The sequence below is a fragment of the Anomaloglossus baeobatrachus genome, chromosome 2 (assembly GCF_048569485.1).
Source record: "Anomaloglossus baeobatrachus isolate aAnoBae1 chromosome 2, aAnoBae1.hap1, whole genome shotgun sequence".
Taxonomy (NCBI): Eukaryota; Metazoa; Chordata; class Amphibia; order Anura; family Aromobatidae; genus Anomaloglossus; species Anomaloglossus baeobatrachus.
In genome coordinates this window covers 630,116,866-630,188,954 of record NC_134354.1, presented here as the reverse complement: position 1 = coordinate 630,188,954, position 72,089 = coordinate 630,116,866, and positions in this window count along the sequence as shown.

The following is a 72,089-nucleotide window of genomic DNA, read 5'->3' as shown; positions in this document are numbered from 1 at the left end:
TGTACAATTCATAGCATTGGAGGCTTTGTGGCTTTATTTATGTTGCGAGTTATGGTATGATGAATATAATTATATTGATGACTGAGGATTTTCATTTTTACAGCTACAAAGCTTCATTTGATTTCTGTTTTAACAAAAAGAATAAGTGGCAAAATGTGGTGAAAATTAAAACCAGCCAAGAGGAAAGTGGTTTAACCCCTTCACCAAAGGGCGATTTTCCATGTTTTTGTTTTTTGTTTTCTTCCTTCTTCACAGAGCCATAACATTTTTATTTTTCCATCAATATAGCCATTATGAGGGCTTGTTTTTTGCGCGCCGAGTTGTAGTTTTGAATGACTTTATTCATTTTACCGTATAGTGTACTTAAAAATGGTAAAAAATTCCAAGTGTGTTGAAATTGCAATAAAAAAAGTACAATTGGTTTTTTTTTCACGTATGTTCATTATATGGTTAACCCCTTCACGACCCATGATGGATATATCCGTCATGGATCGTGTGAGGTTAATCCCCGCCCCCTGCCGTGGGCAGGTTGCGGCGATCTGCGCACATATCAGCTGTTTTCAACAGTTGACATGTGTGCCTGCATGTTACGAGGGGAATCGCAAATCGCATTCCACCCGCAACATTTAATGCCTTACATTTCGCTGCCAAAGTCTGGCAGCGAGATGTATATGCGCGCGGCCATTATTTTCAATTACCGCCGCACCGGAAGTCACATGCGTGATTGCATGACTTTCGGTGGTTGCCATGGCAGCACAGAGTCATATGATGACGCCTGTAGCTATCATGAGTCACTTTCGGTTTCACTCGGCCCGGAGCCGAGTGAATCAGAAAGTGAGCATATCTGCTGTTTACAGCTGTGTAGCTGTGATCAGCAGATAGGGCAGAGCGATCGCATTGTTGATCCATATAGCCCCCTACGGAGACTAATAAAATAAAAAAAAGTAAAAAAAAAAGTTTTAAAAAATAAAAAAACCCCTAAAAGTTCAAATCACCCCCCTTTCACCCCATTGAAAATTAAAGGGTTAAAAAAATTAAAAATATACACACATTTGGTATCGCCCCATTCAGAAATGCCCGATCTATCAAAATATAAAATCAATTAATCTGAATGGTAAATGGCGTAGTGGCAAAAAATTTCCAAACGGCAAAATTACGTTTTTTGTTCGCCGTAAGTTTTACGCAAAATGCAATAACAGGCGACCAAAATGTAGCATCTGCGCAAAAATGGTACCGTTAAAAATGTCAGCTCGAGATGCAAAAAATAAGCCATGACTGAGCCATAGATCCCAAAAAATGAGAACGCTACGGCTTTCGGAATATAGCGCAAAACGTACGCCACTTTTATTGGACAAGCTTGTGTTTTTTTTTCAACCCCTTAGATACAAGTAAACCTATATATGTTTGGTGTCTTCAAACTCGCACCGACCTCAGGCATCACAATGACACATCAGTTTTACCATATAGTGAACACGGTGAATAACATATCCCAAAAACTATTGTGCGATCACACTTTTTTTGCAGTTTTTCCACACTTGGAGTTTTTTTTGCTGTTTTCCAGTACACTATATGGTAAAACTTAAGGTTTCATTTAAAAGTACAACTCACCCTGCAAAAAACAAGCCCTCATATGGTAAGATTGACAGAAAGATAAAAAAGTTACGGCTCTCGGAAGAAGGGGAGCAAAAAACAAAAACAAAAACGGAAAATGCTTTGCGGCTGAAGGGGTTAAACTGACCTGGCAATATGATTTTTCAAGCCAGTACAAGAAGTTTTTAATTTAAGTGCTGAAAAAATTGGAAATTTGTACATAAAAGATTTTTGCTTGTGTCACCATTTTCCGTGACCTATAAGTTAACATTTTTCAGAATCTTTGGCTATGTGAGAACTTTTTTGCACCCTGAGCTGATGTTTTTACTGATACCACTTTGGGGGTAGATGTGATGTTTTGATCACATTCTATTGCATTTTATTGCAATGTTGTTGAGACGAAAAGAACATAATTCTGGAATTTAGATTTTGTTCTCTTTACGGCAATTATCGATTGGATTAATTTATGTTATATTTTGATAAATCAGACATTTTTGAACGCAGTGAATGTTAATTCCCGATGTCAGAAATTAAGAGAGAGATTTAAGTGGTTAACATCCACGGGCAGATCTCCGATCCACCCACACCTGTTGGAGGCACATGACTAGAGATGAGCGGTGTTCGAATCGAACTGTTTGCCAATCTCATATTTGACCTGTTTTAGGCGATGTTCGAGTCGTTCGACGAACGCGAACAATTAGCTTCAAGTTCGACAGTTCGAGGTTGTGTTTGATAACGGTTCTTCGATCACCAAAAGCATAACTGGCTTTTCACAGTAATACTGTCATTCAATGTTAATAGAGTGGAGCCTTGGTTAACGAGAACAATCCGTTCTGGGAGTGTGCTTGTTAACCAAGTTACTCGTTCAGCAAAGCAAGATTTCCCATAGGAAATCACTGCAATACAGACAATTTGTTCCACAACTTGTTAAGTGTCCCATCCTGGTCCCCTATTGTGCCATTCCACACATGCACAAACACACACAAAAACACACAAACACACAAACATACACAAACATACACGCACACACACATATTATGCTTACCTTACCTTCCATTCCATCGCCGGCCTCCTGGGACCTGCAGTTCGCCGGTACAGGATGTGTATTGGGTAACCATGCGACCGATGCCTCGGAGCTGCCAGTGCGCTGACGTCAAAGGCAGGAGCCACTGGCCTCTGATTGGCCAGCGCGCTGCCTTTGAGTAGCATCTGACAGAGGAATTTTCTCCCTCATCACGATGGTTACCCGATACACGTAGTTCGCCGCTACAGGATGTGTATCGGGTAACCATCGTGACAAGGGAGGAACTTCCTCTGTCAGACGCTACTCAAAGGCAGCGCACTGGCACATCAAAGGCAAGCGGCTCCTGCCTTTGACATCAGCACTCTGGCAGTGGAAGTTCTGGCATCGGTCGCAATGGTTACCCGATACACATCCTGTAGCGGCGAACTATGTGTATCGGGTAACCATCACAACGAGGGAGGAACTTCCTCAGTCAGACGCTACTGAAAGGCAGCACGCTGGCAAATCAGAGGCAAGCGGCTCCTGCCTTTGACGTCAGCACACTGGCAGCGGAAGCTACGGGGAATCGGTCGCATGGTTACCTGATACACATCTTGTACTGGTGAACTGCAAGTCAAAGGAGGCCGGCGATGGACTGGAAGGTAAGATAAGCATAATATGTGTGTGTGCGTTCATGTTTGTGCATGTTTGTATGTGTTTGTGTTTGCCTGCCATTGCTTTCAATGGTGTTCGAAGGTGTTCAAAAGTCTTCGACAAACGTTCGTCGAACGTTTGATGAACACACCCGCCCTTCGACGAACCGAACTCAAACACTAGGGTGGTGGCTCATCTCTACACATGACGCCTGATTAAATCAGCCGTCATGTGCAGGGAAAGATGCAGGCTCTGAGTGTGACACCGCATCAAAGGCAGAGACAAGACTTTTGAGGAACATAAACATCAAAAGTTGTGAAGGGGTTTTAGTGGCCACACAAATTAGGTAGACATATTTTAATGGTTGAAAAACCATTGTCCAAATGTTATTTTTATCAATTTATTGTCAATGGTTGTAATTTGGTCAACAGTTGTTATACTCCTACACAAAAAAATATACAGCTGTATAGTAGGTGTTAGGTTTGTCGTTTTTAACCATTCAGTTACATGTAATAAGATCATCTATGAGATGGATATCCACAGTGCTTAGCTTAGGACCTGTGCAGACCAATAAGCCATGTCACTGTTTAGATAAAAGTCAAATATAAGTATGTGCTACACAAAGAAAACTTGAGTTCAGAATGAGCTTGCAGACATAAGCCTTCGATCATTGGATGAAACCTGTGTTATTTCAAATCCTTAAGGACAAATGTTGTACTTCTACAACGCTTGTCAGTAGAGGGTGTATGGAGCAGGCTCAGAAGATGAGCCTGCAATGTTACTGGTAGAAAGTGAATGTGTTATTCAGCCATCATCTGTCTCTAATGGCAGCAAGTGGAGCTAATTTCTATTTATGTCTATTAAGGTAATCTGTCAGCAGGATTTTGCAATGTAAGCTGAGGACAGCATGTTGCAAGGGTTAAAAAGGAAAAAAAACCTGTGCTTCTCTTATCTGCGTGCGATCTATTGTTTACCTAACCTAAAGGGTTTATCCTGTGATTGGCATTAAGGCCCCGTCACACTAAGCAGCATCGCTAGCAACATCGCTGCTAACGAACAACTTTTGTGACGTTGCTAGCGATGTCGCTGTGTGTGACATCCAGCAACAACCTGGCCCCTGCTGTGAGGTCGTTGGTTGTTGCTGAATGTCCTGGGCTATTTTTTAGTTGTTGCTGTCCCGCTGTGAAGCACAGATCGCTGTGTGTGACAGCGAGACAGCAACAACTAAATGTGCAGGCAGCAGGAGCCGGCTTCTGCGGAGGCTGGTAACCAATGTAAACATCGGGTAACCAAGAAGCCCTCTCCTTGGTTACCCGATATTTACCTTTGTTACCAGCCTCCGCCGCTCTGACTGTCAGTGCCGGCTCCTGCTCTGTGCACATGTAGCTGCAGGACACATCGGGTTAATTAACCTGATGTGTGCTGTAGCTAGGAGAGCAAGGAGCCAGCGCTAAGCATTGTGCGCTGCTCCCTGCTCTGTGCACATGTAGCTGCAGCACACATCAGGTAATTAACCCGATGTGTGCTGTAACTAGGAGAGCAGGGAGCCAGCGCTAAGCATTGTGCGCTGCTCCCTGCTCTGTGCACATTTAGCTGCAGCACACATCGGGTAATTAACCCGATGTGTGCTGTACTAGGAGAGCAGGGAGCCAGCGCTCAGTGTGCGCTGCTCCCTGCTCTCTGCACGTGTAGCTGCGTGAGCTGGTAACCAAGGTAAATATCGGGTTGGTTACCCGATATTTACCTTAGTTACCAAGCGCAGCATCTTCCACGCGGCGCTGGGGGCTGGTCACTGGTTGCTGGTGAGCTCACCAGCAACTTGTGTAGCCACGCTCCAGCGATCCCTGCCAGGTCAGGTTGCTGGTGGGATCGCTGGAGCGTCGCAGTGTGACATCTCACCAGCAACCTCCTAGCAACTTACCAGCGATCCCTATCGTTGTTGGGATCGCTGGTAAGTTGTTTAGTGTGACTGGACCTTTAGATGTCTAGGTAGTTACATATTAAGTTGTCTAGCACACCCCCTATTGTGATTGGCACTTCACAGACAATCTCTGTTGAGAGCCTAGTGTGGGCGAAGTTGCTCTCCCAGCTCAGCTAAACTCAAGTCATTGATAATGTCTGAAGGGCTGCACTTAGTAATCGAAGTTAAACATGGTGAATTTCAGAATCTCTTTGCCTATAATATGCTGCTCTCAGATGAAGTAGCAAAATCCTGCTGACAGATTCCCTTTAATTTCCAATTAACCACTGTTGATCTCTGATAGAGGCATTTACAGCATGGCTCTGGGACATTCCATTTCACACCCATGGTCCCACTGCAACGCAATTGTATGGTGCTGAGTCTGACTGGGTCTACTGAAGGCCCTTGCTTATGTCATGGTGGTGCTCCAATGAAAATCAGCCTTTGAGAGAGCTGTGCAGAAGATTGTAATTGACTATTTGGACCAGCATTGTCATGGCTTGATTTCTTGGATTCAATCCGGTGACCTCTTGCTCTGTGGTAGGTTCCACTGTTTGCTGAGCTATGGCTCTTATCTTACCGTTTCTTATGCTGATGGTTCCTATTGCCTTTATTTTCCTTTCTGGGCTTGATACTCCTCAGGTATTTTCCAAAGCCTTATGGTTTGCCCTTTCACAGTCTGGGTTGGGAAATACATATTCCCCTTTCACTATGATTCCTTGCTGATTATATTGCTAGGTGGATTATTTCAAAGGCGTTCCCTTCGGCAAAGGGATTTTTCCCTGCTGGGCAGACACCATTTGCATTTCTGCTGTGTTTGTTTGCAGGACTTCCCAAAACTTTTACTCTTTCCTTAGGTTGGTGGGAGGTTATTTTCCTTGAATTTATTATTCTATTTTTTCCCCCGTTTGTGCAGGTATTTATAGTTTCCTCTGCACACTTCCTCTTGCTTGGTTAGCTGTGCATAACGGCCTCACCTTTGGTTCCTCAGGAGGTACAAGAAATCCTAGAAAGCTTTTTAGGGAGCCAGGTCTGAAGTGGGTTTTTTTTAGTTGTGCAGCTAGGGATTTGCTAGTCTGTACTGGCACCATTATGGCATGGGTGCACCTTCTCTCTGTTGTAGGTTTTACTATTTCCATTCCCGTGTATGGGCATAACAGCATGATTGCGTTCCTAGCTTGAATAGTGTGTTCCTCAATGCTGCAAGTGGAGGCATCTTTGTCTCTGTAGGATCAGAAGAGAGCAGTTGCACTGAAGCTGACTGCATCACTGGATCTGAGTGGCTTCAGAGCAGGGCTTATAAGATCTCTGTATGGCTTGCAACCAATGAATTCCTTGTCTAGGGGATTAGTCATTACAGATACATTTCTGATAAACTGCAGAGGTGACTCAACCTTGGAAAGGACTAGAGCTGACAGAATGGTTTGTAATGTGATATAGGTAAACTCACCTTTGCTGCCCCTCTCCCTACATGGACTCATGAAGGAGGTTAGACCGATAGATCAAGACTGTATCATTACGTCTCACACACTTAGAAACCTGCTCTAAGCTATGGTGGGAGCGTGTAATTCATTCCTTTGAGTGTTGCTGCCTACTTATATGATTGGTCACCATCTTACAGGGAAAATAAGTACAAGCCACCAGTGAAAACTATCTGATAAAACTCACGTGGACTTAACGAAAATGAACTTGTGGGGGGCCATTGACTTCGATTCTTAATATCTCCACAACAAAGAGGCAGAATAAGAAAAAAAGTTTTATTCTGCTCTGTAGCCATTACTACATTGTGTGTCCATTTCAACATGAAATATTTAGTGAAAGGTCGTCCTATTTTATTTGATATTAATCAGTAAAGTTGCTCAGTTGTCATACATATTTGACACTGGAGAGACATACTAGAAAGATTGTGATAAAAGAATTAGATCTAAATGCATAATCAGGGTAGCAGAAGCTTGGTCAGAGCATAGAAGGTAAATCACAAACAATAGGCAGAAAAGTGTTAGGTAGTGTGTTAATCTAGAAAGGGCATCCAGAGGTTAATCTGAGAATGTTCAGAAATTCTATGTCCTATGTATCGTCATAGGGGAAAATACAAAGAAAATTAAAATAAAACTCGGATAGCAGAGATTGACAATTGAATCCATCTTCTGATTGGTCTTCTCACTGGCACTAGTAACTTTTCAGGCTCCCACACCACCTAAATTGTCCCATACACTTTGAATCATACTAGCTGAAAAATACTTGTGCAGTTCAGTGTCACTGTCAGTGTGGCACCCCTGACCTGGTCAGGCACCACCGAGTACTGCACCCACTCTGGGTCAGTACAAACAGGTAATCCTGATGGCTGACTATGGTGTGGAGACACAGACACATAGTGACCAGTTCTTACACACACCATGGAAGGGACCCCTGGGCAGACCCAGGAGGGGGCGTGGCCTCCACATTTCAGCTAGTGGTGGGGTGGAGAAGCTGGTTACTAGGCTGCAGTGGCAGGCACAGTGGGGAGACAGTAGTGAACCAGTCTGAAGTGAGGAAGCGCAGCGTGCAGTCGCAGAAGGAGGACGTGCGTGATGTCACTAGTCAGACCCTGCACGTGTAGTGGCTGTCGGCGGGGGAGATCGGTTACCACACAGTCAGACTGAAAGGCTCCTCAGGAAGGAGCGAGGTGATTGAGTAAGGGGACTCCTGGTAGACCAGGCCCGCACGGGGAAACAGGTCCCCAGAGCAACAAACCAAGTATTCGGTCTGCTAAACCTGCTGGTGAGGGTTCTGAATGTGCCTCACCAACCTACACAGAGTCCGCAGCAACTAGGGGGCCCATAAGTGAGACAGGGCAAGAAGCCATCTCTACTTGGTCCACTCTGCCAGCAAATGGGCCAGAAACGGGAGAACGGCAGTTGCGACTTCCCTGGGTGATTCCCGTAGTACTACAAGTCAGGGGTCACCCCAAACAAGAAGGGCTAGGAAGGCGAGTTGACAGTCACCCCTGGATCAACCTGAAGGATACCTGGTTTCACCTGATTCATCATAGCATCGCCCGGGTTGTCTCACTCTACCAGCAAAAAGTGAGTAAAACCCTGAAAGACAGTTCTGGACTGTGTGTGAGTTCTTCTGCGACCTGTGCTACTACGCACATACACCCGAGCCCCTGGGGCCAGCCTCACTCTCGGGAGGCCACATCATCTAACTACACATACCATCAGCCCCAGACGCTCATTAAACTGCAGTGTTGGTCACCCCCTGACCGCAACACCGAGAGTGGCGTCACGATTCCTATTAAAGTTAACCTGACATACCTATTGCCAGAAGATTCCCAGCACGTGAAAACCCTGGGGCGACCTGCAGGTGATGGGGCTTCACATCAGCACAGCTGCCAGGAATAAAGTGATGGTCACTTGTAGAGAGCATCAGCACAGATATATGACAATTGACAATGTATGTGTCATTTATCTTGTCAAAAAGAAGATGGCATTAACTGAATATCAAAGCTGTTGCATTTGGAACTATGTGGTTTCCTCATAAATGTTATATAACAAGTCCTAAAAGATACTGCTTCTGCACATACAAGCATTCTGGCTGAGTGTTTTGAATGCATAATTAATATAACTACTAGATGGTGGCCCGATTCTAACGCATCGGGTATTCTAGAATTTATTGTGTAGTTAATTTATGATTTTTGACTAATAATGGAAGGAAGACACTATATTTTTTGTCAAAGATAAATTTTATTGTTTAAAAATTGTGAATGTTTACCATGAAGATGTAACTGTATGTAACTAAATATTGTTGGGAACTAACTGCATTAACAGTATACTGTGTGATTTAGCAATATCATTGAAAAATATGTCATTAGTTTGTGGAAGATTCTCTTCTTCTGGCTGTTGTGTCTGAGCTTCTGCTTCCGGGGTTAGTAAGGCGTTCTTGTGTTGTAGTGTGGCTTCTCCTTGAGGTTGTGTGTGATGTTCATGCTCGTGTTGTTGTCTGGTCTTCCTTTGTAACATTGTGTTTCTTGTGACGTTGTTGTTGGCTTCTTCCTGCTGCTGGTTTGTTGTATTGCTGGGTTGCGTTTTTTACTTTTAGGAGCCCTTGTAAGGCCGGAAGGTTAAATGTTGTTTGTCGTAATCTGTGAAAGATACCCACATAGACAGTGGTAGCGAATGATCAAGTAGAGTCAAGTAAAGAAGTCAGGTCAGGGCAATGTCACGAAGTATGTGGCCCCAGCCTGTGATTGCCGCCATCCTGGTATGTGCCCACATCGTGGTATAGACAGGATCCTTGTGCATGCAGCATCCTGGTCTGTGTCCCATCCTGGTATAGTCTCCATCGTTGTATGGCCCTCATCCTCGTATGTGAGGTGATGTTTTGATGTGTCCCCATGCTAGTATGTGCCCCCATCGTGGTGCAGCCACCATCCTGACATGTGCCCCCATCCTGGTCTGTGTGCGCACTCTGGTGTAGGCAGCCTCCCGGTATAGGCACCATCTAGAATGTTTCCTAATGTGTCCCTTGTACCTGTTCGCCGGTTGCTCGCTCCTGTGCGGAGTCCACTCCGCTTGTGATTGTGTGTGCGGGGGTGTTTGTGTGCGGCTGTGTGTGTGTGCGCCCGTGTGTGGGTGGTTGTATGTGTGTGGGGGGCGCGTTTGATATAAGCGAGGTTGTTGTGTGTGTGTGAGCGGCGGTGTGTGTGCGTGGTGGTTTGTGTGTGCCGGTGTGTGTGTGTTTGTGTTGGGCTGTGTGGGAGTCGTGGTGTGTGTGTGTGTGGCTTCATTTCCCGCTGGCCATGAATAGTAATGATTGGCTCATGAGCACTCCGGGACGTAGCTCTCCCACTAACCACCGATGAATGCTGGCTACTTAAATATTAACACTGCAGTGAATGTTAAGTAGCCGCTCATAAATAGTAATGAGCGGCTCATGAATAGTAATGAGCGGCCCCTTAACATTCACAGCAGTGTTAATATTTAGTAGCCTTGTGCTTCCCCTGCATTTATCGTTGGTTAGTGGGAGAGCTGCAGCCCGGAGTGCTGGGTTCCTAGTGCGCTGCAGCTGCATCTCCTCCTATCCCCGTCCCCCTATGTGTCTCTGTGGCGTGGGGAAGCCCTGCGATGCCGCAGCTGCGTCTCCTCCGGTCCGTGTCCCTCTGTGTGTATCTGTGGCACGGGGAAGCCCTGCGATGCCGCAGCTGTGTCTCCTCCGGTCCTCGTCCATCCTCTGTGTCTCTGTGGCGCGGGGAAGCCCTGCGATGCTACAGTTGCATCTCCTCAGGTCCCCGTCAATCCTCTGTGTCTCTGTGGCGTGGGGAAGCCCTGTGATGCCGCAGCTGCGTCTCCTCCGGTCTCCGTCCCTCTGTATCTCTGTGGCGTAGTTGGGTCACTGACCTGCACTTTGGGGCCTCCTGTGGGTTGGGGCTTACTGTGCTCCGTCACGTCGGGTGTAGGGAGCGTCCATGGCAATGTCCCTTGTACCTGTCCGCCGTCTGCATCATGGCGTTGTCAGGGTTTCTGCAAGTGGGTGTGTCCTAATTGAGCGGTCGTCGCTGCTGATTGGGTGTGGGTAGAGTAAGGTGTGGGTGTGTGGGGGGTGTGATGCAGGGCTGCTGCTGATTGGGTGAGGGTGGAGTGAGGGGTGGGTGTGTGGGGGGGTGTTCGGCCTATTGGAGCTGTGTGGGGTGGTTTAGGCGGTTTCAGCATATGACGTCATTTCTTGGACAGACAGACAGAGAGACAGAATAAGGAAATTATATATATAGATTTGTCACCATGATCGGGGGAGAGCGAGGACTGGGGCTCCTAGACTAGCCCCTAGACTAATGAGGCCCTGGCTATCCCTTACCTCAGAGTTACCTCTTATGGTGAGAATGTCTGAGCCGCCATCCTGATGATGCTCTCCCTTCCTACCCCAGGGAAGAGAAGTGGGGGCAGGATAGGGGCATGTAAACACCAACGGTGATAGAAAAACAAGGGGAAACAAAACTCTATCACACAGAATGCTCAACCAGAGTTATCAAACAACAAATGATAAAGAAGAAAGCAAGGAGCATGGGAGAAATAACCAGACAGCCGGAGGAATTCCACAGCACACCAAGCAACATGTGGCATATCACCAGTTATTGGAACACAACAGCACACAGACTGGTTTAGAAAAAAGCTATAGTTGACATGGGAAGACAAATTCCTCCATCTTAAAAAAGCAACGAGTAAAGGCCTCATCACACACACAGATAAATCTTTGGCAGATCTGTGGTTGCAGTGAAATCATGAACATATTGTTCCATTTGCACACAGCCACAAACCTGGCACTGATTGTCCACAATTTCACTGCAACCACAGATCTACAACAGATTTATCTCTGTGTGTGACAGGGCCTTAATTGTGATAGTTCTCCCGCAACATGTGATCCAAAAGGTAACCAACAGGCTAGCAGAATTAACTCCTGCTAGTCCGATTACTAATGAGCACACAGCTGGTCGATGCTTGAGCCTCCCTGTGAAAGTCAGAAGCACCAGAAAAAACATAGTGAGGAATGTCAGAGTCTGTAGTCTGAACAGCGTATGATGCAGCCATGGCACTTGTTGAGTTTAGAGCCCAATACCATGTGACACTCTTGTAGGGTAATGAGAACATACTGTCACTAAAACCTATATCTTCTTATTAGTCTAAACAAGCTGTGTTTTCCCCTTCCCATGTTTACACTACACCTAAAATACAATAACATCTTTCTTTGGGTATGTCCACACAAGATGAATTTGCAGCTGATTCATTAAAAATCTGCTAAAATCACGGTGGATGACCTTTTATGAAAACCTTAAAATCAGCAGTGCGTCAATTTGTGCTTTGTACAGTCATCACAGATTTGGTGAATATGGTGATACATCTTCAGCATTTGCACAACAGAAACCCTCAGCATTAGGGTACGATCACACTGGGGTATAAAACGCAATGTGGGGAAAAAAAATCGCATTTCACATACACCAATGTTATTCAGGTCAGATCTGTAAGTTTTTCCTCAGCTTAAATCGGACTATGGAAAAAAAATCGCAGCATGCTTCAATTGACCAAGGATATTGGCCCGACACTTGCCAATGCAAGTTTATAGGTGCGAGAAAAAAAATGGAGGCGCACGGACCATTTGTATACTGATCATTCTTTACAGATATATTACCTTTCTGTAGCATAGAACACTGTAAATGGCCCTGGAAATGATTGTTCAATAATAGCTGCTGAGAAAAAAAACATATTGCATACGGATGTTGAGAAAAAAAATTGGACACCGGCATAAGATACAAGATATCAAACAGATTTCACTTGTCCTACTTTTTTGGAAGAGAATGGGAACAATTTTTTATAAGCAAGTATAGCCTTATCTGCAAAATTTAGTGCGAATATTGACTGTCTAAATCAGATTAAATTAGCATATTTGGGAATAAGCAATAGGATTTTCTCAGTGGGCGTAATGTCACCATAAATAGGGATTTTTACATTATCTGCCTTTAATCCTCTTTTGTAAATTTGCACATTTTCAATACTCATATTAACTGATAACTATACAATCGAAAGTTATTTTCATTGGTGTCTCACTCCTTGAAAATCTGATAAAAGTAGAGAAGTTAATGATGGTGAATACCAGTTGGTACATCTTATATGAAATGTGCCCATTATTTAGCATTTTACCTATTTACTGAAACATATTCAATAACCAGTTATGTAATCAATATGCATTTTTAAGTGCATATTTTAAGCTTTAATTTGAGAGAATTCACATTCTAATTGGGGTAAAAAGGTTTAGGAATGACAGTTTTTAACATGTAGCTGCCTCTTTTTCAAGGGACCAAAAGAAATTGTACAATTATCTTAAAAGCTCTTTAATGGGCTGCATAGACCCTTGTCAATCCACCATCAATTAAGAAACTAAAAGGTCTGGAGCTGATTCCAGGAGGGACATTTGCATTTGGAAACTGTTGTTGTGAACCCACAACATGTGGTTAAAGGGGCTCTCAATGGAGGAGAAACAGAACATTATTGAGCTGAAAAAAGAAGAAATCTATCAGAGAAATATCAGTAATGTTAGGGCTGGCCAAATCAACAGTTTGGTATATTCTGGGAAAAAAAAATTAGCACACTGGAGAGCTTGGAAACTCAAAGAGGCTTGGCTGTCCAAGGAAGATAATATTGGTGGATGATCACAGAATCCTTGCCTTAATGATGGAAAACCCCTGCACAACATCCACCCAAGTGAAAAACACTCTCAAGAAAATTGGTGTTTCAGTATTTAAGTCTACCATAAAGAAAAGACTTCATTAGAGCAAATACAAAGGGTTCATCCCAAGGTGCAAACCATTAATCAGCCTTAAAAATAGAAAGGCCAGATTAGACTTTGACAAAAAGCATCTAAAAAAGCCAGCCCAATTCTGGAAAAGCATTTTATGGACAAATGAAACCTGTACCAGAATGATGGGAAGAAAAAAGTGTGCAGAAGGCTTGGAGCAGCTCATGATCCAAAGAAGCACACCACATCCACTGTAAAACATGGTGGAGACAGTGTGTTGGCATGGCCATGCATGGCTTCCAGTGACACTGGGTCCCTAGTGTTTGTGGATAATGTGACTGAAGACAAAAGCAGCCGGATGAATTCTGAAGTGCACAGGGTGATACCTTTTGCTCATGTTTCACAAATGCAGAAAAGTTGATTGGACAGTGCTTCACTGTACAGATGGTCAATGACCCAAAAGATACTGTGAAAGCAACCCAGGAGTTTTTAAGGCAAAAAAGTGGAACATTCTTCAATGGCTGAGTCAATTGTCAGATCTGAACCCCATCAGGCATGCATTTCACATGCGTAAGACAAAACGCAAATCAGAAAGACCCACAAACAAGCAACAACTGAAGTCAGTTGTGGTAAAGGCCCGCAAAGCATTGCAAAGAAGGAAACCTCACGTTTAGTGATGAGCGAGTACTAAAAAGCTCGGGTGCTCGAGGCTCGGGCCGAGCATCCCAAGATACTCGTGTACTCGGCCCGAGCACCGAGCCCAATCTTATCCTATGGGAGACCCGAGTATTTTTGTGAAATGACCCCCGGCAGCATGTAGAAACCCTAAAAATGGCACAAAAGTCTCAGAAGAGTGCTCAAATGACATGGCAACAGCATGGGGAAGACCCCTTGAAGCATTTATCACTCAAAAGTCACAGCTGTGAACAATTTTGTCTGAGTTTTACGCCATTTTTACGGACTCACCAGAAAACCTTCCAAAATGACACCAAAATGAATTTTCATGGCGGAAATGTTAAGGGCACATACCCAATAGTGAGATAGAGCTGGTATATGTTACTTTTTGAGATTAATACATGAAAGATTTTACGTAAAACATTGTGTGGCACTCCGATGTCCAAAACGCACGTTTTGTGCTTTTTACTAGCGATGTCGGTCATTTTTTTTTTCATTCTATCTCCCGTCGGTCGGTCTCGCTCTGTCGGTCTCTCTCTGTCTTGTCTGTCCCCCTCTCACAGTCTGTCGGTCATTCTCCCCCCTCTCTCTTACTTACCGTTCCCCGATCACTGCCGCAGCGCTGCACTGCTGTTCACTAAACTCCGGCGGCTTTTCCTCTTTTGAAAAAGCCGGCCGCTCATTAAACAATCTCGTATTCCCTGCTTTCCTGCGCCTATGATTGGTTGCAGTGAGACACGCCCCCACGCTGAGTGACAGGTGTCTCACTGCACCCAAACATAGCAGCCGGTGTGTGTGTGTATACTGTGCAGTGAAATAAATAATTAAATAATTTAAAAAAACGGCGTGCGGTCCCCCCCAATTTTAATACCAGCCAGATAAAGCCATACGGCTGAAGGCTGGTATTCTCAGGATGGGGAGCTCCACGTTATGGGGAGCCCCCCAGCCTAACAATATCAGTCAGCAGCCGCCCAGAATTGTCGCATACATTATATGCGACAGTTCTGGGACTGTACCCGGCTCTTCCCGATTTACCCTAGTGCGTTGGCAAATCGGGGTAATAAGGAGTTAATGGCAGCCCATAGCTGCCACTAAATCCTAGATTAATCATGTCAGGCGTCTCCCCGAGATTCCTTCCATGATTGATCTGTAAATTACAGTTAAAAAACACACACACCCGAAAAATCCTTTATTAGAAATAAAAAACACTAACAAAGTCCCTCATCACCAATTTATTAACCCCGACAAACCCTCCATGTCCGGCGTAATCCACGGACCTCCAGCGTCGCGTCCAGCTGTGCTGCATGAAGGTGACAGGAGCTGCAGAATACACCGCCGCTCCGGTCAGCTTCACACAGCAACTGAGGTGAGTATAGCGATCAGCTGAGCTGTCACTGAGGTTACCTGGATCCAGCGGTGGCCGCGGGTAACCTCAGTGACAGCTCAGCTGATCGCGCTACTCACCGCCGCTCCGGTCAGCTCCATGCACCAACTGAGGTGAGTATAGCGATCAGCTGCTGTCACTGAGGTTAATCGCGGCCACCGCTGGATCCAGCGGTGGCCGCGAGTTACCTGACTGACAGCAGCTGATCGCGCTACTCACCTCAGTTGCTGTGTGAAGCTGACAGAAGCGGCGGTGTATTCTGCAGCTCCTGTCACCTGAATGTAGCAGAGCTGGACGCGACGCTGGAGGTCCGTGGATTACGCCGGACATGGAGGGTTTGTCGGGGTTAATAAATTGGTGATGAGGGAATGTGTTTGTGTTTTTTATTTCTAATAAATGATTTTTTCAGGTGTGTGTTTTTTAACTGTAATTTACAGATTAATCATGGAAGGAATCTCGGGGAGACGCCTGACATGATTAATCTAGGATTTAGTGGCAGCTATGGGCTGCCATTAACTCCTTATTACCCCGATTTGCCAACGCACTAGGGTAAATCGGGAAGAGCCGGGTACAGTCCCAGAACTGTCGCATCTAATGTATGCGGCAATTCTGGGCGGCTGCTGACTGATATTGTTAGGGTGGAGGGCTCCCCATAACGTGGAGCTCCCCATCCTGAGAATACCAGCCTTCAGCCGTATGGCTTTATCTGGCTGGTATTAAAATTGGGGGGACCGCACGCGGTTTTTTTTTAATTATTTATTTATTTATTTTACTGCACAGTATAGACACGCCCACCGGCTGCTGTGATTGGGTGCAGTGAGACACCTGTCACTCAGCGTGGGGGCGTGTCTCACTGCAACCAATCATAGGCGCCTGTGGGTGGGGAAAGCAGGGAATATGAGATGGCTGTGTACAGAGCACAGCGCGCCCGCCGGTATAAAGGCTCGGTCACGCTGTGCAGGCCGGCCAATCACTGCAATTCCACAACTAACAGGGCTGTGGCATTGCAGTGGTCTGCCAGCCAATCCCTGCATGAGGGCTGGCTCTCAAAAGAGCGCCAACATGCAGGGATGAAGACCACGAGTACAGCACGAGTATCGCGAAATTACTCGGTACCCGCCGAGTAGCCCGAGTACAGTGATACTCGTGCGAGTACCGAGTAGTAACAAGCATACTCGCTCATCACTACTCACGTTTAGTGAAGTCCATGACTTCCAGACTTCAGACAGTCATTGCCTGCAAAGGATTCTCTACGAAGAATTAAAAATGAAATTTTATTTATGGTAAAGTAAATTGTCCAATTACGTTTAAGTCCATGAAATGAGGAGGCTTTATAGAAAAATGGTTGTAATTCCTAAACGTTTCATAGAATATTTTTGTTTAACCTCTTTATTTAGCCCTGAAAGTCTGCACTTGAATTACATCTTAGTTGTTTCATTTTAAATAAAAAATAGCGGAATTCAGAGCCCAAATCATGAAGATTCAGTCTCTGTCCAAATATTTCTGGACCTAATTGTATTTGAATCTTTCGTGTACATGTCTTTCTCTTTTCTTGTAAAATATCTGATACATGTTTTTGTATGCGTTTGCAATTCAAAGTCTTATTAAAAAGAAAATCTATAAAAATAACAAATTGGTTGTCTTACTTTCAATTGCGGTGCCAGGCAAGCACTTTATGCCCCCGGTGCACATACAGAAAGCCAGGATTTATCCATTTGTTCTTTATATCCTACATAAGAAAGCTCTTGGAGACCAGGGATATCCCTAAATCTTCTTCATTTTAAACCTGAGAGAAAATGTATATCATTGCCTGCCATTCAATGCCTTCTGGTTCCAAACTAGATTACCTTGCACAGATTCTAAATAAATCTGCTTATAAAATTAGATAAATGTTATAAACCTGTTATATATTTTATATATATATATATATATATATATATATATATATATATATAAAAAGGTCTATTTTTTTAGTGAAAAAATGCAACCTTTATATAGGAAATATTATTTTTGACATTGAAACACATTCCACAATTCAATATGTGTCATGATTCAGCCATGTCTTTTCTATCTTGACGTTACAGGAGGCAGTGGGACTATGTACTGAGTGTCTAAATTGGAAGTAGGAAACTTTCCCTGTTCTAGAGTACCAATTAAAAGTTTGGCATACAAATCATGTTTTTATGTCAGCAACCCCGAGCCTACAGCACAGATATTCCTGTAATGGTTTAATGTAGCTCTTCCTCTAGTATACAATATGATCAGATTGGGAACATTTCAGATTATTTTGGTAATATTATGGCCTTAGTAAGAACGGTTGTAACAAAAAAACACCATGAAAAAACATTAAATATTGCTTGATACACTTGATATTATATGTGAGGAAATTACAATTTCAAGATTGTCTTTTTATTGTATACAACTATGCTTCCCATTATACAATTGGTATAACACCACCACACTCGGATCAATTTAGAGAGGATCAAGTTTGAGTCAAATTGTCACTGCCATCTCTCTGCATTTTGAGACTTGTGACAGGATCTGGGCCAGAGTCTCTCTTTGTCATCTAAGACTCCTTATATTAAACATATTTTTCTTTGTTTTGATGCTTCTAGGGTTAATGTTAATTTCTTTTCCAGGAGCTTCTGACTCCTGGCCTCAGGTGCTTCCGGTTGGTGACCACACCCTTCCCCTATATATGGTCACATCTCCCAGTAGAGTGCGCCGGTTATTCTGAATCCATACTGAAGCTAGGCCTGGAGGTGGAAAAAGCTGCTGAGTCCTTTGTAGTCTGAAGCGGTGTAGATTGCAGTTCTGATGTATGACTTCAGCCATGAAGTTGGACCTCATCCTTTGTTGTTTCCCCTGTCTAACATACCATATATAAATTCCCTATTAAAAATATCTTTATTCAGTCATCTTTAAACACTGTCAATACAGTGCATAAAATAGCCACTAAGAGGAAGGGTGAGGAAGGGACATGTGCGCCAATCACGGATGTTCAAAGAGACATTATAGTTGGGGGGGGCTAATACTCTCCCTGTTACACTTCTCCCCACCTAACAGCGGAGTGTAAACACCCTAATACTCGGTGCCCCCGCTCCTTATCAGCTGTCCCTTACTGACCCTATCATCCACAATAAACTACCACCATCACCACAAAAATCGTGTCAGTGCAGTGTGCAGGTCAATTGTAAATTCTATTACTGTGCTTTTAGGTCAATGGGTACTGCTATATACAGCGCTTTTTTTGTAAAAAAAAATATTTGCCGGTATGCATCTCTGAGGCGAGGAATGGGGGGGTGCTGTCAGGCGCCGGTGGCCGAGATTGAGGAGCGGGGGGGATCTGTCAGCCATCTGTCACGGCCGAGATTGAGGAGCGGGGAGGGGGTGCTGTCGCGCTGTCCGGCGGCCGGGAGATCCTATGCACGGTTTACCTGTTGTGGCCCTGGGCGCCGGAAAATGCCAGTCCCCATACAACTCCGCCCCCCGGCCACATTGCTGCCCCCCCTGAAGAGAGTGCTGCCTGAGCAAGCTGCTCAACTTGTCCAATGAACGGTGTGGCCCTGTTTCTCATTATTCAGTTTTGTAGTCTGTACGCTAATTTCAATCAAAAACTATGTAATTCAGATTTCAAAAGAAAAATAAAAAATGACTAACACTGTATACAAGTAAAATATATCTTTGTACCGTGTTAGCCAGTAGAGATAAAAAAATTGTTTAATCGTTTATTTTCACTTGGAAAATATGGTTTTCGACTAACCCAGGCTGTATTCTATTAGAAATGCCAAATTTCAACCAAATTCATCAGGATCATTAACACTAGCTGATGCAGGTTCGATAGTTGAAGAACCGGTGGCCACGTTTTGCTCTATCATCCGATTTGTTTTTGTCTCCACGTCTGTTCGGGGTCTTTTGCGTGCCGGAGCCGCACCGACCAAGAATAGTACGTTATTTTATCCATCTAAGACAAGTTTGACGAAACCAAACTTAATGAACCCTGCTCCCTCCATTCTCCATCCCCCTGTTCCCTCCATCCTCCATCCCCCCTGCTCCCTCCATTCTCCATCCCCTTGGTCTCTCCATCCTCCATCCCCCTGCTCCTTACATCCTTGATCCCCCTGATCTCTCCATCCTCCATCCCTTTCGTCTCTCAATTCTCCATACCCCTGATCTCACTCTATCCCCCCTGCATGCTTCTTCCCCCTGCACAGCCTGCCGCCCTCTGCACCCCTCTCTCATATACCCTGCACTCCTCCATCTTCTCCAGCTTCTTTCCCGCTGGGCAAAACTCCCCGAGTCACATGTACGTGACAGCATTGCAGGTCCTGCAGCTCCAGTAGCTGCTCTGCTTTTGCCTCCACTCCACAGATGCCTAATTTGTATAGTTTACAAATTAGCCATGTGGACAGAGCCAAAGGTGTGGGCCCTCAGCGCTCTTCAGATTTTCCGGTACGCTGTACCGCCGCAAAAAGAGCACTGGCTATATATACAAATGCATACAAGTTAATGGATGTATATTATAGCCACTGGAAATATCAGATCATACAGACAATACAGATGATTCTTCAATCAAGACAAAAAGTGTTTCAATACCAGTGGATTGAGCATACAGCACATCTAAAGCTGCACACACTGCATACAATAAATGCAATACTCATCACTCATCCCAACGCGTTTCTCCCTCAGGATGTCTGGGGGTTTATCAGGAGATGTTCTATATTCTCAGGTCACACAATGGAAGTCCGGATACAATGACCGGTGGAGTCACAGGTCACCTCACAATTGAAATCTGTTATGATGCAGGGATCGAGGAGGATCAAAAAATGCGGAATCCCAAAAAGGTAACAGAGTGGCTGGAAACTTAATGGACTGCAGACCTAATCCTGACACACAACTAGACGTAGCCGTGGGGCGTGCCTATGATGACCTGGACGCCTCGAAAAAGCCAGAGAACTAAATAATCTCACAGATAGAGATATAAGAAAGCTAATCTGCCTAAGAGCGGTCCCCAAAGATAGATAAATAGCCCCCCCACATGTAAAGGCTACGGTAATATAGAAAAACACAATACAAAGCCAGAAAAGACAGATTTCAGCAAAGGTGAGGCCCCAGCTATCTTTATAGGAAAGGATAGGAAAGAGCAACTGTCTGCAGCCGTAAAAACCATAATATATACCAGCACTTCTGATATGGAAAAATCCTGAGGTTACACAACCACTCCCCCAATGTATCAGCACTTTGATGTTACTGGGAGTTTGCGGTCCACGCTATGTCACGTCTGGTTTGATAATGAAGAAGCACTGTCTGTGGACCGCAGGATGCATTTCACATGACGCAACTTAAGGTATGACGTCTAAGGTCCTATGTGCGAGCATGGCACTATGGGTAGCGCTCGCTTCCTGTGTGACGTCATGCAGATCCTTCTCAGGAGAAAGCTCACGGAAATGGGAGAAATGTCCAAAATCATATGGACTGGTGAGTTTCCGGAGGCGGTATATCAGTATTTGGAGCTGGAGGAGGCTATATAAGTGGAGGTGGTGTATTTCATGGCGAGATATTGCATCTGGCACTATCCGGGAAGATATCTCAATTGTGAGGTTACCTGTGACTCCACCGGTCATTATATCCGAACTTCCATTGTGTGGAGAATATAGAACATCTCCTGATTAACCCTCAGACATCGAGAAACGCGTTGGGAAGAGTGATGAGTATTGCATTTATTGTATGCAGTGTGCAGCTTTAGATATGCTGTGGGCTATATTTGCTGATATTTATTTGCATGGGGTATTCTTTATGGGATGCTTAATCCACTGGTATTAAACACTTCTTGTCTTGATTAAAGAATCATCTGTATTGTCTGTATGATCTGATATTTCCAGTGGCTATAATATACATCCAATAACTTGTATGCAATTGTATATATAGCAGTACCCGTTGACCTAAAAGCACAGTAATAGACCTTACAACTAGAGATGAGCGATGTTCGAGTTGAACGGTTTGCCAATTTCATGTTCAAATGATTTTGGGGGGTGTTCGAGTCGTTCGACGAACTCGAACGATTTGCTAAAAGTTTGGCAGTTCGAGTTAAGTTCGAGAACGGTTCGATCACCAAAAGCGTGGCTTTTCACAGTAAGTATGTGCGCACGTTGTGTATCTGCATGCGTCCTGCGTCCCCAGCACAATCCCTCTCTCTTTCCTACTACCGATCACAGGCGCTTCACTGCCTGGCTGTCACAAATCTCCGGCGGCTTTTCCTCTTTTGAAAATGGCTGCCGCTTCATTATTCAATCAGGTATTCTGTGCCTTTCCCGCCCACCGGCGCCCATGATTGGTTGCAGTCAGACACGCCCCCACGATGAGTGACAGCTGTCTCACTGCAACCAATCACAGCCGCTGGTGGGCGGATCTATATCATGCAGTAAAATAAATAAATTGAAAAAAAAAATGCGGTCCCCCCAATTTTGATACCAGCCAGGATAAAGCCACATGGCTGGAGGCTGGTATTGTCAGGATGGGGAGCGCTACGTTATGGGGAGCCCACCACCCTAACAATATCACCCAGCAGCCGCCCGGAATTGCCGCATCCATTAGATGCAGCAGTCCCGGGACTTTACCCAGCTCATCCTGAATTGCCCTGGTGCGGTGGCAATCAGGGTAATAACGGGGTTAATCATGACAAGCGTCTCCCCGAGACACCTTCCATGATTAAACTGTAAGTGAAAGTAAATAAACACATACAGCGAAAAATCCTTTATTTGGAATAAAAGACAAAAAAACCCCTCATTTATCTCTGTATTAATCCCCAAATAACAATCCAGGTCCGAAGTAATCCACACGACACTGTCAGCTCTGCTACATGAAGATGACAGGAAGCACCGTAGACCACGAGTGATCTGTGTCCTCTCCACGCAGCACCTGAAGTGAGCCGCACTGTCACCAGAGACTTCACTCTGCAATGCAGAGGTCAAGATAACCAAATCTTCCTATGTTTCTCATTAGAGCCAGGTGCTCAATGGTTAGAGCTCCCGTCTAAGAAGCATTAGTTCACGAGTTCATGTCGCGGCCGGCCCGGTAAAGAATTTAATTTATTTTTAATTTTAAATTATAATTATTATTTATAATTATGATTTAATGTAATTTAATTATGCACTGAGGGGAGGAGCCGGACATCAGCTGTGAGCCGCGGTCCACACCTCTAAAATCGGAGCAGTTGACGGAATGAGGCTGCATTGCTCTCTCCTCTCTCTCTTCTCTCTCTTTCTCTCTTTTGTTCTCTCTCTCTCTTGTTCTCTCTCTCTCTTGTTCTCTCTCTCTCTTTCTCTCTCTTTCTCTTTCTCTACTCTCACTCTTCTCTCTCTCTTCTCTCCTCTCTCTCTCTCCTCTCTCTCTCTTCTTTCTTTCTCTCTTTGTTCTCTCTCTCGTTCTCTCTCTCTCTTTCTCTCTCTCTCTTTTTCTCTCTTTTTCTCTCTCTACCTCTCTCTTCTCTCTTCTCTCCTCTTCTCTTTCGCTCTCTCTTCTCTCTCTCTCCCTCTCTTTTCTCTTTTCTCTCTCTTTTCTCTCTCCCTTTCTCTCTTCTCTTTTCTCTCTCTTGTTCTCTCTCTCTTTCTCCCTCTCTCTCTCCTCTCTCCTCTCTCTCTTTTCCCTCTCTATTCTCTCCTCTTCTCTCCTCATCTCTCTCTCTCCCTCTCTCTTCTCTTTTCTCTCTCTCATTTATCTCTTCCTCTCTCTCTTCTCTTTTCTCTCTCTTTTCTCTCTCTTTTCTCTCTCTTTTCTCTCTCTCAGACCTGGCGATGATCAGCTGATGCAGTCACCTGACAGAATCAGCTGACACTATAAGTCGAGCGGTGAGGCCGGCATATTACCGCCCGCAAAACTATCAGCTGCTGCTGTCGGACAGGAGTCTGCACAGAAGTGTGTAGGGTTTTTTTTGCACTGATGCATCAGCTCATTGTATAAAAGCTGTTTATATAATCAGCTGCTGTGTCATGTAATTCAGGCCCTTGAACCTGACACATCATCTGATCGCTTTGCCTTCCAGCAAACCGATCAGATGATATTGGATCCGGATTGGACGGCGCGGGACCCTTGACCCAGGATTACTGCGGAGGGGGGTTCTTTATTTCAATAAAGATGGAGTCACTAATTGTGTTGTGTTTTATTTGTAATAAAAATATTTTTCTGTATGTTGTGTTTTTTTTTATCTGTACTAGAAATTCATGGTGGCCATGTCTAATATTGGCATGACACCATGAATTTTGGGCTTAGGGCCAGTTGATAATATACAGCTAGCCCTAACCCCATTATTACCCAGCGAGCCACCCATCACCAGGGCAGCTGGAAGAGTTGGATACAGCGCCAGAAGATGAAAGCGCCATTTTCTGGGGCAGCTGCAGACTGCAATTCGCAGCAGGGGTGCCCAGAAAGCTTGGGCACCCTGCGCCGCGGATTCCAATCCCTAGCTGCCTAGTTGTACCTAGCTGGACACAAAACTTGGGCAAAGCCCATGTCATGAAATTCATGAAATAATTAAAAAAAAAAGGACTTACCTATATTGCATACAGTCTATAGTGCATACAGTCCTGGATGGACAAAAGTAAAAAAAGAAAAAATACAGCTCACTGTATGATATTATGCTGGTAAATTCATGTTGTAGAGAAGGTCAGACGGTGCATGGAATAAGGGAGGCTCAAACGTGATTGCAGCAAAAAGAAAAAAATATCCAGCAGCAACGTCTTCATAGGGAAAATATTTTTCTTAAAATTCCATTTTATTGAAAACTAATTAAAAAACATAGTGCAGCAAGTTATAAACATGCGGTTGACGCATTTCAGAAGTTAGACTTCCTTAATCATAAGTAACCATTGTTGTTATGGTTATGATTAAGGAAATCTAACTTCTGAAACGCGTCAACCGCATGTTTATAACTTGCTGCACTATGTTTTTTAATTAGTTTTCAATAAAATGGAATTTTAAGAAAAATATTTTCCCTATGAAGACGTTGCTGCTCGATATTATTTTCTTTTTGCTGCAGTCCTGGATGGAGTATGCTGAGCCTTAGGTTCTGCAGCTGCTGTCTGCTGTCTGTCTGTATGGAGGAGAGCAGACAGCAGCTGCAGAACTACAAGGCTCAGCATGCTCAATTCACTAGTGTATGCAGGAGAGCAGACAGCAGCTGCAGAACTACAAGGCTCAGCATGCTCCATTCACTAGTGTATGCAGGAGAGCAGACAGCAGCTGTAGAACTACAAGGCTCCATCCAGGACTGTATGCAGGAGTTTGTTGCACCCCCAAAAAATGACGTGGGCTTCGCCATATTTTTGTATGCTAGCCAGGTACAGCAGGCAGGTACGGCTGCCCCCAACCCCCAGCTGCCTACTTGTACCCGGCTGGGAACTAAAAAAATAGGGAAGCCCTTTTTTAATTATTTCATGAATTTCATGAAATAATTAAAAAAAAAAATCGACATGGGCTTTGCCCTATTTTTGAGTCCAGCCAGGTACAACTAGGTAGCTGGGGATTGGAATCCGCAGCACAGGTTGGCCCGAGCTTTCTGGGCCTCTCTGCTGCGAATTGCAGTCCGCAGCCGCCCCAGAAAATGGTGCTTTCATAGAAGCGCCATCATCTGGCGCTGTATCCAACTCTTCAGCTGCCCTGAAGCCGGGTGGCTTGCTGGGTAATAATGAGTTAATACTAGCTTTGTTTTACTAGCTAGTATTAAGCCAGAGATTCTTAATGTCAGGCAAGTTTGACCCGGCCATTAGGAATCTCCAATAAAGGGTTAAAAAAAAGATACCACTCAGAGAAAAAATACTTTAATAGAAATAAATACACAGACACACTTAGAAACTCCATGTTTATTACTCCCTCTCATCCCTCCACGATCCTGGTCTTCTGTAGTCTTTCTCCTTCAACCCATGCAGCTCTGCTACATCAGACAGCACTGCATGGGAGGAAAACGCTGATGCTCCCCGTGCAGTCTAATCACTCAGTGAGAGTGAGCAGAGGCTGCGGGCTGTAAGCGGTGACGTCACAGCTGCCATCGTTGCTAAAATAATCTGACAGGTGGTTACTATAGCAACGGTGCTCCGATCACGTGATTCTCAGTGCTGCAATTAACCAGCTGTGGCAGCCAGTCCTTGCATGTGGGCTGACTCTGTAAAGAGCGCCCACATGCAGGAATGGGGAAGCCGACCATGTGCCAGAGAATCTCGCCGATACACGGAGATGCACAAATGAGCACCACGTACTGGAGAGATGCACTGACAGGACCTAGCATGATGTCTAGCCATGTGACCAGTCTATAGTCAATGAGATAATACACACGTGACTGGTCACATGCTATTTTGATGTCACGTTAGGTCCTATCATCAGTGCTGGTTACCGGGAGGACGCAGCGATTATCAGAAGGAAAAGCGGCAGGAGACAGAGTGCAGGACACGTCGAGGGGACCTGTAAGTGTAATGGCAATGTTTATTAACTGTATGTGTACATGTATAATGTGTTTTTATGTATTTGTGTATGCCTGCCATTGTTTTTAATGGAGTTTGAGTTGGTTCGTCGAACGTTCCTCGAACGTTCGAAGAACTTGTCGTCCATTCGACGAACCGAACCGAGCTCGAACTCTAGGGGGGTGGCTCATCTCTACTTACAACTAACTTGCACACTACACTGACACGATTTTTGTGGTGATGGTGGTACTTTATTGTGGATGATAGTGTCAGTAAGGGACAGCCGATGAGGAGCTGGGGCACCGAGTATTAGGGTGTTTACACTCCGCTGTTAGGTAGGGGGAAGTGTAATTGGGAGAGTATTAGCCCCCCCTGACTCTAATCTCTCTTTGAACATCCGTGATTGGAGCACATGTCCCTTCCTCACCATTTATCTACCTCTTAGTGGCTATTTTGTGAACTGTATTGACAATTTTTAAAGATGACTGAATAAAGATATTTTTAATAGGGAATTTATATATGGTATGTTGGTAGTTTTGATCCCTAGGGATTATTTTTTTTGGTTGTTGTGTTGTTTCCCCTGTCTGTCATACCTTCGCTTTATGTTGTTTTAGTGCAGCGGTGGGATTAGCAATCCTCACCTGCCAGCTCACTAACCAGGGTTATTGTAGGGATTCCTAGGGTTTCAGCTATCCTGCTTGGTGACAGGTGTGGAACCTGTATAGGGACTGGCTAGGAGTGCAGGTTGCAGGTGCAGGTGAGAGCAGGAGGTGTTCCATCATCGCCCTCCCTAGCGCCAAGGCCCACCATTGTTAAAGTGTCCCCATTGTGCCCTTTGTTTGTTGTGGTGAATTCCTTGTTTGTTGTGTGTCTTGCCATGTGCTGGTTCTTCCCCAAGTCCATGCATGACACAAATTTTCTGAAATTCATGCAAATTTGATCATTTTGAGATTGGATTTGCAATTAGCCCCCACCCACCCCAAAAAAACAACAATTATCCAGCACCATTTCCCACATTCTGAAGCATCAGAGAGTGGGCTAAAGTAATTTGGGGTTCATGCGCTAGCCTCAGCGGACAGCAAAAGGATATGTCCACATGGAATTTTTTGATCCACTGGAAAATCCCCATGAGATTTTGCATGCTTTTTAATATTGATTTTGACACAGGTTCTCTTCAAAATCCCCAGAAAATAAAATAGTGGTGTCAAATTCTATGAATATGGTCACAATGATGTCATAAAACTGGGATAATAAACCTGGTGATGCCATATACTGGTTAAAGACCACATTAACCATAACACAGACAAACTAATGAATTCAATGTAGTGCAAAGACATTGATCACAGTGATTTTACAGTACAGATAATTTCTGAAAAACACACAGCTATCAGCTACATAACCTTCTTGGGGATAAGCAGTTTGCGCATAACTGGTTATCCTTACCCTTGGAAATGAGCTGGTATATCATTGAAGATTCTACAAGCACTAAAAGTGAAATGTAGTAAATTGTGACCGCTGAAATAATTTGTAAACCATGGTTGTTCTGAATGCAGCAGATTGTTAGCCTTGTTTAAGTAGTGGCTCTCTTCTCTAGCTAATAACCCCATATAGAAAACCTCCTGAAATCCATGTGACCTAACATGTAATTGAGACAAGGTTGCCTAGGTGAAAAAATTCCTAGCATTTTACAATGAAAAATTACTAGTTACAGAGAAGAACTAGACTCTGCTGTGGGGCCTGTTAATTGGGGGGCCGGGTGCTAGCTCCAGCGCAGTGGGCTTGACGATGTCGCTACATAGCTTCCACTCAGCAAAGCCTTCAGATCACACACTGCAGAGATCAGAGCTGTGTAAAAATGAGGAGTCGTGAGTATTGTTTTTTTAAATCAATGAGTACATTAGGGTTAGGGGGCCACAATACTATTTTGAAGCATAAGATTGGGGCCTCTATACTCTTTGGAGAACTATGTGGGGGCCTTAATGTTCTTTGGAGGATTATGTATGGACCGTTATGCTTTTTGTAGGGATATGTGGTGTCAATTATGCTCTTTAGAGGGCTTATTTAGGGGCTATTCAGAGGGCTATGTGGGGACCATTATACTCATTACTGGGCTATGGGACGGGCACTATGCTCTTTGAAGGGCTAGATAGTCGCCACTATGCTATTTTCATTAGGTTTGCTGAAGTTGAGAGTGGGAGTGGACCTAAGGGACCTAAGGGGGACACGGACTTACCCTGATGTGGGAGGGGCTTAACTAAGTGCCTCATGGGTATTCACCAGAGCTTCTGATGGTGATAATAGGGTGGGCTGCTGCTAGACGCCAGGTGCCATTCAAAGGGTAGTGTCCAGGACTGTTGTCAAGCTGGGTGACAGCAGGACAGGGGTATTGTCTCCGAGAGAACAGGTACAGACATACAGACTAGGCAAACCTTAATAATAGACAGCGTCTCAGGGAAAATCTTCAGAATATCTTCTTTATTTCATCCCAACAACAGACAGCAATGTTTCACGTTACATTAGGGCTTTGTCAAGCATGTCTGAAATGTTCCCACACCCAGGTATAAATACATCCTGTTCATAACAAATCACCAATCAAAAAATCTCCCGCCCTCACAGTATTTAACCAATCACAGCATCGTTACAAAACACAAGTTATAACACATCATCAGCATAAAATTGCCATGATCAGGCTATAATACATGAACAGTAGCCGCATATACATTATCATAAATAATCAAACATAGTAGTAGCATGTATAATAAACATAGAATCCACTCCATATGAAGAAGGTCGATCAGCATCGTGCCAACCGCCGACCAATAGTGTATCTACAAAGGAGCACATGATTCAATAGTCCAATTGCATACAAGTGCTAAGTCCTTGCAGATAGAACAGGCATGAAAACGCTACTGCTCATGCTCCAACAGCTTGATTCCATTGGACGGTCGGGGGCAGAATCCAGATCCTTGCAGATAGAGAAAAAGTCCAACAGACGCTATTGAGCATGCTCCAACACTCCAGCCTCATTGGCCAGAAAGAGGAAAGCAAGGTCCTTGCAGATAAAACATGTAGTATCATAGTAATATGCAAAGTAAATAATAGTAAGAAAATTGATAAATAATGTGCAATAATGCAAGAAATATATTGATAATATAGCCTCTACATCAGAACACACTCTGAAAGTTCACCAAACCATATATTAATCTAGTAGTAAGGAAAACCCATAATAGATTATTTATAATGGACTAATTTACACATCACCCCATCCAGGGTCAGAGTGCAAAATCCAAATAGAGTTTTACATAAAAAAAATCCCCATTTAATCACTAAAAACGAACCCCAGAGTGAGTAATGATTTACATCCAAATTACAATTTTATTCATTATATACAGTTAGGTCCAGAAATATTTGGACAGTGACACAAGTTTTGTTATTTTAGCTGTTTACAAAAACATGTTCAGAAATACAATTATATATATAATATGGGCTGAAAGTGCACACTCCCAGCTGCAATATGAGAGTTTTCACATCCAAATCGGAGAAAGGGTTTAGGAATCATAGCTCTGTAATGCATAGCCTCCTCTTTTTCAAGGGACCAAAAGTAATTGGACAAGGGACTCTAAGGGCTGCAATTAACTGTGAAAGCGTCTCCCTCGTTAACCTGTAATCAATGAAGTAGTTAAAAGGTCTGGGGTTGATTACAGGTGTGTGGTTTTGCATTTGGAAGTTGTTGCTGTGACCAGACAACATGCGGTCTAAGGAACTCTCAATTGAGGTGAAGCAGAACATCCTGAGGCTGAAAAAAAAGAAAAAATCCATCAGAGAGATAGCAGACATGCTTGGAGTAGCAAAATCAACAGTCGGGTACATTCTGAGAAAAAAGGAATTGACTGGTGAGCTTGGGAACTCAAAAAGGCCTGGGCGTCCACGGATGACAACAGTGGTGGATGATCGCCGCATACTTTCTTTGGTGAAGAAGAACCCGTTCACAACATCAACTGAAGTCCAGAACACTCTCAGTGAAGTAGGTGTATCTGTCTCTAAGTCAACAGTAAAGAGAAGACTCCATGAAAGTAAATACAAAGGGTTCACATCTAGATGCAAACCATTCATCAATTCCAAAAATAGACAGGCCAGAGTTAAATTTGCTGAAAAACACCTCATGAAGCCAGCTCAGTTATGGAAAAGTATTCTATGAACAGATGAGACAAAGATCAACCTGTACCAGAATGATGGGAAGAAAAAAGTTTGGAGAAGAAAGGGAACGGCACATGATCCAAGGCACACCACATCCTCTGTAAAACATGGTGGAGGCAACGTGATGGCATGGGCATGCATGGCTTTCAATGGCACTGGGTCACTTGTGTTTATTGATGACATAACAGCAGACAAGAGTAGCCGGATGAATTCTGAAGTGTACCGGGATATACTTTCAGCCCAGATTCAGCCAAATGCCGCAAAGTTGATCGGACGGCGCTTCATAGTACAGATGGACAATGACCCCAAGCATACAGCCAAAGCTACCCAGGAGTTCATGAGTGCAAAAAAGTGGAACATTCTGCAATGGCCAAGTCAATCACCAGATCTTAACCCAATTGAGCATGCATTTCACTTGCTCAAATCCAGACTTAAGACGGAAAGACCCACAAACAAGCAAGACCTGAAGGCTGCGGCTGTAAAGGCCTGGCAAAGCATTAAGAAGGAGGAAACCCAGCGTTTGGTGATGTCCATGGGTTCCAGACTTAAGGCAGTGATTGCCTCCAAAGGATTCGCAACAAAATATTGAAAATAAAAATATTTTGTTTGGGTTTGGTTTATTTGTCCAATTACTTTTGACCTCCTAAAATGTGGAGTGTTTGTAAAGAAATGTGTACAATTCCTACAATTTCTATCAGATATTTTTGTTCAAACCTTCAAATTAAATGTTACAATCTGCACTTGAATTCTGTTGTAGAGATTTCATTTCAAATCTAATGTGGTGGCATGCAGAGCCCAACTCGCGAAAATTGTGTCACTGTCCAAATATTTCTGGACCTAACTGTATGCTTATGCTAACATCTACATGGCTGTCTTTGAGGACAGATTCGTGTACGCTTCCAGGTTTTGGCAACATGTCCGTTGCTGGTGGCGCTATATAGAGTATGTCTTTGTGGTGTGGGATGGTGATATTGACACCTTGTTGGAATTTAAGGATTATCTGAATACAATCTATAAGGAACTACAATTTATTTTAACTGACTCTTTGCATTCATGTATTATAGTCTGATCACGTCAATTTTATGCTGATGATGTGTTATAACTTGTGTTTTGTAACAATGCTGTGATTGGTTAAATACTGTGAGGGTGGGAGATTTTTTGATTGGTGATTTGTAGGGATGAGAGAGTATACTCGTTACCACTCGGTACTCGCCGAGTTGTACTCGTTACTCCGCGAATATCCTTCTAATTACTTGTTAGGAGTAGCGAGTCCAATGTAAGTCAATGGGAAATGTGAGTAATTGTCTGCTGGACCCTACAAAGCGGTCTGGGGGCTGAGTAAAAGGCTGAAATGGATGCATGATTGTTTAAAATCTGTCAGTAAAAAGCCGCCGGCTTTTTTAAGCAGTCAGTTGATGCACACTCCCCGACCGGGTCCTTCGCTCCCTGGTGCTTCGCTCCCCGCTCTCTGGTGTTTCACTCCCCGCTGCCCTGTACTTCACTCCCCGCTGCCTTGTGCTTCACTCCCCGCTGCCCTCTGTTTTGCTTCCCGCTCCCTGGTGCTGCACTCCCTGCCCGGTCCTAACTTAGGATCGGGCACGGAGGCAGTGGTGGAGCGAAGCACTGGGCAGTGGGGAGGGAAGCACCTGGCGGGAGAGTGAGGCAGTGGGGAGGGAAGCATCGGAAAGGACCTACTCGTTACGAGTATAGCGAGTCTGAGTATTTCACTACTTGCTCATCCCTAGTGATTTGTTATGAACAGGATATATTTAGCTTGATAAAGCCCTAATGTAGGGTGAAATGTTGCTGTCTGTTGTTGGGATGAAATAAAGAAGGTATTCTGAAGATTTCCCCTGAGACGCTGTCTATTACTAAGGTATGGTTAACAATGCCAAGAGGATCCCTTGTTTTTTTGACCTGCGTCTTTATCTTTTGAAAAGAGTCCAATAGGCACTGTAAACAACATGTTTTTTGCATATGTAGCACCCCTGCGGTATCAGGTGCCACAAAATGTGCACGTGGAAACCCAAAGCCCGGAATATCTGTACCAGTCAGTATAACAACACCTTCAGTAGGATACACAACCCCAACACCAGACTAGAAGACTGCCTAGCAACAGGTAAACGGGATGGCACGAATTGGATCGCCACCCAATCTGTAGGGACAGACCCAGCTAGAGGGAGAAGCCAGTGGTCAGTTGGGAAGTTGGCGGGAGGAAGTGTGTAGTTAGGAAAAGTAGTCAGTTGAGAGGAGGAGTGTGAAGGAAGAAGTAGAGGAGCTGAGAGGAGAGGGAAGGGAGAGAGAGCAAAAGTACAGAAAGACATGAAGTAACAACGGAGTGATGTCATAGGAGTGAGGGACTGTGGAGTACGGAACCAGGACTCCAGGAACCGTGAGTTACCTGTGGAAGTGTAAGACTCCAGGAACCGCAGGACGCCTGTGGAAGCCTGGAACCAAGGCTCACAGGACTCTGCAAAAGCCGGGGTGCAGACCCTAGGACAGCGAGACACTTTATGGTCAACTGTTAAATCTGCCAGGTGAGATGATCTCCAGGGTCCATCGCCAACCCAAAGAGTCTGAAGCATCAGCAGTGAAGAGGGGACCGGGGACTGAACCCCTTAAATAGGGGGCACGCGAGTGTGGCAGAGGCCTTAGGCCTGCGACACACATCCGTGCCTCCGGTACATGTGTTCCTTTTTTTTCACATACCGGAGAAATGGGCCCACGTGGTCCTATGTATTGTTATTGTTTTAGACACACGTAAGTATTCAGGAACGGAACGTGTGTCCGTTCCGTACTTACGTGTGTCTGTTTTTTAAAACCGCTGACATGTCCGTGTTTCTCCGGCAGCACGGGTGTCACACGGCCCGCACCCATACCACACGGATGTAGTGTGGATGTGGACCCGTGTGACACACGCCGGAGAAAGACACGTGTCAGTGTAAAAATAATAAAAATACATACTCACCTCCACCATACCTGCAGTCTCTGCCGCTGCTGTCCCCTGCATCCGTCCCCCAGTTAATTTGAACAACGCTTCTTCTTCACTGGGGGCGGGAAGCAGTGGCAGCGGGGCGTGGCTGTGGACGGACTCTGTCATTCAGCACCACAGTGCCGGATGATGCAGGTAGGCGGGACTTTCCGTTCTCCATGTGTTATTACGTATAACACACAAAGAACACGTACGTGCCACAAAAACGGCACATGGGGAACAAACCATCCCTTTAACACGTACGTGACAGAATCGTTACGTTTTGTCCCATAAGTGTGGCAGAGGCCTTAAGCTGTCTGAGGCAAAGGTAAAAGCTGTTATCTTCATTGGACCACAAATTAAGCAGATTCTAGAGAACGAAGAATTCATAAAGAAGCTGACTAGAAAAGAGACAGCAGCTTGGAGCAGCGTTGCTGCAGTGGTGTATGGTTTCCTGGCAATCACAAGGATGAGAGATATGTGCAACTGGTTCAGAGACTCTGATAAAGAACTTTGGAAAAATGGGATGTAGGATGTCTCTCAAAGTATATGTCTTGGATGCTCATCTTGACAAATTCAAGAAAAACATGGGGGCTTACTAAGAAGAGCAAGGCGAGCGCTTTCATCAGGATATAAAGGACTTTGAACGACGCTACCAAGGACAGTATGACAAGAACATGATGAGAGACTATATTTGGGGGTTGATCCGTGAAAGTGATTTGCGGTATAATCGTAAATTGATAAAAGCTCCTCACTTCTAAACCACTCTTGCTCATCTTTGCCAATATTTAACGCAACTACAATGTTTTTGTAACTGTATCAACAAAATGAAATGATGAACATTTTCGATTTCCCTGTGAAAATACGTAAAACAGAATATTTCATTGTCCTGGTCACAAAAGCAAAGTCTATAATTAATGAAATAGTTTTTCTTGACTACTTAGGCATGAGTAACTGGAATATAGCACTTAAAAGCTTGAGACAAAAATTGTGTTACATAGTGTAAACAGAAGCGATCGGACTATGTAATCATAAAGTCCCCTACAGGAACTAGTAAAATCAATAAAAAAAAAGTTTAAATCACCCCGCTTTTGCCCTATTGAAAATAAAGCAATAATAATAGAAATACACATATTTGGTATCACCACTTTCAGAAATGCCCGATCTATCAAAATATTAAATTAATGAATTTGATCGGTAAACGGCATAGCAAGAAAAATATTCCAAACACCAAAATTACGTTTTTTTTGGTCGCCGCAACATGTATTAAAATGTAACAGGCAATCAAAACAGAACAAATCTTCACAAAGATGGTATAAATAAAAACACCAATTCACAATACAAAAAATAAGCCATTACTGAGCCCCTGATCCCGAAAAATGAGAACACTATGGGTCTTGGAAAATGGCAACAAAAGCGCAATTCTTTTTTTTTTTTTTTTTTTCTTTTTTTACAAACTTCTGATTTTTTTTTTCATCACTTACATAAAATTAAAACTATACATGTTTGGTATCTACAAACTTTTTCCTGACCTGAGGAATCATAATGCCAGTTTAGTTTTTCAAAATAGTGAACACCGTAAATAAAACCCTCCTAAAACTATCATGCGATTGCACTTTTTTTGCAATTTCACAGTGGTTGGATTTTTTTTTTCCCTTTTTCCAGTACAATGTGGTGGAGAATGAATGGTGTTATTCAAAAGTACAACTTATGAATATAGCACCAATTCAGAACCAGTAGGTATTAGAAAAGAATTCCAACATGTACAATTGGTATAGATATAGCAACATGTGATATTAAAACTTAACCTTTAATTGGGTTATTTAAAATAGATATACAAACTGTGATCCAAACACCATTTAAAACCTGGAAATGATGGGACCAATGAACAACACCGGAGATGTGCTGAGTTTTACAACACACAAATAGCTGATGTGGTATCACTGATGCCACTCAACAGACAGAATATTGTCACTCAGCATCATCATGACGCTGAGTGACAATATTCTGTCTGTTGAGTGGCATGCTACTTCTTGTGTACACACTCATCTTTGAAGGCTGCACTTACACAGCATCTGTCTAATCAGTGATACCACATCAGCTATTTGTGTGTTGTAAAACTCAGCACATCTCCGGTGTTGTTCATTTAGGTGAACGTTACCCGTTCCCCTTTTCTGTAAATGATGGTGCCATAGATACACGTAGTACACATTGGTCCCATCATTTCCAGGTTTTAAATGGTGTTTGGATCACAGTTTGTATATCTATTTTAAATAACCCAATTAAAGGTTAAATCAAAAGTACAACTTATCCTGCAAAAAACATATGGCTATACTGAAAAAAAAGAAAAAAAGTTATAGCTCTTGGTGAAGGTGTTAAATATCAGTAGAGCTGAGCAAACCTGAGGTTCAGTTTTTTAACTGAACACCAACTTAAAAATTCTTTATGTGCAAACTTCACTAGCGTGAGCAACTCTGTGCTCAGGTACGCTTGGTGCTCAGCCCAGCACAAGCCGCTTGCAGTGTTTGAATGGCTCACACTGGGGGGTAACATCAGCACGATTACATTTAGTGTACCACCCAAAAAATTGCTTGAATAAGCCCACTCACCCTCCGGAAGTGATCTGCTTATGGCTAGCTGTTTGTTGGCGGAAACTCAAACCAATTAGTTACTTGCTCTGGTGTTCGGGTCAGGCTCAAGCCAGTGGAGGCTCGGCTTGTTTGTTGCTGGTGAGCCGAACCTCCCTGAAACCGTTCAACTCTAAATATTAGCCCTACCCTGAAAATAAGCCCTAGTTGTGGTTCAATAATGAACTGTCCATGCAGCTAAAAAAGTTAAAGAATACTGCAGGACACTTCATTGAAGAACACAAACACCCTCTAAAAAGAGAAGACAGAACCTGCAATCATACTTACCAGAATCTGAACTGGAGGCTTTGGAATGCGAGGACCTGCAGTGGAATGCACACACACACACACACACACGGAGATACCGTACTGCTCCAAGGACCAGGGACAGTGGACTGCGAGGTCCTGCAGTGGCACGCGTAAAGAACCTGCAGTGGAAAGCATTGATGTTTTCCACCGCAGGTCCTTGTGTTCCACAGCGCTGCTGGCCGGATGCATTACAATGCTACTGTATGTTCCTTCGATTTGATGTGTGTGTGAGTGCCGGTGGGAAGCAGGGGAGATCCCTCTGTGGAGCACACAAGAACCTGCTGGAGTGCCCGCTGTGGATAACAGGAGGATTGCAAGAAGACCTGGGAGCAATGTGTGGCGCCCCTGAGTATATCAGGGTGCCACAGGGCACTTCAATCCTTACCCAGGGTGCAGGGCCTACCCCCCATGGTTCCAGGTTCGTAAGAAACCAGTGTCACTACCATCAGCACCACAAATCCCAATCACACCTCACACCATGACCTGTCAGACACACAGTGGGTTTGTTAAGCTGGAATAGGGGCCACCCACCTAGGGGTCAGGCAGGGTGGTGGGAGGGAGGAAGCAGGAGAGTAGTGAGAGCCCGCAAAGAGTGAAGAGCTGGAGTAGTAGCTCTCGGGGAGCTAGACCGAGGTTGGGTCGCAGACGGTGGTCCGGGATCAGAGAAGTCGGGGACCGGTGGCAGTGACATTGGAAAAGGGTGTGACGGACATAGTCTAGGAGGACTGTCGGCATCAGAAACCCAAAAGAACTGACCGGTACTGAGCACGAAGGGGTACAGGACTCTAGATCAGGAACCGATTCAACGTCCTGATAATTAACCTGGGAGGGAGAGTATCTTCACAAACTTCCCTACGAGCTCAGAGATTAAAGGCGACAGCACACCGCGGGTGATAGGGCTTTACAGTAAATCAGCCCACTAAAATCCCAAGTGCCAGCCATCAAGAGCACAGCTACACTATATATAGTGAGCGAGGCCCTAACAGCTTCAAGCCAAAGGGCCACAACAGACAACTAAATTGTACATGGAGGTGGGCTCCGGATTACCAAGTGACACTAGTGGGGGCGGACACCTGGACGGGCTCCCCGCAGTGACAATGAGGCACAGAGACTTTGTTTTACCTTCAGTGTGAGTGTCTACTTTATAATCCTCATCCAGCACCACGACTACCCACAGTGAGTAACCTGGTCCCCTGCACCCTGCGCTCCCTGCGGAGGGACTGACACCTTGCTGCTCCACACCATCTGCCCTGGTACTCCTTCCAGCAGCGGCGGTGCTCCCATTACCGCAACCCGCAGGTGGCGGCATGAACCTGTCCCCTGTAAATAATCCCCTTTCAAGGATCGGAGTGTTTGCCCAGCCCAGGTCCGGACCCCTCGAGCAACGACCACCCCAGATCCGAGCACCCTGGTCCGAACCGGGGCGACACAATTGCGCTTGTCCGAGGTCTTTTAAGTATGATTCTCCTGGGGGGATGTCTGCCTTTTTAGGAGAGTAAAATTACTCCCAACCCATGTTTCCCCAGATATAAGCCCTACCCTGAGAATAAGCCCTAATGCACTTTTGGTGGCGAAAAATATTATGACAGTGTATTATTTTCGGCGACACATAGTATGTCCCAAAAGATTCTAGAATGTTCAGCTACAATTGACACAATAATAACTCAGATATTAACATTAAAAATTCTCATGAACTGTAGAGATCCTAGCTTATTATTACATTTGTATGGCTGCCGTGTTGTTAATTATAATACATTTATAATAACATTACCTGCAAATAATAATAATTTGTTGTTCAAGGTTTATGGAAAAATAGAATTTGACATTTTATATAATCTAAAATAATGGGGTAGAGAACATGGAGCAATCTTACTGTACATGTTTCTCACCTGTCGTATATGGCAATATAGATATTCCTTTATGACTCACAACAGTAACATTCAAAAATGAAAAGGTTAAATGAATGCTTTCTATAAAAATAAATCCCCCAGTAAGAAAATAAATGGCAGGACTGCATTACATCGGGATGTTTTCTGACACATTCTGAAAATGCACTTGATTTTAAAATCACTAATAATTTGCTTCCCATTCTACACCAACAACATTTCTGCTTCTGAAGGCTTTGACAGTAATTGTTTTCTTAATAATGGTCTTTTGTGGACGGAGCTGCAGAGGATAATGGAGGAGGGTAGAAAAGTTCAGCCATTATCCGATCCATAGAAGCAATCAATGCTTTGATCACCATTTCTCAGAATATTGTTAGTTTCTCCAGAAAACTCTTCTCAATATTCCTCTGATGTTGTCTTTTAGCCTTTTACATGCAAACAAACAAGATTTTCAAATTATGATGCATGTTCAAAGGAAGAAAAGGATGTGTGACTTTTTAGCCTGGACATGCAGAAATGATAACTAAGGCTCTATTCACATGGGTAGTTTTCGCTCTGTTTTTTTCTACTCTGTCTTGTTAAAAAAAAAAAAAAAATAGTCCACTAACATCATTATTGATCTCAGTGTCTTTTTTTCTATGGCAATTTGGTTCAGTTTCTGTACATTTTTGGGAAACTGTATATTATAATCTGTCGCTATATTCTACTTAAAAAAAAATGAGAACCCAGATATATGGCTGTCACGGGGTCCTTCTCCCATATCACACAATTAACAGAGCGAGAGATGGCGGTACAATCCAAAGAGCATTTATTCCAAGCAAATCAAAACGGTCCATAAGATAATCCACCACACAGAGGGTAAAATTAGTCCAGTAACACAAATATAGTCCGGTAACTGACAAATGTCTAGGTCTGAGAAGTCTCAGCTTGTCCCAGAGGATCAATCCTTCTCCCTTCAAGTTCCCAATAGACTGCATAATTCTAGAGATAAGCAGAGAGTTTAGGTAGATCTCACGCCCCCTCCCCCAACTTAGGAATAAAAGGCTGGCAGGGGAGGAATTAAACCTGCAAATGGGACAATGTACACATAAGGAATAAAGAATGGACAGTGAACCACACCCAAACATTAACCCACACAAAATGGTACACAATCCACAATATTCTTTTATCACAACCTCTCCCTCCTTCTGAATAAGTGAGTATGCCATGAGGTCTACACAGACCTCTAGCCATCTCACTTAAGTCCATGTTGCTCAGCTGTGGATAGTCTATGGTTCTTCTTGCTGGGACAGTCCATCAGCGTTCTTGTGTTGGCTTCCACGCTTGTATTGGATGAAAAAGCTGAAGGTAGTCCCTTGTACAGCGATAGGGTTGGGAATACAAGCTTCCCATTGTGTCCTCCTTCACTCAAACTGTGTTTCCTGCACCCACAAATTGACATTGTAGATCTCCCACATCATTTCCAAGGAGAATATCTGCAGGCAGGCCGCTCATTACCCCAACCACATATTGCTTGATCCCAAAGCCAAAGTCCAGATCTACAGTCGCCTTTGGGATATTCCTCCTTTGTCCTCCAGCCAATTCAATAACAATCCCTGGTCCATAATGTATTGCCTCTGGCCGAACCACTCGGGGATTAGCTATTGTGATAAATGCCCCACAGTCACAAAATCCAATGACTCTGTCTTCCAGCACAACCTCCTGTAAGTGCTTACTTTGATGGTGAGAGGAACTCGGGGCTGTGGCTGGCACCCCATAAACCCCTAGTGGCTGACCATGAGTGTCTGAGTCATTAGGCAAGTGCACTTCAAGGGGTGAGAACTCTTCCCCCATTGTATTTGGCTGTAGAGAACCGACAGGTCGATTTGGTGCAAAGTCATTCCTCAATCGACCAGCAGGGCAAGTGTTTTGCAAATGCCCAGGCTGCCCACATCAATAACATCTCCTCTGCGTCGGACTCCTTCTAATGTGCATTCTGGAGAAGGCAGTAGGAGAACCTGGTGACAAAGGCCGGAGTCCATACACTCCAACAGGGGCATCTATGGTGCAGGGGTCAGCAGTACACTCCGGTGGAGGTGGTTGTACTTCTTCCTCAGGCGGGATGGAATGCACAAAATGCACAGGATGAGATGGAAGTGCAAGGGGGTCCCTCCAAGTCCTTGAGGGACAACTGGATTGCAGGTGCCCCGGTTGTCCGCACCCATAACATGTCCTCTCTGTGATTCCCCCAGGGCGTGGTCGGAACTGTTGGGGCCCAGGATTGTGAGTCGTGGTTGTCATCGGCCTGCTGCTGGGTGAATGGGCAGATATAACCGGAGAGAACAGGAGTGCAGGAGCAGGCTGTGGCTTATTGTCCAGAAGCCCCATCCATTGCTGTCAGATAGTAAGGGCCTCATCAGCAAGGGCAGCAGCTCCATCCAAGGTGCACGGTGTGCGCTCCCTGACCCACTCCTGTATTTCTGAGGGACACTTGTAAAGAAACTGTTCTATAAGAAATACCTCTATAATGTCTTCCACAGTGAAGGCGTCTTCTGCTTCCAGCCATCTCCGATATGCCTGGGACATCTTATGTGCATACATCCTAAACGTTCCCCCCGTGGTGCATGGGAGGTCTCGGAACTGTGCCCTATGTGAGTCTGGGGTGATGGCATGGTAATCCAAGATAGTCCGCTTTACAATGTTGTAATCCCGGTTCTGCTGTGAGTCAATGGTGCGATAAGTCTCTGCCAGGCTTCTGTTCAGGAGTCCCACTAACAAACGCACCCAGCCAGAGTGGAGAACCTCCATCATGACACACTGCTGCTCAAAGTCCTTGAAGAACCCTTCCACATCTCCAGAAGCCTGATCAAATGGCTTGAAGTCCCCCCGGGTGATCCGTACAGGCTCCCCGATCGCTGGGTTTACACTCCAACTCACATTATTCCCTCTGATGGACTCCATTGTTTCTTGTCTCCTCTGTGCTCGGCAAGCAGCCTGCTACTTATATTCCTGAGATACACCGGGGCCAAGAGCTGCCATCTCTTCTTCGAACCTGGACTTCTTGGACTGGCTCTCACCCACAAGTAGATCAATTAAGGCTTCTTTACTCAGTCCCTGGTAGCTCAGGCCCAGATGTTTGTCTTTCTCCTTTAGACTGGAAGCAGTCCAGTTTCTGTACTCACTCTGTTGGTGGATGTCCATTAGGCTGCACTCTCTTGATTCCACCACTGCCACCAGTTGTCACGGGATCTTTCTCCCATATCACACAATCAACAGAGCGAGAGATGGTGGTACAATCCAATGAGCATTTTTTCCAAGCAAATCAAAATGGTCCATAAGATAATCCACCACACAGAGGGTAACATTAGTCCAGTAACACAAATATAGTCCAGTAACAGATAAATGTCCATGTCTGAGAAGTCTCAGTTTCTCCCAGAGGATCAATCCTTCTCTCTTCAAGTTCCCAACAGACTGCATAATTCTTGAGGTAAGCAGAGAGTTTAGGTGAATCTCACGCCCCTTCCCCCAACTTACTAATAGAAGGCTGGCAGGGGAGGAATTAAACCTGCAAATGGGACAATGTACACATAAGGAATAAAGATGTACAAGAAAAGCCACAGCCACTCCATAGTTTACCAGGAAATTATGTAACAATATAGTAAAACCATAGTGATCATAATGCCTGAATGGGGACTAGGACAAGTCGTTTAAATTTGAATGCAAACAAGAGAAATTACGAACAGAGTCCAGGGTACAAAGGTGAAAAAACTTTATTGGTAAATACCCTGGACTCTGGTCGTAATTTCTCTTGTTTGCATTCAAATTTAAACGACTTGTCCTAGTCCCCATTCAGGCATTATGATTACTATGGTTTTACTATATTATTACATAATTTCCTGGTAAACTATGGAGTGGCTGTGGCTTTTCTTGTACATTAATATTACTGTGTTTTGCACAGGCAATTGTGGTTCTGCCATGGACTATAAGGCTAAAGAAAAAAGTTGGCTAGACCAGGCCAACCAGGTATATGGTGATTTGGAACGCGGTACTCCATCCACAAGTGATCACAACCTTGAGGAGGCATTCCAAGCCATCCAGCAATTACATCTCAAGAGGTCTAAATTATGGTGGAATCGCCTATTTCTACAGAGATATATATCCAAAAAATTAATTCCCCGTGGGTTAAGGGTCCGTGTCATTCCTACATTTCCCATTGATGACGCATCCTTCATCTCTAAATGGGAGGATGCTTGAAACACTTGTTCCTCCATCTTTATGGAACTGTTGATTGAGTTAAATACTAAAAATATTACTACTATCGACAGTAAGTTGGATGAAATACAGTCTAAATTTAAGGAAGATTGTCCTCCGGATCAAATGTCGGTTTATGATTCTAAACTAGAAAAAGCTCTGGACGGATGTGTCAAGAAGATACATGACACACAAGCCAGGAAATGAGCTCGGGATCAACGAGACTTTCTCCAAAAGTCAGTTTATTTTTGGAGAGTAGATCCTTCTGGGTCACCTAGGGCTGCTCGCGCCTCCTCTTTTTCATCCCTTTCTTCAATCAGCGACCAATCAGATGCACCATCTCTTCAGTCTAGTATTACCACTCGTTCTGGTATGATGATTGGGAGACCAAGAGAGAATTTGACATCTTCTATTAAATCAAATAATTATAGGACCTCTGGCTATAAGCATTCTAATAAGGTGATTAATTTAAGTTCACACGATCTATCTTCTTCTGATATCTCTTTCTTGGAAAGGGGTTTCTCCTTCTCACCAACTGCCAGATTTGATAAATGTATAGCTACTAAAGATCTGCATCTGTTTGCTCGCTCCCTACTTTTCAAGAAATATTTTTTTGATACTAATTTACATCAACTTTTCCCTACAGAGGAGGAACAAGCGGCCCTGAGAGACCTTGAGGAGCTCGCCATTGAACACAATGTGTCCAAGGGAGGTAAGATCCCCCCTTCAATACGTCCACACTCCAGGAGATTCCCTCTACTTTCGTCCTGTGCCAATGTGGAAATGTTTGTTAATTTGGTATCCAAAGAATTTGATAATATTCCATCTGGCATTATATATGATAATCTCACTCGGCAGGAACGGGTTAGGTTGAGGGAGTTGCGGTCCCTGCCTGATGTGCTCCTGAAGCCAGCAGACAAGGGTGGGAACGTTGTCGTCTGGCCAAGGGATCTCTATGAAAAAGAAGCATTCGGACAATTACGTGATGGGGTTTGTTATAAAAAACTGACATATAATCCCTTGTCTGCTTTTACAACACTGCTTCAGAGATCGCTTAAAGCAGCGCTAGACGACAATGTTGTCACCAAGGAGCTAGCTTCGGCACTTCAGGTTATTGAACCAGCGATTCCCACTCTATACCTCCTGCCGAAGATCCATAAGGATATCAACGTGCCACCAGGGAGACCGATCGTCTCAGGCAGAGGAAATTTCTTGGAGCATGTGAACCGCTGGATCGACACCAAACTCCAGCCACTCGTGGAGGGTCTGCCATCCTTTATCAAGGACACTGGCGAGTTCCTCAGGAAGGTCGAAGGACTCTGTGTGGGGGATGACACATTACTGATGACAGGTGATGTTGAATCCCTGTACACCAGTATCAAGCATTGTGACGGACTTCAGGCTACTAGATTCTTCTTGGAAATGTCTAATACAGCGATGGACATGGTGGCCTTAATAATGGAGTTGTTGGAGTTCACCTTAACTCACAACTTTTTTGTCTTCAAGGGGTCCTTCTATCTGCAGCTCCAGGGAACAGCTATGGGGGCCTCGTTTGCCCCCTCTTATGCCAACCTGTTCCTGGGGCTGTGGGAGAGGGACCTCTTCCTGTCGGATCAGCTGCCGTCGATGGACCGTGTCCTATTTTGGACACGGTACATCGACGACATCTTTTTGATCTGGCAGGGTACAGAGACTGAACTCCATGAGTTCATGAAAACCCTCAACTCCAACGATTTGAATATCCGTATGACCTATACCCACCACACACAGTCCATCGATTTCCTTGATGTTACAGTTAAAAAAGATCTCAATAACATCATTCAAACCGACATTTATCGGAAAGAGACTGCAGGAAACATGCTCTTGCATGCGTCCTCATCCCATCCTGGCCACATGATCCGGTCCATTCCAGTGGGCCAGTTCCTGCGACTTCGTAGGATCTGTTCCACTGATGTGGACTTCGAAAAAAGAGCCGTCGACCTTAAGCAAAGATTTTATGCAAGGGGCTATAATAGGCGATGTGTTAAGAGAGCCTATAACAGGGCAAGACACTCCACGCGTCATTCCCTGCTATACGCCCCCAAGAGATCTCAAGCGTGTGATACTCTAAGATTTGTCACGGATTATCATGGCCAATTTCCAGCAATGAGATCGTGTCTGCAGAAATTTTGGCCCATCTTACAGGCCGATCCGATCTTGGCCAAAATAATCCCTGACAGACCCATGTTGAGTATTCGGAGATCCAGAAACTTACACGACCATCTTGTTGCCAGCCACTATGAGGGAGTCGCTCAGCCTTCCCCGTTTGGCTCTGTGACCCCTCGTACTGGCTGTGCACCTTGTGGCCGATGTGTAGCCTGTCCAAATGTGGACAGGACTAATTCTTTCTCCGACTCCATGGAGGAACAGACTTTTTCCATAAAAAAACACATCACCTGTACTACGACGGCGGTGGTCTACTATGCCACCTGCCCCTGCCCCAAAATTTACGTTGGTTTGACGACTAGGCAATTTAAGGTGCGCATTCGTGAGCACGTAAATGGGATTATTGCAGCAGCAGATTGCCAAGATATTCCATCTTTAAAAACCATCCCACGTCACTTTAGACAATATCATCAGTCCAATCCAGCGTTGCTACGGGTCAGGGGTATCGATCACCTTGATTCCAACATCTGTGGCCAGGATGGAGGCCAGATGGATTTGGACTCTCAAAACTCTTTATCCCATGGGCTTAAATGAAAACATCTCTTATTCCTCATTTTTGTGATGGTCGTGGTTTCTTTCTCTGAGGGGGTTTCCTCCTTTTTGTTTTTATAATACATTAATATATGTTCTTTTTATGATTTTATTAGGCGTCCTCCTTTCCTTTTGCCGGATTTGTCCTGCATGTGATGTTGGATTATCCACATGTTCGGCCGGACCATTTTGAGGAATCATCAATTCAATACCGTCAGACTGATCAAGAATTTTTACTATAGGATAATGTTTAGTTATATGTACTTTTGCCCTTATATACACAATGTCCATTTTATAACCTTGGTGTCCGGTGTATGTTGGTGCGTTTACATGTTTGCATGACCGGCACACACACATGTGTGTGATTGCGCTTGTTGTAGGTTGGTAGGTGTATGTACACACACCTGTATGTGCACGTATGTGTCTAGGTGGCTAGGGCCAACATACAGACGTGATTATATGTGTGTGTATTTTATTTTGGCACACGAGCATTAGCTCATATTGAGTGCATGTTGTGTGCATGGCCTGTGCGCACACGTGCATGTGCACATACCCGCACGTATGTATGATGGGTGTATGTGTGAGTATGTGGTTGAATGTGGTCCTAGGGTCACATGTCTCTGCATGTGTGTGTGTGTGTGTGTGTGTGTATGTGTGTGTGTGCATGTGTGTGTGCATGCGTGTGTATGACTGTGTGTGGTGTATACATGAGCAGTGCATATGCACGTGTGCGTGAGAGAGTGTGAGAATGTGTGTGTGTGTGTGTGCGTGTTGGTGTGTGCACATGTGTCAGTGCGTTGGTGGGCTGTGGGTGCATACATATGCACTCACATGTTATTATTGTTTGGCACCTGGTAGTAATATTCCAATTTTTGGTGTATTAACCGTTATTCTATCACATATCATCTTATATTTTGATATGAGGTACGGCTTATGCTATGACTCTTAATTAATGCCGAATACTTATGCATGATATAATATTTATGTGACTACATTCATATTCATTTGTATATTCACTCCTTGTGTGGGTAACTATTGTATATCCCATGGTATTATATTGTGGCCATATATTATCCTTATCCTCTAATATCCTATTGCTCCGGCCGTGAGAGATGTGCGCGCATGCGTGCCATGGGCGCCGGGACGTGGTTGCGGCGCCGCGCCGTATCACCCTGCGTGACGTCCGCTCTCGTTACTGCCATATGATGCGCACACATGGTAGTCATGTGACCGGAAGTGTCGGGCGGGGAGCGACGCGCGTTAAGCGTCCCTGGTTGCCCTGGACAGCGCGCGCAACTTGGAGACGCCAATTCTTCCATCCACCCTGATTGGCGGACGCCCGCTTTTTAACTCCCACTTCCCCTCACTTTGCCACGCCCCCTGACGAAGGCTTCACAGCCGAAACGGCCGTCGGGTTGGACGCAGGCTCTTTTGGTCTCCACACTTTCCAGGTAAAACTGCATCTGCCATTGTCTCCCTGATCATTGGAGGCTGGGGTCCCTTCCATAATCCTCCACCAACCCTGTGCAACCCTGCTTGTTATTTATTACCTTAACATATACTCTATGTGATTGCCATGGACCTTTGAGGAGGTTGTTTTGGTCTATGACCCATTCACATTTTAGTGTATTTCATGCAGTTTCCCTGGTGGACTATTAATTATCTGACTGCATACATAGGTACACCGGTTTACATGTAACCGCTACCACTATTAGCAATTATTATTTATGGTTTGTCAGCAGTCCATTAAAGATCATTGCCTATGTCCACACTTGTTTGTGCCGCCCTGCACCTATTTACCAATAAAGGTTTTTCACCTTTGTACCCTGGACTCTGGTCGTAATTTCTCTTGTTTGCACATAAGGAATAAAGAATGGACAGTGAACCACGCCCAAACATTAACCCACACAAAATGGTACACAATCCACAATATTCCACCATCACTGATGACAATCAGTCATTTGGATCAGTTAGGATCTCTTCTGCCTCCATTTCACGACCTTAAAGGGAATCTATCACCCACTTTGACCGTTTTAAGCTATTACTATGGGCATATGTGGCGCCCCTGCGGCCTCAGGCGCCACAGGGTACTGCACCTCACCCGAGGTGCAGTATTCATCGTGAATATATGAAGGAGGTCGTCACCGCTAACAATTACAACCACACTCAACCAACACATAACACGGGGGTTCTATTCACTGGGACAGAACTAGTGTAGGTACTGGGGTGGCCATTACAAGGTATGGGACCTCATGCCCACTAGTTCAGGGACCCGGGAGGTGTGGACCCACAGGGGAAGTAAGGAGCCATCTGAGATACTCAGGCAGTTAGCACTGGATGGCGTCCGAGTTAGGTTGGACTCCGGAACAGACAAGCAAGCAAAGACACGGAAAGTTCAAGGCCCGTGGTCTGGAGTCGTAGACAGACATACATACACACACACATACCTGAGCGATTTTGCAGGCAGGAATTCGAGTGGACAACTTAGAACAGCAAACCAATAACGGAAGTGGAGCTGACTGACCAGCGCATGCAGAGTAGATTCAATGGGGAGGGGGTGAATGAATGCAGGCTGAAGAACACTCTACTGCGTACGTGTGGGATTTGTGTGGCGCCCTGGCCTAGCCAGGTCGTCACAAATAAGATACAAACACCCCCCCACCCCCATCAGACAGGGACATCAGCCAAACAAAAACCCTTGTTGCCTCCCTCCAGTGCCTGATGTCCACACCAGGTGGGGCAGAGCTAAGCGGTTGACTCCACCCACCGAGGAGTTCACAGGCCTGGAGGAGGGAAAAGTGGCAGTTGAGTGTTGGAGTTTGAGGAGAGAGGAGTAAACACTTGGGTGTCTGGGTTTGTGGCCCGGGCACTGACAGCAAGGCTAGCAGACGGTGGTGGCCGTCTGCAGGAGTGGTGGAGAGCCGGCAGAGCCGTAGGACCGGGGATGGGCGACGGCCCGCCGGTACCGACCGGGGAGTGAAGTGAAGCCAGCACACACAGGCAGGGCCATCGGACCCCGACCAGGCTTGGAGCCGCCGACAATAGTCAGATCCGAATGTGACTGGAACCCCAGGGGTTTCACAACAGCAAAAGTCCCGATTGAAGGCAACAGCCCACACCGTGAGGGTATACAGCTACTGCCTAAGGCTAGAGACCCAAGGGCCAGCGTCTGCGGGCAAACAGGCTCCTCCGGTACCCATACACTGGGGAGCGGACTACCGTTGGGAATCCATAGTAGTCAGAAAGAGAACATCAAGGTGCAGGGAAAGACAGCCACCATCACCTGTCCGGGGAGAAGCACTGCAGCCGGCTGCGGGACCCGTCCATCCAGCCATTTGGTTTACCGAGGACTTTGTACCTTTCTTGCTGAGTGAGTACACCCGTGCCATCCGGCACCTGTCCCTGCAACCCTGCACCTCACCAACCCTGCCTCCCCATCACAACATCACTGGGCCCCGGGACCATGGACCCCTACCCACGGAGGGGGAAAACAACATCTCAGCTGCTCCCTACCATCGCTCCCGGGATCCCCGTCACCAGCAGCGGTGGTGCCCATCTTCACCACGACCCGTGGGTGGCATCACGGACTAAATCCCCCAAACCAACCATCCCTTTCACTCACGGGTGAGGAGCGCTGCTCGAGTCCCCGGATCCGGCCCACCGCTTGAGCCACCAAGCAGCAGCAGCCACAGCAGCACCGGACCCGAGCGTTAGCGAGAGCGCAGCAGTGACGGCCTCCTCCCCGCCCGCGACATTTGCCAGCTATGATGCTGTGACTGTGATGCTGAGAGGAGGTGACAGGAAGGATAATGCAGCATGGAGGTGGGGATTTCTTACAAGGAAGCAACCACCCAGTAGCCAAAGCACAATGCCCAGTAGCCTGGTAGGTTAATTTGCATATAGCGATCTAAAGTAATATTTGCGGAACAAGGCATCTATTATGAGGCATACAGGTAAGACTACTTTCAACATCCTATTACCTGTATGCCCATACGGTAGTTATAGCTTAAAAAGGTCAAAGGGGTGACAGATTCTCTTTAAATAAGTATCAATGGTCTTGAGGTCAAAAAAGGTTTGTACAACGTACATATGGATGACTCTGACCGTTGACATTTTCTGTTGATATCATTTATTAGTGCCTCATCAATAAATATAAAAATATTGTCCTCTACAATCTAATCTGACATCACGGATAATGCATCTCTGGACTCAGCAGATGATTATTATCTGGGGTTAGTTATTGTTGGAATTATGCAAGGTGCTAGAACGTCTGTAGACACATATGTCAGTTTTTGCTATTTTTTACAGTCTTTCCTATGTTTTTGGATATACTTTATTTAAGAGCAGGATAACACACATAAAAGTCAATTTTACAGGCTATTCTATGGCAAATGGTTTCATCTTTCAGTCTTCTATAAATGGGGTCAATAATCTGTTGATTACTTCAAAATACAATGAAAAACACCCATTGCTGCCTGAATTTCATCAGATATCTACCATCCAATGGTCCATAAACAGCAACACAGAAATTGAGACTATCCAAAAAAACACACATGCTCTTAAACTAAGTATACCAATATAAGAGAAACGGTAAGGCTGTGTGCACACGTTGCGTTTTTTACCGCGGAAGCGCTGCGTTTAGAACCGCAGCGTTTCAGTGGCAAATTGCATGGGTTCAGCTTTCCCAGCAAAGTGTATGAGAAAGCCGAAAAATCAGTGCACACGCTGCATTTCTAAACGCAGCGTTTTGGATGCCAAAAATCGGTGCGGAAAGAAAAGTAGCATGTCACTTCTTTTGTGCGGTGTGGCTGCGTTCTCCCCCCATTGAATCAATGATGTGGGGTCAGAAGAACGCATCTACACCGCAGTGAGCTGCTTTTTTGTTGCGGTCCGCGGGCTTTGTCGGCATGCCAGAACGCAGGCATTTACCTGGAAGTGAGGTCAAGAGGTTTCCTGTTGACCTCACTTCCTGGCAAAGTCCTGGAAAGCCCCCGGTGTCGCCAAAGTGCCCGCCCCGACCCCCGACCCCCCTCCCAAAAATCCAACATGGCCGCGCGCACAGTAGCGCACCGGCCGCCCTGCTCCTATGATTTCTGTCGCATGTGCCTTGAGACATGCGACAGAAAAATGGCCCCAAGGCCCTGCCAGGTCACCCCCTATTCCCCCGGTATTCCCCCTTACCTGTCCGGTCGCAGCGCTGATCCCTCGCAGCCCCCTCCTCCTTCACAGTGCATGCTGGCCGGTCACATGTGCAGAGCAGCTGACAGCCAGCACTGTGTTCAGTGTGAGCTGTGCTGGCTGCTCGGCACTCTGCAGCTGTGACCCGGGGAGAGTGGGTGCAGATTTTTGGCACCCACTCTCCTCAAATGGAGAGTCTGCCCTCCTAGAAAATGGGGGATACGTTCCCTGAACATTCCCCCATATTCTAGAAGGTCCAGAGGCGACGTGGGACGTCCAAATGGATTTCTGCGGACCCATTTTTTTTCAAATTTTTTGATTAAATTGGAGAACAAGGGAATGATTTGGGGAGTGTTTTTTCTAATAAAAAATTTTTTGCCATTTTTTTTTGCTTTTGTTTACTGTCAATTAGTTATGTCTGGTATCTGATAGACGCTGTGACATCACTAATTGCTGGGCTTGATGCCAGGTGACATTACACATCTGGTATCAACCCCATTTATTACCCCGTTTGCCAACGCACCAGGGCGCGGGATGAGTTGGGGCGAAGCGCCAGGATTGGCGCATCTAATGGATGCGCCACTTCTGGGGCGGCTGCGGCTTGCTATTGTTAGGCTGGGAAGAGTCCAATAACCATGGCTCTTCCCACCCTGAGAATACCAGACCCCAGCTGTCAGCTTCACCTTGGCTGGTGATCTAATTTGGGGGGACCCCACGTTATTTTTTTTTTAATTCTTTATTTATAAATAAAAAAAAAAAGCCTGGGGAGCCCTCCAAATTGATCACCAGCCAAGATGAAGCTGCCAGCTGTGGTTTGCAGGCTACAGCTGTCTGCTTTACCCTGACTGGCTATCAAAAATAGGGGGGACCCCACGCCATTTTTTTCATAGTATTTATCCAAAAAAAACAAAAAAAAACAAAGCTAGGCACCCTTTAGTGCCACATGAAAGGTACTAAAGGTGCCAGCTTAGAATATGCAGGCGGGGGTGGGACGTTATATATATTTGACATCCATTCATCCATTGACGCTTTTTAGGCTGTGTATCCACAATCAGGGTTTGCAGCGTTATGGGCGCTGAGTGTTTTCCCTGCGTCCATAACGCTGCGTTGTGCAGTAGAAGCACAGTGGAAGGATTTTTGGAGATCCCATGCCCACTGTGCTTCTTTTCTCCGCAGCATAAACTGACCGGTGGCGTGGCTTCCCGAGCCTCAGCATGTCAATTTATGCTGCTGAGACGAGAGTGTTCTCTGCAGGTAGAATAGAGCTAAAGTCCACAGCAGCCTGAACCCAAATCGTGGGCATGGGCAGCTGCAGGAAGGCTGGCACTGTGTACTAGACGCCGTGTCGCTGGATCATGGCCACATAGCCTTAGGCCTCTTTCACACGTCAGTGATTCTGGTACGTTTGTGCTTTTTTTTAAACGTACCAGAATCACTGAGATACGCAGACCCATTATAATGAATGGGTCTGCTCACACGTCAGTGATTTTTCACTGCATGTGTCTCCGTGCGGCGTACCCGCGTGTGCGTGATTGCCGCACGGAGACATGTCCATTTTTTTCTGGCATCACTGATGTTCCACAGACCACGCAGTGGTGTGGTCCGTGAAACACGTGCCAGAAAAAAACGTGCTTTTAAAATAAAAATCATTTTAACTCACCCGGCTTCAGCGGCGCTCTCTGCAGCCCGTGCAGCTTGCTGCTTCTGAGCCGGCTCATTATTGTCGCGCATATTCATGATGCGCGACACAGCCGACCTGGAAGCAGCTGCTGCGGGGGTCAGCACCAGCCGGATGCTGCACCGCGGGAGCGATCAGCACCATGGAGAGCGGGAGCGGGCACAGGTGAGATGATTACTGAGTGCAATCACGGGCCATGGAGAACGGAGCCCGGATTGCACTTAGACAACCCACGTGTGCCGTGATTCACGGCACACGGAGGGACATGTGCATGTTTTACACGCCAGTGAAAAACGTCAGTGTTTTTCACTGACGTGTGAAACAGGCCTAAGGCTCCGTTATCCGTGGCCCGTGATTGCACTTAGAGATTCACTCACCTGCGCCCGCTCCCGCTGTTCATGGTGCTGATCGCTCCCGCGACGCAGCATCCGGCCGGCGGTGACCCCTGCAGGAGCTGCTTCCGGGTCGGCTGTGTCGCACATAATGAATATGCGCGACAGTAATCAGCCGGCACAGAAGGAGCAGGGAGAACGGGCTGCAGAGGACATCACTGGATGCCGGGTGAGTTAAAATGTTTTTTATTTTAAATGCACGTTTTTTTCTGGCACGTGTTTCATGGACCACACCACTGCGTGGTCCGTGGAACATCAGTGATGCCAGAAAACAATGGACATGTCTCCGTGCGGCAATCACGCACACGCGGGTACGCCGCACGGAGACACGTGCAGTGACAAATCACTGACGTGTGAGCAGACCCATTCATTATAATGGGTCTGCGTATGTCAGTGATTCTGGTACGTTTAAAAAAAAGCACAAACGTACCAGAATCACTGACATGTGAAAGGGGCCTAAAAGTGAGAATATTGTTGCTACAGCAACATTTTGGGGGAAGTAGCTGTGGATTCAAAATGCTTAATATACTCCTGAATAAAATCCTTGAGGGGTGCAGATTCCAAAATGGGGTCACTTGTGGGGGTTTTCTGACGTATAGGTACCCAAGGGGCCCTGCTAATGTGACATGGTGCGCGAAGTTTATTTCAACTTTTCCAAAATTCAAATGGTGCTCCTTCCATTCCAAGCCCTCCCATTTATCCAAACAGAATGTGGAGAAGGAAATGACATCACAGGTTTTTTTTTCCAAAGGTCTGTGTTCAACCAACTTTATTAACACTGACAAGTCTTAAAAAAACGCACCTAAAAAAACGCATGAAAAACGCATGAAAAACGCATGCGTTTTCGATGCGTTTTTCTCAAAAAGCATTGTTTACAATTCTCCCCTCTGCCAGAGGGTGCGTTTTTTTCCGCGCTGAAAAAAAAGCAACGTGTGCACATAGCCTAACACAGATAGAATATAAAGACTCATCTTGGATGGTTGTACTCCAATGGGCATAACACTTGTGTTGGTGAGCAGTTGGTGCAATGCTGCCAAAGTTCTGATCATTGGGATTGATGAAGGTAAATTTGGCCCAGAAAAGTGGATTAATGCAATGAACTGTTAGTCATTCGGGGTGGGTAACTGGTATAGATTAGTTCCCCAACTCCAGTCCTCAAGGTCCACCAACAGTGTATGTTTTCAGGATTTCATAGCATTGCACAGGTGATAAATTTAATCACCTGCACAGGTAATGATTCCAGCACCTGAGCATTGCTAAGAAAACCCTGAAAACATGCTCTGTTGGTGGGCCTTGAGGACTGGAGTTAGGGAACACTGGATTAGAGGATTGCCGCATGCAACGCCAGTTTACAGTCTAGATAAGTGCTCTCTGGCCAAGGCTAGGAACTGCATACATTTCCAAACTTCCTTATCTTCTGAGATCTCAGGCTTAGCTTATGGTTAGCTGGGCTGGTGAGATGTCAGATGTGCGCCGCATGCCTCACAAATGACGTCATGCAAGGCTGGCAAATCAAACATCATACCGGGGAAACCAAAAGCTTGGGAAATTCTCACAGCTCATCTCCATGGTCAGAGAGCACTGATCTGGACCGTGGACTAGGGTTGTATGAAGCAATCTGCTTATCTCTAGCTACCAGTGTTGATGACAATAAAAAGTGTGCACATGACTAATGAAGGGTAATCAAAACATCACAAAATGTAAAACAAGCAATCTTTCATAATACAGGACTTCAGAATCAAGGACTACATGTTTTACATAACTTAATTTTTGGATTGACCTCCATTGGTCCTGTGAACCCTTTTTGATGTCCTTGTAACAGGTGGTCTATCATGACAACCAACTTTTCATTGCATTAATCCATATTCCTTGGCCGATTTTAACCACTTGGATTCTAAGGACCAGGACATCAACAACATTTATATTAACTAAATAATACATATAGTAAAAGATCTATTTCAATCTTGATTTTTTTATTTTCCTTGTTCAACAAAAGAAAGGATATTTGGAAACATTAATGTTATGTAAATGTCTTTCCTTCTTAAGACCTTTTAGAAATCCGAGCAAGTGCATTCCACAGTAATGTCTTTTCTGCATTACTCCTGCAGGGAAATTAATCTCTGTGGAATTGCCAAGTAATTAAGAAAACTGTCTCCAAAGGTCTTCTAAAAGGATGATCTCAAAATGGTTTCAGGTCATTCATTTGAGAAACCCACTTGAATATCAAAGTAAAAGCATTATGGTATTATGAGGCTTGGAGTGGTGGAAATATTTCTCATTAGATACCAAAAGAAAAATATTCCTTTCTTCGGCTGGGAAAGACACGAGAGTATAATTTTACCACATATTGCTCCATTCCCTGTGACGTTAAGGATGACTGATAGAAAAGAAGCCCGGTATTGAGACTAGACAAGAAATAGTTATTCATAGAAATTCACAAAACTACACCTTAAAGATTGGATTGATTATAGTTTCATCAGTACCATGCTGCCTGTGTAATTATTTCACAGATGCTGACATTTGAACAAAAGAATCCACAGAAAAGCTATTTTCTTTTGTATGAAGTCTCCGGAGCACAAGCATGAAGGAGAGATCATAAATATATTGCAGGAAATGGAGTTTTTTCTATATTGAATGGGAATTATGCTATGTCTTATATTGGCACCGCTTCAACCTTAACATATATACATACCTGATTCTAGAAATGGATGGATGCACATATCTAACCGGACTGATGTTATTGTTCCTCTTTTAATCAACGGCAGCGTAATGGAGCCAGCTGTCTATACCATTATATCAGGCAAAAGGGAATTGTTTAGCATATTGTGTACTATATTACGGTCCTCATTTCCTTTCTTTTATATTTTATTAGGTTTCTAATATTATATACAGTAGTAAGTAATTTCTTTTGCTGTATTGATTGGCAGCAATAGTATTCCACTATTATTATATTCCTTTGTTGAACTGTTACTCATATATTTGACTTGTGGCTCCCTTTTAATTTCTACTATTACGCTCTATGTATTGTTACAATACATTGCAATTCCATCATTTAGTTTAATTCGAAAAGCCTCAGCTAGTGTGTCGGAAATGTTCAAAGTCAGGGCAAAATGAAGAATCGCTCAATGAAGCAGTGCCAAGAATCTGGGTCAATGTCTACTGCATTAGGTTAATACATTTGGTAATTCTCAACTCTCTTGTCATCCATTACCTCTTCCTCCTTTCCCGCAAAGACTCTTTCCTGGTTCCTGCTTCCTGGTTCTTGCACTGACAATCTTTAACCCCTTCACCCAAGGGCAATTTTCAATTTTTGTGTTTAAGTTTTTTTGCTCCCCTTCTTCCAAGAGCAGTAACGTTTATATTTTTCTGCCAATCTTGCCATAAGAGGGCTTGTTTTTTGCAGAACAAGTTCTACTTTTAAAGGAAACCAGGAGTTTTCCAATATAGTGTACTTCAAAATGGCAAAAACATTCCAAATGTGGAAAAATTGCAACCAAAGTGCAATTTCACAATTGTTTTTGATATATTTTATTCACCGTGTTCACTATATGGTAAAATTGATGTGTGGGTATGATCCCTCAGGTCGGTATGAGTTCATAGACACAAAATATTTATAGGTTTACTTTTATCTAAGGTGTTAAAAAAAATTCAGAAGTTTGTCCAAAAGAAGTGGTACACTTTTTTTGCGCCATTCTCTGCAACCCTCAGCATTATAATTTTTCAGGATATAGGGCTCAGTGACAGCTTATTTTCTGCTTCTTGAGCTGACATTTTGGCGTAGATGTTCCATTTTGATCACCTGTTATTGCATTTTGCGCAAAATTTACGACAACCAAAAAACTTAATTTTGGCGTCTGGAAATTTTTTTGACGCTATGCTGTTTTTTGATCAGGTTCATAGATTTTATATTTTGACAGATCAGCAGCCTGTGATTATACTGACATGAGCCATGATGTACCCAGTATGTCCAATGTCGGTAAGAGGTTAATTTAATCACTAAACATTGTGCAGTTTGAGCAAAGCATTAGTGTTCACACCGGCAAATATGCTGTGTTGTGTCCCATGAATGGGAACAACCGGTTGTATGTAATTCTTGCATTGCATATTTTTCCTCCTATCAGGAAATTCCTTTATTGTTACTAGGTAGATTAGACTGTATGACGTTTGTCCCTATGTACCTCCCTTAGTTGGCTTCTGTATAGAATGCTCCTCCCTTCTCCTTCAGTTTAGTCTAGAGAAATCATTGCTGAAGAGACATGTCTGCAACCCTGTACAGATTATTCCTTTTCACCTGCCTTTACTTTGTACTTAATACAAGATTCTAGAAGAAAACTACAGCGTTTCTCCTTGTCTTCCTACAAGTCATCGTTGGGCTGAGTTAACACTATCTGTGGAAGCCGGTAGAGTGAGTAAAACCATACAGTTATCTAAGGGACTGATAATTAGAGCGGTTGGATTCATTGCTATGAGGAAGATACAGAATAGTGAAAAGGATTAGCTGTGACCGGGATTAGTATTCATATATCAGTAAATAACCTGTTTCCAGGAGTGCTATACTGCATACAATCCAGAGAAAGGATTACCCCAAGGGGCTGATAACAAGCCACAGCATAAAACTTTATAGCAGCTTCAGACAAAGTGCCCTGTAAAGTATTAACCTGTTATCAAAACTGTGTGCAGCTATAAACCAAGAATCCCCCATAAGCTAATTGTAAATTGCAGCCAGAGACTCAGTAAATACATCCTGCAAAACAGACTGCTGGCTGCAGAGATTGCAACATTGTATGATCTCCATGACAACCAGTGCAGAGCAGCATTCACCCTTCCTCATGGATGTAAAGAGAACTATCTCACTACCTGCTTTAAAGCAACAAGAGGAAGACATGGACTCACACTTACATTACAGTGAAAGATCTAAGCGGTTGACCAAACCAACATGGAAGGATAAAGAGAACCTAGAAACAGCCAGAAGTGAACTATTTACCCAGACAGCATTATTGTGGCAAAGAGTGCAAAAACAAGTGACTGTTTTATCTGTGCCCGGTGCTCATGAGCTACCATCAGAGGGAGCCCTGGAACAACTGTACTCAGCATACCGGTCCTACAAAGAGATTTGTAAAAAATATTCCTCTACCCTGCTGAGATCAAATACGCCTGAGTCTGAAAAAGAACTACAGGACTTCCAACAGCTTAATGCTGAACGAGACCGCACCGTGCGCGACATTGTGAGCGAGACTGAAGCAAAAATTGCGCAAATGTCAGGAGCGGCATCTTACAAATCCAGGTCCACTAAGAGCTCAAGGCACTCACTCAAATCAGGCTCATCAAAGTACTCAACCCTCAGCGAGCAGCTCATAAAGGCGCGCGCTGAAGCAGAAACAACAAAAGTACACGCCATCTTCGCCCAGAGGGAAGCAGAGATGAAAACAGAATCTGCACGCAAGGAAGCAGAGATTAAAGCAGAATCTGCACGCAAGGAAGCGGAGATGAAATCAGAATCTGCACGCAAGGAAGCGGAGATGAAATCAGAATCTGCACGCAAGGAAGCGGAGATGAAAGCAGAATCTGCACGCAAGGAAGCGGAGATGAAAGCAGAATCTGCACGCAAGGAAGCAGAAATTGAAGCCCTTCAGAAGGAATGTGAACATGTGGCGGCCATGGCAAGGCTAAAAGTCTTTGAGCAAGCTCTGGGTGGGAGCCAAGAAGGCAGCGCCAGTTTGTGTGATCTCGACACAGAAGACTCACTTAAGCGTACAAGAGATTACGTGCTGAGCCAGGCCGACGAACCGCCAACTACCATCAACATTCCCGTCAGTGCTAACACTTCTCCAGAGCCTCAAGACACTGATCCTCCTACAACTTCCAGCCTTCCAGGTCAGTCCAATGCACCTCAGACTTTTAAGCCTGAACCAGCTTCATATTCCAATGCACAGCCACACTCTGCGCATCAGCAACCTCCGTATGCCCATGTCTACATGCAACCTAACATGCCGGCAAGGCGCTACACTCCCAACAACTGTGTAGTTCCAGACCCGCATACAACAGAGACTGTACACACCAAACCGGCGGTCACTGGTCTAAACGCCTACACCACTCCGTACTTTCCCATGTTCCCGAACCACGAAGCTACGAACCACGCAACCAGCATCACGCAGTCAGCAAATGTGCCCCAACTATCGGAAAGATCAGACACGTCCGACTTTGCAAGGTACATGATCCGCCGAGAACTCACCAACACCGGTCTCACAAAGTATGACGACCAGCCTGAAAACTACAGAGGGTGGAAGTGTGCCTTCAAAACCGCAACGCGTGACCTCGACATTACAGCTGCTGAAGAGCTGGACTTGCTAATCAGGTGGCTAGGGCCACGGTCTACTGAGAGAATCAAGAGACTCAGATCCGTCTACATCAGTGACACAAGAACTGGTCTCGCAACCGCATGGGACAGGCTAGAGAAAGGCTTCGGCAGTCCTGAAGCAATTGAAGATGCATTGCTGAAACAACTATACGACCTTCCCAAAATATCCGGCAAGGATGCTTCAAAGTACCAGGAACTCAGCGACCTGCTGTCCGAGCTCCAGCTGGCCAAAACAGACACACACCTACCTGGCCTCAGCTACCTGGACACCGCTCGTGGGGTGAAACCCATAATCGCCAAGTTACCTTACAACGTGCAGGAAAGGTGGACTACGGTAGGAACAAACTATAAAAAAGAGCACCAAGTCTCCTTCCCTCCATTCTCCTACTTCTGCGAGTTCATCAACGGCATCGCGGAACGTAAGGCAGACCCCAGCTTCACCTGTGGAGAACCAACCGGCTCCACTTCACCAGCTCCCGGATATGAGAGCCCTCATCAAAATGACAGAAAACGTAGGGGCCCAGTATCAGTCAAGAAGACCGACGTTCTACCACCTACACCATCAGCACCAGACAATGGCACTGAAGGCGGGAAGGCGGAAAATCCGAACCGCCAATGTCCTATTCACAAACTGCCACACCCCCTGAAGAAGTGCATTGGCTTCAGGAAGAAACCCCTTCAAGAACGAAAGGAACTCTTGAAAAGGTTTGGGGTATGTTTCAGGTGTTGTGCCTCTACAGAACACCTTGCCAAGGACTGTAATGTTACAATTAAGTGTATGGAGTGTGACAGCACAGATCACGTACAAGCGCTGCACCCATCTCAGCCTGATCCTGCACCTACACCTTCTCCTACCACAAGTCATGGCGGGGAGAGTACAGGCCAAGCTGCGAACCATCTCACAGTATCCTCCTCGTGCACCGCAGTCTGCGGAGAAGATCTCTGGGACAAGTCTTGTGCGAAAATATGCCTAGTAAGGGTATATCCCAAAGGTCACCCAGAAAGGGCCGTGAAGGTGTACAGCATCCTGGATGACCAGAGCAACAGGTCACTCGCCAGGTCTGAACTCTTCGACTTATTCGGCTTAAAAGGAAATGCCTACCCTTACACACTAGGTACTTGCAGCGGCATCTCAGAAGCTTGCGGAAGAAGAGCCAGTGGTCTCGTGGTAACATCTCTTGAAAATACCGTAGAGATACCTCTACCGACACTCGTCGAGTGCAACCAGATACCGGCTAACCGGGAAGAGATTCCAACGCCAGAGGCAGCTCTTCACCACCCTCACCTGAGAACTATTGCCAGCAAGATCCCACCTCTTGATCATAGTGCAAAAATCCTGATTCTGATTGGAAGGGACATCCTCCGGCTACACAAAGTACGCCAACACATCAACGGGCCACACGATGCGCCATTCGCTCAGCGCTACGACTTAGGCTGGGTGATCATAGGAAACGTCTGCGTAGGCAAAGTGAAGAGTCCCGACGTGATCTCCTCCTACAAGACGCACATCCTCCCAAACGGTCACGGCACTCACTTTCAACCATGTCCGCATCACTACGGGGTGAAAGAGAGGCTGAGCGACACCAGGTGGCGACAGCAGCCTCCCGACTGCGCGGACGCACACTATCTCTGGGATGACGACTTCGGGTCAACAGTGTTTGAGTCTACAAATGAAGGCAACAAGTTGGCACCGACGAGAGAAGGCAAGGAATTCATAAAGATTATGGATAAAGAGTTCTCTCAAAATGACTCTAACAGTTGGGTAACCCCAGTACCCTTTCGGTCTCCAAGGCCAAGGTTGCCAAACAACTCCCAGCAAGCAACCGCAAGGTTCTCCTCTCTAAAACGCACTTTGGAAAGACAACCAGAGATGGAGAAATGCTTTGTCGAGATTACGCAAAATATCCTCGACAGAGATCATGCTAAACAGTGGCACCACATTCCCACCGAACAAAATCCAGCTGACCGAGGAACGAGACTCACTGCTGCGTCTAAACTCGGCGACAACATGTGGCTGACACCTCCAAGTATCTTATACGAGGAGACCTGCGATAACTACGCCGGCAACATGTACGAGCTGGTGGAAATAGAATCCGACAAGGAAATTAGACCGGTCATCTCCGCTCGCTACACTTCAGTGACATCAAAACAGAAGTTGAGATCTCATCGCTTCGAGTGCTTCTCAAGTTGGTCATCTGAGGTACGAGCCGTAGCTTGCCTTGTTCACACTGCTCACTGTTTCACCAACTACAAGTCTTCAACGTGCCACGGCTGGCGCATGTGTGTGATTCGTCCAGTCACCGAACTCGTGCTACTTTTACCAAAGGAGGACGTTACATGAACTAACTTTGTCGTTGGACACTGCCACGGCGGGGAGCGTACCTTTCCTTACCCCTGCTGTACGGAGACACAACTGTCCGTGTCCAATTGAACCTTGAACTTTTCCTTTGGAATAAAACTTTACCGTTGGATTATTGGGTTGGAGGAAGAGTTGGCATGTTTGCGGCTTCCCCAATCTGAAGATGGGTTTGTTGAACTTGAATTCATGTTTAACATTTTTCTACTTTTTCATTTTTTACGCAAGGACAATGCGTCATCAACAAAGCATGGACTTGAATTCAGTGCATTACGTTGCATTTTTTGTGTTGTCTCTTATCTCATTACAGGTTTCGTGACATCGAGGGACAGGATCTACTCCTTACATCGTAGAAGGACTTGTGAAATCATATGATTTCAGACGGGGAGTGTTGTGTCCCATGAATGGGAACAACCGGTTGTATGTAATTCTTGCATTGCATATTTTTCCTCCTATCAGGAAATTCCTTTATTGTTACTAGGTAGATTAGACTGTATGAAGTTTGTCCCTATGTACCTCCCTTAGTTGGCTTCTGTATAGAATGCTCCTCCCTTCTCCTTCAGTTTAGTCTAGAGAAATCATTGCTGAAGAGACATGTCTGCAACCCTGTACAGATTATTCCTTTTCACCTGCCTTTACTTTGTACTTAATACAAGATTCTAGAAGAAAACTACAGCGTTTCTCCTTGTCTTCCTACAAGTCATCGTTGGGCTGAGTTAACACTATCTGTGGAAGCCGGTAGAGTGAGTAAAACCATACAGTTATCTAAGGGACTGATAATTAGAGCGGTTGGATTCATTGCTATGAGGAAGATACAGAATATGCTGCATATTTTCTAGATGCTTCATAAGAAAAGTCACACAGAATACACAAAAAAAAAAAAATTGTGGAAACATCAGTCAATACAGAGAATTTTACCTTTTGCACGGCAAATGGTGAAATCTAAAAAATACACATGTAAACCATGCATATTTTGGCATGTTAAACATTTTCTACTCATGCAGATGTACCATAGTACAACTTAAGGTCACATTTTTTTGCAATAGCGAATATAAATGATGTTCTTTTTGTCACTAATACTTTTGTGGAGCCTACATCAACCAAAATTGAAAATAAATGACCAATTGCACAGGTGGGCTCTGACTGGGCCATTCTAAAGCATTTATCTTCTGGCAAAGCCATTCTTTTGTTGACTTGGAGGTTTCCTAATGGTTGTCGTAATGTTGAAAAGTAAAATTCCTCTTTATCTTCAATTTTTAGCACATGCATGAAGCGTTTGTTGCAAGATTGACTAATAATTCAACATGTCATAATTTACTCATATATGCCAATGAGGCTGTTAGTTTTGGTCCTGTAGTCAGTTTGAACATTGCAAGCAGTACATGGACATATATTATGTTCATGTTAATGTAGTATAAGGGAATAGCAGACAGAATATGCACCGATCCAACATGCTACAGCATCTATGAGAAAATGTCTCCATCTGCTGACTGTACTGTGCAGATAGGAACTGAAGAACAGAGTGTGTGTCTGTGCAGACAGGAACTGAAGAACAGAGGGATGAGTTTGAAGAGAACCCCGAGTTAGGTGACAGCTGTGGCCCATTTGCTAAATATAAAAGTATGAGAAGGTAATGGAGAACAGTTGGTACCCCACCTTTACCGTCCTGCACAGGACTTAGAGGGAAGGATGTGTGTGCAGCAAAGCAAGATCGTAATCACCACTACAGCAGTAGTACCTGAGGTATACCGGACAGATTTCGTTGTCAGTACTGAAGTACTGAAGTCCAGACACCAATTAAGCACCACAGCCCAGGTCAAGTACCACAGAAGACCACAGACTTTGTGGTCAAGCACCGAAGACCAGATTACGTCAGTTAAGTACCACGGCCCAGACTTCTCTGGTCAAGTACCACAGCCCAGCCCAGACTTTATGGTCAAGCACTGAAAACCAGAATATGCCCGTCAACTACCACAGACCAAACTTTGTCCCCAGAGTGAGATTCGAGTGAGACAGCTTGTTGCGTCCTGCACTCCCATAAGGTACTAAGCAAAAAATGTTGCTTGCTAAAGTGGAACTTGAGTTATAGTTCATTAGGTGTTAACATATATATGTAACTTAGAGATATTATGCAGAAAAAAATGTTCCAGGCAGCACACAATCCAAGATGCACGTGTTCGAGGAAGGCATCCACAATATATCTTGAACACAGGACCGCCACCCCAAATCTTCTGGAATTTATAAGAATTTATTCCATATGAGCATACAGGCGTAAATTACGTGTTTTGGCTAATAGTGAGCCTTTTTCAAATACATCTATTGTATTTGAAAAAGGCTCACTATTAGCCAAAACCCGTAATTTATGCCCGTATGCTTATATGGAATAAATTCTTATAAATTCCAGAAGATTTGGAGTGCTGGTCCTTTGTTAAGTTACTTAGAGATATTAGGGAGAACTTGAGATAGGTGTGGGGTGACACTGATGCTTTCCTGACAGAGTAAAACTGGAATTAGAATGTTTGATCATGCTTGTTTTCTTTGATTAAAGCTAAATTAGTGTGGAAGCATTATACTTGCATCCTGTACATTATTAATTATATATATCTTGATAATAATTTGTACTGTTCGATTATTAACCTCTTACACTGCCAACTCTTGTTGTTGAAACAAATAAATCTGATGAAAAATCCCCATTATTGACTTTACTACATCATTGTAACCTGTCTCTTCAGTAGCATACGATAGCTCTTCCATTCCATTTTGTAATGAAGTTGCTCATCTTTAAACCAACATAATCTTTCCAATATTCTCTTTCAGAATTAGAACCCATATTCAAGGTGTGGCCTTACAAGGGTATTATATTAACTTCTAAGACGTCGCAAATACAATTTTTAATGGCAGTCATTAGGAAGTCTTAAAGAGGTGGTTCACCCCTTTTCATTACTGGCCACATCGATATTATGTTGAGAAACCTTGTGTTGCCTGTAGTACCTGTGAGCAGCACAATTGCAGTCTGCTCACCCCCTTCGCGTGACCCCCGGGCTCCGTGACCTCTGATGTCCAGTGATGTCACGTGGACTGAGGAAAGCCGTAGTCTTCCTGAGTGACTGGGCTGTGGGCGGCGTTTAACAGCTCGTCACAGCCCAGCATCACAGCCAAGCATTTCCCTGCTTCCTTCTCCTTCACTGTGGAGCGCGTATGCAGGAGCGGCGCTGGGCTGTGAAGATCAGTGAAACACCACCCACAGCCCAGTGACTCACGGAGACTGGGGCCGGCTGCAGTGATGTCGACTCAAAAGGAAGTTGACGTGACATCATCAGACATCAGAGGTCATGGAGCCCGGGGATCACATGATAGGGATGAGCGTACCGCTATAGCAATGAGAAAAAAAGTTTTTTCAGGATCAGCTCTCCTCTGAACTTGCTGTGGCCGATTTTGGAGATTAGTACACGGACAGTCAGCGGGCCGGCTCCTGGGAGTAATGGGACAAAGGGGTTTTCATCCATCACTTGAAGATATATTATCCAAAATCCACAATATTCACGGACTTGATAAAATCATAATCAGTTTTATTGGTGTACAAAAGTACAAATAATTAAAATCATTGAGTCCGTGAATATCGTGGATTTTGGATAATATATCTTCAAGTGCTGGATGAAAACCCCTTTGTTCCAGTACCACTATAGCGCCACTCACAGGCACTATTGGCAACACAAGATATTTGAGAGAAACCTTGTTTCTCAACATAATATCGATGTGGCCAGTAATGAAAAGGGGTGAATCACCTCTGTAAGGCTTCTATGATGGCGAGTCTGGGACCTGTTACTGCAAGGCTCATTAGGGCATGTCTACCTATTCAAATACCTTCACCCATGGGTGTGTCTGATATGTTATAATGGTGTCTGTTTGTTTGACAGGTGGTCAGAGTGCAGAGGCAGCTATGCCTCTGGATGAAGTCTCTGAGAGAAAGAGGAATGAATGTCCTGACCAGGAGTGGACTGTAAACCGGGTTTGTGTTGAAGCTGTAAGAAGGCTTATGTTATGTTCCTGGAGAGGTTTATGTGATGTTTAATAATCCCGCTGTATGCTTAAAATGAAAGTTTTCTCATTTGGTACCTTGAGATATGAGCTCAAGTGAGTGGTTCCCAGCAGCTTCCTAATGATGTATAAAATAGATGTAAAATTGTTCACTATGTAACAATTTTACACATATTTTTTGTTCCCATGTGTTAAGTGTGTTTTCCCAATTCTTTGTGCCTAAAATGAGAAGAAAAGGGTTATTATGCCACATACACTTTGCTTTTGTGCTCAGCACAATGACATTTTGAAATGTATCTATTGTTAAGAATATTCGTAAAATATTCAGTGCTGAGTATAGACTTCAAGAAGCTTCTGGAACTTTGACAACTATCAAGACATTTCTAGAACTGTCGAGAATTGTCTAGAACTTTCTTGAACTATCCATCTTATACAAACCACTTAATTTGCTGTTCTGCAGACAGCTGTTCTGTAGACAGCTATAATTAATTTAGATGGCATCAAGATATTTGTAGCGCCTGGTCCCGCCAGATCCCGAGGGAGGCGCTCTCCCTCACATCTGCTCAGCCCCAGCATGGCCCCCACGTGCACTCCCGGTCCCAGCCCCCAGCAGCGACGTCCTTCCTCTTACCGGTCCCATGGCTCTGCAGGCTCTGCTCCTGGTTCGGGTCCTGCTGTGCGTCCTGCTCACTCCCGGGTCGGGCGTCCTCCTCCAGGAGCTGCTGCAGCCTCTTCCTGTCTCCCGTCCACACACAGATCTGCAGTAGGTGATTCTAGGCTAAGCGCGAGGCCACGCCCCCTTTCTTAAAGCGGTAGCGCCCCATTATCTGGAAGTGACCTCAGAGGTCACCTGTTACCATATGGGTATTTAGGTTCACCTCCCCTGGCAGCAGGCGCCCGAGCAACACTCCTACTAGTGCATTGCTATAGTCCAGGACCCTGTGTACTACCGGTTGTATCTGTGCATCATCTACCTGTTGCTAATCTTCTGTCTCGCCGTAGTGCCATCTGTACCTTTCCGGCTGTGGACGTCACCGGCCATACCTACAGTGGACGTCACCGGCCATACCTGCAGTGGACGTCACCGTGCCATACCTAAAGTGAACGTCTCCGTGCCACCCGCTGTGAACATCTCCGGTGCCACAACCGTGTTCTGCCTGCTGCGGATGTCACACCCGTGCTACACCTGGCCGTACAGAGACTCCTACTACCGGTTCCTGGCTGCCGTGCATCTAGGCCTTTTGAGGAGGCACCGCATAGTCCCTGTATAGGGGTTCGCTGCTGGTCGTCTTCTTAGGGGAGTCTGGTGCACGTTCCAGTGGGTCCACCTCCGGACGCTCGCCACTCCTCGGTGAGCGTAACAGTTTGCTCAGGCCACGGACTCCGCCAGGATCAAGGCTAACCCCCTGACTGACTTGCAACAGGAGCTCTCTCGCCAACGCGAGACCCAAGCAAGATTAGTGGCTCACATGAAGTCTGTGGAATACCATCTGGCATCCATGCAAACCTCCGGATCCTCTGACGGCTCCCAACTAGTTGAACTACAGAAGGAACTATCCTGCCAGCATGAGGCTCAGAGATACATGGCCGAATACATGGCGTCCGTGGATTCCTGTCTATACGCCCTGCAGAATCCGGCCTCCTCAACAACCCCCGACTCTGCGGGATTGTTGACATGCATGTCTCCTTCTCGCCTGGCCTCCCCACCCATGTATGGAGGTGATCCCAGTTTGTGTTGCGGATTCTTAAACCAGTGCTCCCTGCACTTTGAGCTGTCGCATCTGCAGCGAGCGACTGTTCGCTCAAAGATAGCATTCATCATGTCTCATCTGACTAGTCGGGCTCTGGCTTGGATGAATCCGCTTTGGGAGAAGAATGACCCGACTATTCAAGTCCTGTCTGTCTTTTTGAATACCTTCCGTAAGGTGTTCGATGAGCCAAGCCGTCTCTCGTCTACTGCCTCTTCGCTCATGAGAATCCGCCATGGGAATCTCACCGTGGGACAGTATGCAATCGAGTGCCACAATCTGTCCTCCGAATTCAAGTGGAACAATGACGCTTTTGTAGCTGCCTTCTGGGAAGGATTATCCAGAAAAATCAAGGATGAACTGGCCGGCCGGGATGTACCTACCACCCTGGAAGAGCTGATCTCTCTGGCTACCCGTATTGATCTCTGCTTCCAAGAGAGTGCCAGAGAAGTCACCCGGGCGAGAAGAACCCCGCGTCTTGCGCCAACCTTCCAATGACCAATGGCGCCTCCTTCCACCAAGCCTAGTGCTCCGCACGAGCCCATGGAGGTCAAATCGCGTCACTGAGTCCAGACTGCGGCAGAGGATTCGGAGAGCGGCCGGAGAGTGCTTCTACTGTGGAAGTGCCAAGCATCTGATTCAAGACTGTCCAGTAAAGCCAGGAAACTACTGAGACTAGGGTCCGTTGGAGAGGCCACCCTAGGTCACGCCAAGTCCTCTCCTTTTCTCCATGTACCCGTATCCCTGTCCTGCAGTTCCATCCGGTTGTCAGAGCAGATTCAGGCTCTGCCGGGAACTTTATCCAACAGTCTGTGGTGGACCTACATCAGATTCCCGTCCGACGTCTTGCTGCCCCCATCAGTCTTTCTTCGGTGGATGGAAAACCACTTTCCGAACCCATCCGGTACATCACGGAGAACTGTGAAATGCAAGTGGGGATGCTGCACTCTGAGACAATTGCCTTCCACGTGCTCCCTGGCATGGCGCATGCTCTACTTCTGGGAATACCCTGGCTTTGGTCACACAAGCCAGTACTGGACTGGGATTCAGGAGACATCCTGCAATGGGGTGCATCTTGCCACAATAACTGCCTGAGACTAGTGCATCCTCCGCACCTACCAGTCGAACCGGTCACCCTTCCTGGGTTACCCTCCGCCTATTGGTCCTATGCCGATGTCTTTGACAAGAAGAAAGCTGAGACATTGCCACACACAGACCCTACGATTGTCCCACTGACCTGCTGCCCGGGACAACCCCTCCTCGTGGGTGCATCTACCCTCTGTCGCAAGAAGAGACCCAAGCCATGTCTGACTATATAAAGGAGAATTTAGCACGAGGCTTCATCCAAAAATCCTCCTCTCCTGCCAGAGCGGGCTTCTTCTTTGTGGGGAAAAAAGACGGGGGTCTACGACCTTGCATTGACTACCGCGGATTGAATAAGATCACGGTGAAGAACAGATACCCGCTATCCCTTATACCGGAACTGTTTGATCGCTTTCGAGGTGCTAAGATCTTCTCCAAGTTAGATCTCCGGGGTGCGTACAATCTGGTCCGCATTCGGTCAGGGGACGAATGGAAGACTGCGTTCAACACTCGATATGGGCACTATGAATACCGAGTGATGCTCTTCCGGCTCAGTAACGCGCCGGCGGTCTTCCAGGAGTTTGTGAACGACGTCTTCCATGATCTTCTTTACACCTGTGTGGTTGTGTATTTAGACGACATCCTTATCTTCTCTCCAGACCTGCATAACCATCGAAGACATGTCCGTCTCGTCCTGCGGAGGTTGAGGGAGAATCGCCTTGATGCCAAACTTGAGAAATGCCTGTTTGAGCAGACCTCGCTACCCTTCCTTGGCCACATTGTCTCTGACACCGGTCTGAAGATGGATCTGGATAAGTTGTCAGCCGTACTGAAGTGGCCCAGTCCGGAAGGGTTGAAAGCTATCCAGCGATTCCTGGGATTCGCCAACTATTATCGGCAATTCATTCCACATTTTTCGTCTCTGGTGCGTCCCATATCCTCTCTCACTCGCATAGGGGAGAACCCAAAGAAATGGACCCCGGAAGCTGAAGAATCTTTCCTGTCTCTTAAACGAGCCTTCGCTTCTGCTCCAGCCTTATACAGACCCGACACTAACAAGCCGTTTGTCCTTGAGGTAGATGCCTCCTCATACGGAGCCGGTGCGGTCCTTACACAGAAAACGTCCGAGGATAAGACAGTAACCTGTGGCTTCTTTTCTAAGGCTTTCTCCCCAGCGGAACGAAACTACTCAATTGGAGACCGAGAGTTGCTGGCAATTAAGTTGGCCCTGGAGGAGTGGCGATATCTGTTGGAAGGGTCATTGCATACAGTGACCATCTATACCGACCACAAGAATCTGGCATATCTCCAGACAGCCCACAGGCTAAACCACCAACAGGCCTGATTGTCATTATTCTTCGCCCTCTTTCATTTTGTTCTGCACTTTCTTCCAGCTGAGAAGAATCTGAAGGCCGATGCGCTGTCTCGATCATTCCTGATAGTGGATCAGGAGGATGAACCTCAGCACATCATTGAACCTTCCAAGCTAATGGCGGCACCAGTTGACATGCACCACCTTCCTCCCGGTAAAACGTTTGTTGCTGAGGTCTATAGAGAATGTGTACTCCGGTGGGGACACTCTTCCAGAATAGCAGGTCACGTGGGTCAAAGGAAATCTCTGCAATTGATATCCCGGTATTATGGGTTGCCAGGGCTACGACAAGACGTCCAGGACTTTGTTTCATCCTGTTCCTCCTGTGCTCGGAAAAAGGTCCCAAAGACTCTTCCAGCAGGCCCTTTGCTTCCTTTCCCTGTACCATCCACTCCATGGCAACATATCGGCATGGATTTCATCCCAGACCTGCCAAAATCGTCTGACTACACAGTCATCTGGGTGGTGGTGAACAGGTTCTCCAAGATGGCCCACTTCACGCCACTCACCGGGCTACTGTCCGCTCCGGTTCTTGCTGAACTATTCATTTAACACATTTTCCGGCTTCACGGCTTGCCTCTCCATATCGTGTCTGACAGAGGGGTCCAGTTCACCGCTCGGTTTTGGAGAGCAGTCTGCAAAATGATGGATGTTAAATTGGAATTTTCTTCTGCCTACCACCCTCAGTCTAATGGGCAAGTGGAACGCATTAACTAAGTCCTGACTAACTATCTTCGCCACTTCGTGGACGAACACCACAGCAACTGGTGCAAACTGCTTCCATGGGCCGAGTTCTCCTACAACAATCATGAAAGTGAGTCCTCTGCTAAATCTCCGTTCCAGGTGGTTTATGGACAGCGACCCAAAGTGCCGTGCCCTGTGACATGTTCTTCAGGCAACCCTGCAGCTGATGACCTCGTGAGGTCCTTCTCTGCCATCTGGGCTGAGACCAAGTTGGCTCTGGAATGTTCCTCTGTCCGCATGAAGAAACTCACTGACAAGAAACATCTGGATGTTCCTTTCTTTCAACCCGGAGATAAAGTCTGGCTCTCGTCCAAGTACGTCCGCCTGAAGATGCAGTCTCCGAAGGATCAATGAGGTGTCCTACAAGTTGAAGCTGCCGTCTACACTTCGCATCCCAAACTCCTTCCATGTGTCCCTCCTCAAGCCGGTGGTCCTGAGCCATTTCCACAGTGATCCTGGTACTTCTCCTCCTCCTGTCTGTGATGACGACGTCTACGAGGTAAAAGCCATCCTTGCGGCTAAGGAGGTCCGAGGTAAAACCTACTATCTAGTAGACTGGAAGGGGTTCGGTCCTGAGGAAATGACGTGGGTACCTGCGGAGAACGTTGATGCTCCTCGTCTCCTCCGGAGCTTCCTGAGGAAGGGGGGGCTTCAGGGGGGGTACTGTAGCGCCTGGTCCCGCCAGATCCCGAGGGGGGGCTCTCCCTCACATCTGCCCAGCCCCAGCATGGCCCCCTATGTGCACTCCCGGTCCCAGCCCCCAGCAGCGACGTCCTTCCTCTTACCGGTCCCATGGCTCTGCAGGCTCTGCTTCTGGTTCGGGTCCTGCTGTGCGTCCTGCTCACTAAAGGGTCGGGTGTCCTGCTCCAGGAGCTGCTGCAGCCTCTTCCTGTCTCCCGTCCACACACAGATCTGCAGTAAGTGATCCTAGGCTGCGCGCGAGGCCACGCCCCCTTTCTTAAAGCGGTAGCGCCCCATTATCTGGAAGTGACCTCAGAGGTCACCTGTTACCATATGAGTATTTAGGTTCACCTCCCCTGGCAGCAGGCGCCCAAGCAACGCTCCTAATAGTGCATTGCTATAGTCCAGGCCCCTGTGTACTACCGGTTGTATCTGTGCATCATCTACCTGTTGCTAATCTTCTGTCTCGCCGTAGTGCTATCTGTACCTTTCCAGCTGTGGATGACACCGGCCATACCTACAGTGGACGTCACCGTGCCATACCTACTGTGGACGTCACTGGCCATACCTGCAGTGGACATCACCGTACCACACCTACAGTGAACGTCTCCATGCCACCTGCTGTGAACATCTCCGGTGCCACTACCGTGTTCTGCCTGCTGCGGACGTCACACCCGTGCTACACCTGGCCATACAGAGACTCCTACTACCGGTTCCTGGCTGCCGTGCATCTAGGCCCTTTGAGGAGGCACCGCACAGTCCCTGTATAGGGGTTCGCTGCTGGTCGTCTTCTCAGGGGAGTCCGGTGCACGGTCCAGTGGGTCCACCTCCGGACGCTCGCCGCTCCTCGGTGAGCGTAACAATATTGTATACATCCAGTAGACGCATTTTGCTACGTCCGTGGCCAACTATTAAAGATAAGAACAAAAAAGGACTCTGTCTAAGCATCTGCTAACATGTGTGAGGAGTGGACTAGGGATAGGCAAACCCGAACTGTAAAGTTCATGGTCTGTACCCCGAACATGGTGTTCGTGCACACAACCCCTAACATGAGCTTTCTGGGACGTTCGTGTTACAGTTTGGGTCCAGGGGCTTTAAAAAAAAGGCATGTTATTAAAAAAAACATTATGATCATACTTACAGGTCCCGCAACGTGCCCTGCAGAGTAAGCACCTATGACTAAAAGGACCTGCCATGACCGTGACGTCATACCCATGTGACCAATCATGTGTGAATGTTGTATTACCTCATTGGCTACAGACTGGTCACGTGCGTATGACGTCATCAGAGGTCCTGGTGCGCCGTGATGCGAGTGTCATCGCATCATGGCGCACAATCCCCCGACGGCAGCGGGTCAGCTGCATGTATTTCCATGCAGCTGAGGTGCTCCAGTCCTGAGAGTGGGGTGATGCAATGCGAGACGCAAGTACAATCATCCCCTCACTGTCAGCCTGATACATAGCTCTGTGCAGAGCGATGTAGCAGACCTGACATGGCTCTCTGTGATTCTCACTATGTATAGA